Source organism: Hemitrygon akajei, chromosome 12, assembly GCF_048418815.1.
Source record: "Hemitrygon akajei chromosome 12, sHemAka1.3, whole genome shotgun sequence".
NCBI lineage: Eukaryota > Metazoa > Chordata > Chondrichthyes > Myliobatiformes > Dasyatidae > Hemitrygon > Hemitrygon akajei.
The window spans coordinates 109,088,240-109,152,792 of record NC_133135.1 but is presented as its reverse complement, the minus strand read 5'-3'; the positions used below and the strand labels follow the sequence as shown (position 1 = coordinate 109,152,792).

Below are 64,553 nucleotides of genomic sequence, written 5' to 3'. Positions count from 1 at the left end.
CACTTTCTCTCCATTCACCACAAAAAGCGAGATCTCCCAGTGACCCTATATTCTGTCTGGATAGCCTCCTACATGATAGCATGAACATCAATTTCTTGAACACCTAGTAATTGCCCCATTCCTATTTCCCTCTTTCACCTTATCCCCTTACCAGCCCATCACCTCCCTCTGGTGCTCTCCCCTTCCCTTTCTTACATGGTCTTCTGTCCTCTCCTCTCAGATTCCCCCTTCTCCAGTCCATTATCTTTTTTACCAATCAACTTCCCAGCTCTTTTCTTCACCCCTCCCCTCTCCCAGTTTCACCTATCGCCTACCACCTTGTACCTCTTCCTCCCTCCTTCCCCACCTTCTTGTTCTGACTTCTCATCCATTTTTCCGGTCTTGATGAAGAGTCTTGGCCTGAATGTCGACTCTTTATTCAGTTTCACAGATGCTGCCTGACTCTGTGTGTGTGTGTGTGTGGTGGTGTGGTGTTGGTTTGTGTTTGTGTTGTGTTGGTTTGTGTTTGTGTTGGTGTTGTGTTGCTCTGGATTTCCAGCATCTGCAGATTTTTTCACGTTTGTGAAGTCAGATACAACACTATGTAACAGTTTCACTTTACACATTACATTATAACCAATGATTCTGATTATAAAGTATATTAAAATGTTTCAGCTGGATTATTGCAGTTGCAACAACAGTGAGGTGGCTGGTGTTTGCTGTCATTACATGGTAAAAGTGATCGCAGACTTCTCTGACACAATCTTGGGAAAACCGTGAATCAAGAAAAATGATAGTATTTACAAATTAAACTAGTAACTCTAGTATGACAGACAGAATGGCTTTTGAGGCAAGATTGGGGAATGAATCAGATAAATATCTCAAAGTAAAACTCTGAGCTTCATCTCTTGTGTCCGGTGCTCCTGATGCAGCCTCCTCTACACTGGTGAGACCCATTATAAATTGTGGGACCGCTTCATTGAACACCTCCACACCATCCGACACAAGCAGGACTGCCCGATTGCCACAGTTTAATTCTGATTCCCATTCCCGTTCCAACATGTCGATCCATGGCCTCTTGTACTAGATGAGGCCACCATCGGAATGGAGGAGCAACACCAAAAATTCCTCCAACCAGATGGCATGAATATCAGCTTCTCCTTTTGGTAAACAAATTCCCCCCACCTTCCTCTATTCCCCACTCTGATCTTCTCACCTGCCTGTTTCCCCTGAGTCTCCTTCTCCTATGGTCCACTCTCCTCCTATCAGATTCCTTCCTCTCCAAACCTTGACCTTTCACACCCACCTGTCTTCACCTATCACCTTCCAGCTAGCCTCTTTCCCCTCCCTCTTTCTATTCTGGCATCTTCCCCCTTCTTTCTCAGTCCTGAAGAAGGGAATCGATCCAAAACGTATACGATTTATTAATTTCCATTGATGCTATCTAACCTGCTGAGTTCAATGAGCCTTTTAGATTTCCTGCATCTACAGAATTTCTCTTGTTTATTACTGAGGTCCCCTGGAGACATTGGAATGGTTGAAGAACTTCTGCACATCAGATAATAGAAAATGCACTCATCTGAAGCAAACACAAAAGTGTAAATAGGAACAAACACGAGGAAATCTGCAGATGCTGGAAATTCAAACAACACACTCAAAATGCTGGTGGAACACAGCAGGCCAGGCAGCATCTATAGGGAGAAGCGCTGTCGACGTTTTGGGCCGAGACCCTTTGTCAGGCCTGCTGTGTTCCACCAGCATTTTGTGTGTGTTGTAGTGTAAACAGGAAGACCAAGACGCTGCTGTTTTTGAAAAGCCTTTCATTTAATCTGTGTAACTTGGTACATGTAAAATTATATCCCAGATTTATACAAAATGAGGATTTATTTTACATTTTGTGGAACTTCAGTATTTGGATTAATGTACCTCCATTTAAAACATCAGGAGACTAATTGCAGCTCAGAGATTCCTGTTAAAAGTCTTCCTGAAAAATTGGGAATCCTTCCCTCTTCCGAAGGTGCTGGACTACAGCTCCTCAGGTCCTGGCTTAACTCACCCCGCCTGTGTAAGGCCAGTCAGCAGAGAGACATTGTGGGTAGTTCCCAGTCCAGCCACATCCTGGCTTCTCGTGCTCAGCGGGAAGTGAATAGCTAATAGTTAATGGGAAGCCTTCCTCAGCAACATTTATTTATATATTTATAGAGATACAGCCCAACGAGCTGCACTGCCCAGCAACCCACCTCTTAACACTAGCCAAATCATGGGCAGTTTACAATGGCCAATTAATCTATGTCTTTGGACTGTCGGGGAAACTGGAACACCCAGAGGAAACCCACGCAGTAACCAGGAGAACATACAAATGCCTTGCAGACAGCATTGGCATTGGACTCCAAGCTCTGGAGTATCTTGAGCTGTAATAGAGTTCCTCTTGCTGTGGTAGGAGTGATACCTCTCTCTCCTTTGCAAGTGAGAGAGAGACTGTGGCATGTCAAACTTTTGAGATGGACAGTAGTTTATGATGGACTCCAGATCATGGTCTCTGGGGGCTTTGCTATTGCTTGCACGGTGGCAGATGGGGGGGGGGGGCTCTGCTTTTTGCTGAGGCAGGTGGGGGAGAAGGTGATGCTTTGCTGTGGCTCATGTGTGGGAGGGGCCGTGGGGTTCTAATGTTCTTCCTGTCATTCTTTTTGTTTTGCGGATGTCTGAAGAGTAAGAATTTCAGGTTGTTTACTGGAAACATTCTCTGATATTAAATGGAACCATTGAACCATTAACTGCTACACTATCGCATCATCTAGTAGTAGAGGACAAAATTAGTTTTGATGTCGAGAATTATTTCATCCACTCTAATATTTTAAAAAAACAGCACAGTTCCCTCATTGTGACATTTATTTCTTTGATGCCAAGCACATCTCTGCATCAGCACTGGTGCACCACACTTTTTGCCTTGGCTCTTCAAAACCCTGTGCTATGAACGTTACAAAACTGGTCTTTCTTCATTGAACCCCACAACATTGATTTAATTTACTTACCTCTTTTGTACCATTCTTTAGCCAGTCTCCATGACTACAACACCCTCCTCCACTACCTTGCTTCATTTTAAGGGTGAAAGAAACAAATTTAACTTTAGAATTCCGATTAAATATATTCACTGTGCGAAATAGCAAAGGGTCGTGTGTCAGCATACATCCTGCACCAAAAATCCCTGAGGCAGAGAATTAAACCTGTCATTTTAAAGAACTGTTTAAAAAAAAACTAGTTTGGGACGTGGGCAAGATCATACAAAATGTAGTGAATATGGCCCAGGATATATTTGTGTGAATATGGCCCAGGATATATTTGTGTGAATATGGCCCAGGATATATTTACCTGTTATGGTCCATCACAGGTAAATCCCTCCAGCCACTGAGCATGTCGACACAGGGCGCTGATGCAGGAAAGCAGCCTCCATCATCAGGGACCCCCACTAGCCTGGCCACGATCTCTTCTCACTGCTGCCATCAGGTAGAAGGTACAAGAGCCCAGGACTCTCACCACCAGGTTCAGGAACAGTTATTACCCCTCAACCATCAGGCTCTTGAACAAAAAGGGATAACTTCACTTGCCCCATCACTGAAATGTTCCCTCAACCAATGGACTGACTTTCAGGACTCTTTATCTCATGTTCTCAATATTTATTGCTTATTTAATTATTATTTCTTCTTTTTCTATTTGCAACTTGTTATCTTCTGCACTCTGAGCAAGCGACCAAGTTGGACGGTCTTTCATTGATTCTGTTAGTTCTTATTCTGTAAGTTTATTGAGTTTGTCCACAGCAAAATGAATCTGAGAGTTGTATATAGTGATATATATGTACTTTGACAATAAATTTACTTTCAACTTTGAGGCTAGTTTCCTGTCCATCCCTGTGTGACTGAGAAGGTGGAAATTCAATACAACACAGGAGGGTTATAGGTAGCTTCAGGAGGGCAGATAAATGTCTGACATTTGGGTATGAGATTGAAGTCACATATAGAATTACATCAGGGTAGGATCATGTGTAGAACGAGGAGTTAAACCTTCCCTTAAGGATATTAGTGAATCAATTGGGTTTCTCCAACAGTATCACAGCAGTTTTTAAACTTATAAAAAAAATTCAAGATAACAAATTGTTGTGACAACTCTTTTCTGAATTACCAGTTGAGTAACCAATATCCACTACGCTAGGCCTGGATAGAGTGGGTGTGGGGGGGCACTTCCATTAGTGAAAAAGTCTCAGATCCCAGGGACAGCCTCAGAATAAGGCGATACCACTTTAAAACTGAAATAAGGAGGAATTTCTTGAGCCAGGTGGTGAATTTTAGACAGCAATTAATAGTTCTTGATTAGTATGGGGTTAACAGAAGGCAGGAGGATAGGGTTAAATATAACAATAATCTTCCAGAGGCAGTGAGCATCTGTCACCAAAGACCTTCTACTTGTTGCTACCATCAAAGAGAAAGTACAAGTCCCTGAAGACACACATTTAGAAACAGTTTCTTCTGCTCCGCCATCACATCTTGCCTCGTTATTCCTTTTTTCTCTACTCTATTTATTAATTGTATTATCTATAGTAAATGTTATGCGAAACAAATAAATTCATGTTAAATACAGTACATCAGTATAATAAATGTGATTCGGCTGGCCAAATTCTGCTCGTGTCTTTGTCTGGTGGGCTGGAGGTACGTCCCTACCAAAGGGGGTGTAAGGCACTCATTCCCTCCACTGGCCTGCAGGTCACCCTTGGGCGAGGTGAAGCACCTGCTTAGACCCTCCCCCCCCCCACCCCCCCAGGGATCAGGGACACGTGAAGCCATGGGAACAGGTTGTGGATGGTCGTACGGGCAGCTGGTAAATATCACAAGTCCTGGTTTTGTGACCACTGATGCCAGGCAGACAATCTCTGAAGAGTATCGATGATGGCTGGGGTCACCCATCTTGTAAAGCCCAGGAGGAGGAAATGGCAAACCACTCCTGTAGAAGACTTTGCTAAAAACAATCATATGACATAGTACATGATGATGTTTTATGGTCGTATTCATCAGCCAGGCCTGGATAACAAGAAACTCCCTAGTTACTAACTTGGATGACAAAAATAGTATTTGAGCATCCAACTCAGATCTTTCATCTCACTGACTGCTACATCTTCAGTGCATATAGGTGAAGGAAACATTCACGTTCTCTCCCCTCAATGTTGATGATAGACTGCTTGAAGATGAACACAAATATAATTTGACTATTTGTATCACATAGGAATTTGGAGAAACTAGAAAATAACTTTTATTGAATATAATCAGAAATGTTTTGTTGATGATTTTCATTTGTACTCAGTGTCTGAGGCTTCTCACTCAAGTGTCCAACAATAATCAGCTAGTATTGATGGATTCCAGTTGCCCTGATACCGTTTCTCCATGACCGCAATGTCCTGGTGAAACCTTTCACCGTGCTTGTCACTGACAGCACCAAGATTTGCAGGAAGTCTAAATGGGAATACAGAAAATGAATCTTTAGTGACATGTTGCACTTCATGGTTTTGTATGCTTGAAGCATGTTGTCAACCAGCTGCACGTAGTTTGATGCTCCGTAGTTGCCAAGAAAACTTTCAACAGCATCCTTGAATACCTTCCATGTGATTTTCTCCAGTCCCACTAGAAGCCTATCATTGATGACCTGTTTGATTTGTGGACTAATAAAAATGCATTTCTTAATCGTGGTATCAGTTATTCTGACTTGAATTATGAATTGAAATGACAAATATAGGTGATTTTTAAATAAAAATGTTGGATCGGGAAATTTCATGGTGTGTTTTTGTGATCAGCAGCGTAAACTCCATAGCTACATCCCGAAGTATTCAGGTTTAGTTGTTCAGAGAAATCGTTTAATAACACATCCAAAACCCTAAATGACTCTAAAATTATTTAATGTTAATTCCATTCAGCACATTGGAATGAAAAGCTAAATATACAGGAGCTGAAAATAAAATTAAACTCCTTTGATAAACCCAAAGTAATAAATGTGTGTTTTAAACTGTGCCAGTGACCAGTGTCTCAGTTTTGCTCCTGACAGAGGTTCCCAATTTGTGGTCCATGGACCCCTTGCTTAATGGCATGGTCCATGGCATAAGAAAGGTTGGAAACGCTCATTGTGCAGGATGAACCTGAACCCTGTACTTTGCAGTTATTTGCGAGCACCCAAGCTCCTCTTCATCAGGCTGGGAAACTCGTCGGCATCTTGCACCACCTGAGATCAGACCATGCCTACACAATTGCTTCACCTAAAGGTGGCAGTTTACAGTTCAATGCCTTGTCACACTTGTTTAAGCATTTCAGTTTCCTTTTTCAGGAGTACCCACAAGCTCTATTGTGTCGACTGAAGATTTCGGTGGGCTGGGGAATGTCTGGGCTATATACATGTATATTTGTGTGGTCATATTTTAAAATATATTCTATATGGGCCTATTGTCTTTCTGTGCGAGGGCTGGGCCTCAAGCCGGGTCCGCCTGAGTGTGGGGGGGGGGCGGGTCTGGTGCACTCCACTAGGGTCAGGTGTGGTGCTGACTCCCCCCACCCCGTGTTTGCTCTATTGCGCTCAACTGTGGATTGATGGCACAAGTTTTTGACTCTTTATTGCATGATTGTGAAACCATTTGTGCTTGCCATCTTGTGTGTGACCATTGGTACTGTGTTTTGCACCCTGACCCCAGAGTAATATTGTCTCATTTGGGTATTCATATATGGTTGAATGACAATTAAACTTGACTTGAACCTAAATGAACTGAAATTGAATTGAGTAACTGGTGCTCAGACCAAAAAAGTTGCCAGCTTTAGTCCGGGGCTGGTAAATTTAACCCAATTGCTGTAATGCTGTGTGTAGGCCTCCGTTAGTCTCGATAGACCATGAATTTGCACCTTGGAAAGTTTCCAGGGTGCAAGCCTGGGCAAGGTTTTTTTTTTATGGAAGACCAGCAGTTGCCCCTGCTGCAAGTCTCCACACCTCCAATGTTGTCCAAGGGAAGGGCATTAGGACCCATGCAGCTTGGCACTGGTGTTGTCGCAGAGCAATGTGTTGTTAAGTGCTTTGCTCAAGGACACACACGCAGCCTCAGTCAAGGCTCGAACTAGCGACCTTCAGATCACTAGACGAACGCCTTAACCACTTGGCCACGAGCAATGCTGTAATATTATGGAAACAAAACAAAAACAAGAATTTTAGGGCATAAATTTATGGTGGGGGGTGTCTGAAGGCAATCTGGTATACACTACCTGAGGGACTGGTGAAACCACTTATGTATTTTACACCACTCACCTATCTAGATAGTTCTTAAACCATCACAGAAGGATGAGAACCAAATGCACTTGGTCTGGATGGGATCCTAGCGGCCAGCATGGACACGGTGTTGTGAGGGGCCTGTATCTGTGCTGCATGACACTGAGCTAAAGAGTCACATAGCACAGAGATCCCCGGCTGGAAACCGCTGGTGTATGTTCAAGGTCAATGCCATCCCTAGTCAACAGCCTCATCATCAAAAATAAAAAGGCAAAAGAGTGCCTAAGAGAACCAACACTTTCAGGACATTATTCTCCCAATGTTATGCCTCTTGAACAGATACAAGATATTCAACTATGGAGATGCCATACCTAGCTTGACATATAAAAGAGGAATCGGTAAGTTGACCGGGAATCAGAAAAGCTCTTGATGCCCATGAGGTATTATGGGCTAGATTATTCCTGCAGCTAACTCCATGCAAATCACAAAAAGTGAGGATACAGGAGACATAATAGCCGGAGGGTTCCACTCCTGTTCAAATAATGGAAGCTGAGTCCAAAGCTCCAGCGTAATTGACCAATTAAATCAATTTTTTGAAGTGAAATGGAAGTGGTGAGACCTGTTTCATGGTTTGGGCATACTGTGTACACAAAACCACAATATCTTCTCTTAACAGTCCTCAACAAATGTGGAGGGAACTCAGACATAATGATAAATTTAAAACTTAGAAAAAGAGAGATTTAATAGAAATGCATTCAAATCCTGTCATTCCCTGTCCAACTCCGTTTCCATATCCTCAATTTCCACCGGCTCCTCATCATCGAAGTATCGCTCCTCTTCATCACGATTCACAATGTCAAGGTTGTCAAAATCTGGATTGTCGTCAACAGCACTGAAAGGGGAAGGGGATGGGTCTTAAAATAACAACTTCTATGGAGGTTTTCTAAACAGTATTTATTAAAATGAGTGTCATCTGCCTAGTGCTTTATTTATTTAATGCGATGCAGAGTGGAATAGGCCCTTTGAGCTGTGCTACTCAGCCACCCACCGATTTTAGCCCTAGCCTAATCAGGGGATACTTTGCAATGATCAATTAACCTACAAGCAGAGAATGTACAAACTCCTTTTAGACAGTGGAAGGAATTGAACACCAATCTTTTTATTTATTAAGGGAACAAGCCTTTCCAGTCCAACAAGCTGCACGGTCCAGCAACCCACCGATTTAATCCTAGCCTAATCACAGGACAATTTACAATGACTAATTAATCTACCAGCTGGTACATCTTTGGATTGTGAGAGGAAACCGGAGCACCTGGTGGAAACCCACACGCACACTGGGAGAACCTACAAACTCCTTATGCATAACATTGGGAATTGAATCCAGGCTGCTGGTACCGTAAAGCGTTGTGCTAATTTTATTCCTGTGTGAACCCAGATTACAAATGGGGGAATTAAAACACTTCCATTTATTCTGCAGCTCTCAGAGCTACAGGATTTTGTAAGGTGTTTTGCCACCACCGACGACTATCTGAAATGCAGTCAAGTTGTGGCACAAATTGGTGAAGACAGCAAGCTTCCAGAGCAATGTAATAAGCACTGGTTATTGGCCGAGAGGCTTTTTTTAAAATTTAGAGATACAGTGCAGGTCCTGCCAACCCAGCAAGCCTGTGGCACCCAAATACACCCACGTAACTGACTGACTTACTAGCCCATACATCTTTGGACTGTGGGAGGAAACCAGAGCACCTAGAGGATATCTACACAGTCACAGGGAGAAGGTACAAACTCCTTGTAGACAGTGCTGGGAACTGAACTCCAGTCTTTTTTATTTATTTAGAGATACAGTGTGGAACAGGCCCTCCGGTCCAATGAGCTGAATTGAACCCTGATCTTCCAGCTAACACAGTAACAGTGGGTATTATGCGAACCGCTTTACGAACGTGCTGCTCTACAATTTCCCCTGCTGCCAATTATCATGAAGCTGGAAGTTACATGAAACTTTACAACCTTTTTTTTAAAAATATAAATGTTATGGACCAATACCATTAAAGCAAAGGGTCTGTGGACCCCAGGTTTGTAACCCTGCTTCATAGTTTGCTTGACGTTGTTTTTTAACCTAGTCCCTACAGGTAACTTACTGACTGCATGAGCGTGGCATTGCACATGGCACGTTAAGGGTACTGGTGGCGGTGATCAGTAGGATGGCACTGAGGGACTCAAGGTTGAAGGAGGGTTTGTTGCAGCTCTGAAGCCGGGTCATGGTGCTGTAATAAAGTTACGCTACCGTGCTGCCTCTAATAACGCACTGCTGCTACACTAGGCTGTTCACGGATCCTCTTGGTTAACGGTCGGGGTCAATGGCATAGAAAAGGCTGGAAACCCTGGTTTATTGTTAATTTCTTTCCGGCTTAACAATTAATTACCTGCTTGTATTTTTTTTATAATTATAGGTTGATAGAGTCGTAAGGAAAGCTTTTGGCATGTTGGCTTCCATAATTCAAAGTACTGAGTACAGGGGATGAGATGTTATGTTCAAGTTGAACAACACATTGCTGAGGCCTAATTTTAAGTACCGTGTGCAGTTCTAGTCACAGGAAAGATGCAAATAGGGTTAAAAGATTACATAAAATATTTACCAGGATGTTGCCAGACTGAGGACCTGAGTCATAAGGAAAGATTGAATAGGTTAGGACTTTATTCCTTGGAAGGTAGAAGATTGAGAAGAGATTTGATACAAGTATAAAAATGTGAGGGAAGTATAAATAGGGTAAGTGCAAGCAGGCTTTCTCCACTGAGGTTGGGTGGAACTACAACCTCAGGTCATGTGTTAAGAGTGAAAAGTGAGAAGTTTAAGGGGAACACAAGGGGAAACTTTGTCACTCAGAGGGTGGTGAGTGTGTGGAACGAGCTGCCAGCCCAAGTGGTGCATGCTAGCTTGATTTCAATGTTCAAGGTTGGATAGGTACAAGGATGGTAGGGATATGGAGGGGGCTAAACTCACATGCAGGTCGATGGGAGTAGGCAGTTTATAATGCTAGGCATGGACTAGATGGGCCAAAGTGCCTGCTTCTGTAACTGTACTTTTCTATGACTCTACTTACATACACGTAACTGCTTAATATGTTTCCTAGTGGCCACAGTATGTATATGCAATTGTTCAGTGTGTCCCCTAGTGGTTACATTTTTAGGATTCTGGAAGTTTCTTGTGGTAATGCATTATATGAAAAGGGGCTATCTGATTGGTTAACCCTTATCCACAAATTTAAATGGAATGTTTCTCGTCTACATGCATGTTATATGAGACCTCCTTTGCTTCTCTCTCCCTTCACTTACTAGACTTCTATCACTGTCCGTTTTTCCCATTTCTTTGTTCTAACAGTGTTTAATAAAATCATTGTGAAGAAACAAGCTTGTGGCTCTTTCCTGACTTCTGAAAGAACCTTGGATTAAAAAAAACATCAGAATCCAATGACATGCTACAACTCTCAACAGTGATCATGGGAAAGACACAGCCATGATTTAACTTCTCATCTGATAGACGACATTTCTGAGAGAGCAGCATTGTACTGGGGTGTCAGCCTCAAGCTTCTGATTCAGAACCATTAATCTGCGACCAACTGAGCCACGGCTGAGAGAGTCTCACGTCTCCGAAACACCACAAGTTACAAATTTGCATTGGAAGCGAAACAATATGCTGTTTTTTTTTTCGGTTAATCTAATAGATTACTTTCAAGGATGTGAAAACTGGCAAGCATTTATTTTCACATGTATCAAAATGCACAGAGATAATGGACTACAGTGTTCTTTTTTTCCGTTTGAAATAAAAGTTAGGGGCAAACCTCCAAAGCAGGATATCATTTCGTAGGATAGCAGACAGAGTGAAGATGACAACGACTTTTCTTTAGGGACTTTTCCCAGGGGAAGCAACAAGATGCCACACAGCCAGTCGCTGGATTCCAATGTTTACAATCCAAGGTTCTTTTGGAAGTCAGGAAAGAAGCACAAAACTTGTTGCTTCCCTGTCATTTTATTAGGCGTTAATAGGACAAATAAAATTGAAAGATGGACAGTGATAGGGGTCTCACAATCATGAGGAAATCTGCAGATGCTAGAAATCCAAGCAACACACACAAAATGCTGGAGGAACTCCGCAGGCCAGGCAGCATCATGGAAAAGAGTAAACAGTTGACGTTTTGGGCCGAGACCCTTCATCAGGACTGATAGTGGTCTAGTAAGTGAAGGCAGACAGAAATAAAGAATGACAGAGCCTCGTAGTCAACCCTTCTCATGTGACATACACGTAGATTAAAAAAACATTCCATTTAAATTTGTAGATGAGAGTTAAACCAATCAATTAATTTCTTCCTGAAATGCATCCACTGTTGCAACTGAGGAAATAATGTGGCCAATTTATAAGCAGCAAGCTTGCAAAAACAGTGCAATAACAGCTGCAACATACTTTAGTTTAATAATCATCAAAACAATGAGATGGTAACTTTTAATCCAACTATTGCTATCACTATCTTATGCTTTTCTAACAAAGCAGCACTCGTTCATGGTACCATGACTGCCAGAGATATTGATGCATTTGCAAAGAGGGCACACCAGTGGCTGTATTTCCTTCAAGATACTAGAAGAACTCAGCAAGTCATTCAGTGTCTATGGAGAGGAATAAAGAGTTGAAGCTTTGGACTGAGACCCATCATCAGGTCCTGTGTGTATTGCTCTAGATTTCTAACATCTGCAGAATCTCTTGAGGCTATTATTTCATGAAGGGTTTGAGGAAATTTGCTATGGCACCAAAGACTCTAGCAAATTTCTACAGATGCACCGTGGAGAGCGTTCTCTCAGGCTGCATCACTGTCTGGTATGGAGGCTCCAATGCACAGGATTGGAAAAAGCTGCCGAGGGCTGTAACTCACCCAGCTCCACCATGGGCACCAGTCTCCCCACCACTGAGTACATCTTCAAAAGGTGATGCCTCAAAAAGGTAGCATCCATAATTATAGGCCCCCACTGCTCAGGACATGCCCTCTTCTTATTACCACCATCAAGAAGGAGGTACAGGAGCCTGAAGACATGCTGAATATTTAAGGAAAAGTTTATTCCTCACTGCCATCAGATTTCTGAACAGACAATAAACCACAAGCTTGACCTCACTATCTTTGCTCTTTTGCACTGCTTATTTATTGTTTATATACACTCTGTGGCCACTTTATTAGGTGCAGGAGTGGGGCCTGGTGTGGTCTTTTGCTGCTGTAGCCTACCCTCTTCAGGGTTCGACGTGTTGTATGTTCAGAGATGCTTTTCTGCACACCACTGTTATACACGCGTGGTTATTTGAGTTACTGTTGCCTTCCTGTCAGCTTGAACCAGTCTGACCTCTCTTAGTAACAGAACTGCCACTCACTAGATGCTTTTTGTTTCTTGCACCATTCTCTGTAAACTCTAGAGCTTGCTGTGTGTGGAAATCCCAGGACATCAGCAGTTTGAGATACTCAGACCACCCCATCTGGCACCAAAAATCATTCAATGGTCAAAGTCACTTAGATTCCATTTCTTCCCTATTCTGATGTTTGGTCTGAACAACAACTGAACCTCTTGGCCATGACTGCATGCTTTTATATATTGAGTTGCTGCCACATGATTGGCTGATAAATATTTGCAAATGTACCTAACAAAGTGGCCACTGAGTGTATGTACTGCACTTTTCTGCTGCTGCAAATCAACAAATTTCACGTGTAATTGATAATAAACCTGGTCCTGATGCCACAGATGAAAGAGACGGAAGCCCTTAGCTGAAAAGGTGTTCAAGATAATGATTTGAAATGCAGGGAAAGAACAGTGACACAAAGTGTTGCAGTGCCATGTTGCACAGGAAGCAACCTAACAGGTGATTCTTAGGACCCAGAGGGGGAATGATCAGAGAAGACTGATGTCAACAGAAAGTGGCCATAGATATAGGAGCAGAATTAGGCCATTTGGCCCATCAAATCTGCTCCGTGATTTCATCATGACTGATCCAATTTTCCTCTCAGCCCCAATCTCCTGCCTTCTCCCCGTATCCCTTTATGCCTTGGCCAATGAAGAATCTATCAACCCCTGCCTTAAATATACATAAAGACAGATTCCAGAGCTGTCTGTGGCAAAGAATTCCACATATTCACCACTCTCTGGCTAAAGCAATTCCTCCTCATCTCCATACCAAAAGGCTGCCCCTCTATTCTGAGGCTGCATCCTCTGGTCCTAGACTCTCCCACCAGAGGAAACATCCTCTCTATGCCCACTCTATCAAGACCTTTCACCATGTGAAATGTTTCAATTAGGCTCCCCCTCCACCCCCCTGCCATTCTTCTGAATTCTAGTGAATACAGGCCCAGAGCCATCAAATGCTCTTCATACGACAAGCCATTCAATCTTGGAATCATTTTTGTAAACCTCCTTTGAACTCTCAAAGTTCTTTGAAAGCACAACCTTTCTAAGGAGCCCAGAACCGCTCTGTGAGGCCTCAACAGTGCTTTAAAAAGTCTCAACATTATATCCTTGTTTTATATTTGAGTGCTCTTGAAATGAATGCTAACATCACATTTGCCTTCCTCACCACAGACTCAACCTGCAAATTAACCTTTTGGGAATCCTGTATGAGGACTCCCATGTGCCTTTGCAACTCAGATTTTTGAACCTTTTCTTCATTTAGAAGATAGTCTACGCTTTTATTTCTTTTACCAAAGCGACAAGAAGTATTATGCAAGATCTAAACTGGAGAGCTTGACAGAAAACTCTCTGGATGGAGAATAGGCACTTAGATTAACAACAGGGAAGTTACACTAACTAGTTCAGATTTCCCAATAGCAGAGATAGTCATAATGGGCCAAACAGCCTCCCTCTGTGCTGAATGCATGAAGGTAAATGAAAATTACCTGTAATCAAAGTCTCCATCTTCTCCGTCGAGGAAGCGCTGATGCATACGGCTCACGAATTCTTCCCTCAGCATGATCTTCTCGTCGTCACTGGGCACCCACTCCGCAGCTTTGGACATGGGTCCGTCCTCTGTATAGAGAGGGGAGTGTTGGCGCAAGATAGACAACATAAAAATCAGCCTGAAGAAATTCAACATGACATCGAGAAACTGGGACGACATTGCACCGAGTAGATACACCTGGAGGAAATCTGTTCAAGGGGGAGCTGTGCCGCATGAGAATGACTTTGGCTCTGCCACAGAGAGTAAGCAACAGCTGTGAAAGGAGAGGCTGAGTAACCAAAGGACCCAACCACTAACCACAGCCGCCCACACTGCACTACAATATGTGATTCAAGGTTCAACATTGCTTAATATCACTTGCAGTACGTAAGTGTAAAGGAGAGCAAAATAGTCGTTGCTCCAGGACCGATACAGCACTAAAAACACCCAATAAGATAAAAAACACAGTAATAAAATAATGCTATAAATACACAAGATAGCTTATATACATGGATTGTTCATTCAGTATATGCTGTGTTGTATGACGTGGGTGATCATGGTCTTTCAAAGACCATGATTGTTCTTGGCAAATTTTTCTACAGAAGTGATTTTGCAATCGCCTACTTCTGGGCAGTGTCTTTACACTGGACAATAAAGATTATGCTTCCTGAAAACTTTTGGGTGTATCTTATGAATTTAGGGTGACCCCAGGCATTATCAATACTCTTCAGAGATTGTCAGTGGTCACATAACCACGACATGTGATACGCATCATCCACCACCTGCTCCCATGGTTTCACATGACCCTGATCTGTGTGTGGGGGGGGGGGGGGGCACTAAGCAGGTGTTACACCTTGCCCAAGGGTGACCTGCAGGCTAGCGGAGGAAGGAGCATCTTACACTTCCTTGGGCAGAGACATATCTCCAACCCATCACCCAACATCCACCAGGACCAGGAAGCCAAATGGTCATTGGGCCCATATATGGTACTGTAAGTGGAGAGAAAATTCAAAAATCTGATGTGCAAAAAATCCTCGTGCAAGATTCCCTAAAGGTTAATTTGCAGGTTGAGTCTGTGGTGAGGAAGGCAAATGAAGTGTTAGCATTCATTCTGAGAGGACTAGAGTATAAAAGCAAGGATGTAGTGTTGAGGCTTTATAAGGTGCTGGTGAGGCCTCACTTGGAGTATTGAGAGCATCTTGGACCCTTATCTAAGAAAGATATGTTGACAGTGGAGAGAGTTTTCAAAGGAGGAAAACAATTCCAAGATTGAAAGGCTTATCATATGAGGAGCATTTGATGGCTCTGGGACTACACTCACTGGAATTCAGAAGAATTAAGGGGGAATCTCTTTGAACCCTATCGAATGTTGAAAGGCCTCAAGTGAATGTGGAGGGGACAGTTCCTATGGTGGGGGAGTCTAAGATTAGAGTACACAGCCTCAGAATAGAGATTTGGAACAGAGATGAGGAATTTCTTTATCTAGAGAGTGGTGAGTCTGTGGAATTGGTTGCCATAGGCAGCTGTGGAGGCCAGGTTATCGAGTATATTTTCAGGCAGAGGTTGATAGATTCTTGATTGGTCTGGGCATGAAGGGCTACCAGGAGAAGGAAGGAAATTGGGGCTGAGAGGGAAAATGGATCAGCCATGATGAAATAGCAGAGCAGACTTGATGGACAAAATGGCCTAATTCTGTTGCTAGCAATACATACAAAATGCTGGAGGAACTCACCAGGCCAAGCAGCGTCTACAGAAAAAAAGTACAGTTAACGTTTTGGGCTGAGACCCTTCAGCAGGGCTGGAGTAAAAAAGATGAGTAGATTTTAGTGGGGGAAGGGGAGAGAGAAATGCAAGGTGACAGGTGAAACTGGGAGGGGGAGGGATGAAGTAAGTAAGTAGCTGGGAAGTTGATTGGTGAAAGAGATACAGGGCTGGAGCAGGGGGAGTCTGATAGGTGAGGATAGAAGGCCTTGGAAGATAGAAAGGGAGGGGGCGGAGCACCAGAGGGATGCAAAGGGCAGGCAAGGAAATAAGGTGAGAGAGGGAAAAGGGGATGGGGACTGGTGAAGGAGAGGACAGGTCCCCCCCTTCAGTCCCTCGCGGGGAGAGTGGTGGGGTAGAGGTAGACGCATGAATGTCATTTAAAATCATTAGATAGGAGTATAATTAGGCCACTTGGCCCATCGAGTCTGTTATCAGAATCAGGTTTAATATCACCAGCACATCATGAAATTCATTGACTTTGCAGCAGCAGTATGATGCAATGCATAATAATAGAAGAAACTGAATTAAAGTATATACGTATTAAATAGTTAAATAAGTGCAAAAAATATAAATAAAAAAGTAGTGAGGCAATGTTTATGGGTTCGATGTCCAATCAGAAATCTGATGGCAGAGGGGAAGAAGCTGTTCCTGAATCATTGAGTGTGTGTCTTCAGGCTCCTGTATGGTAGCAATGAGAAGATGGCATGACCTGGATGATGGGGCTCCCTAATGATGGATGCCCCCATTTTGAAGCATCGCTCCTTGAAGATGTCCTGGCAACCATGGAGGCTAGTACCCATGATGAAGCTGACCAAGGCCATTTGGCCCATCAAGTCTTATGTAGGCCCAAAGATTTAAAAAAAGGAGGGCCATGTAGGAGGGAAGGATTAGAGGTGGGAATGGGTGGACAAACTCCCACTACCTATTAAATGCTCCCAATGGCATGCATCTCAAATAGCCCCTGACAACCAAGTCCAGCTCCTGGCCTCCATCTGTGGCTTAGCCACTAAGCCTGACGGAACCATTTCTACTGACAGGAGAAGGGGCAAAAGCTGTTCACTGACACCTTAAAACCAGTCACCAGGTAGATGGGGCTGAAAAGCTGTGGTTGGCAGCTCACCCAGAGAAGGGAAACTCATATTTCACACCTCCGCTGCCTTGTAGCTCTACCACTCATGAGGAAGGCTTCAGGAGTAAACCCAGAGGGAAAAATCTGGAGCTGGATTCCCTAAGTGAGTCTTACGTTGAGCTCAATTGTTGACTGGCAACTCCCGTGACACTGCTGATGCCAAACTCTGTCGGTTTCATCAGCTGCGTGGAGAGGGGCAGCTTGCTACGTGGGCAACAGTTTGCTCTCCATATCGTACTGCCCTGGCTTGTGGATCACGTAGACAGCAAGGATGTAATTGACTTTAAACTTTGAAATAGTGATACTAGGAAAACATAATCCAAGCTACGTCTTCAATAAGAAAGGTTTAGAGTAATACCAACATTACAACTATTTGAGGCACCACAGTGGCAGAGTAGTTAGCACAACCCTATTACAAATCAGGGAGATTTACAGTTCCGAGATCAATGTGGGTTTCCTCTGAGTTCTCCGGTTTCCTCCCACATTCCAAAGACTTATATTAATTGGCTACATGGGTGTAATTGGGCACTGCGGGCTCATTGGCTTGGAATGGCCTGTATCATACTGAAACACTAAAGATTATTATCAAAGTATGTACACAGTGTACAACTGAGATTCATTTTCTCCAGATATCCATGAAACCAGGAAAACCACGGAGTTACAGGCCCTTCGGCCCACAATCTTGTGCCAACCCTCAAACGTTGCCTCCCATATAATCCCCCACCTTAAATTCCTCCATATACCTGTCTAGTAGTCTCTTAAACTTCACTAGTGTATCTGCTTCCACCACTGACTCAGGCAGTGCATTCCACGCACCAACCGCTCTCTGAGTGAAAAATCTTCCTCTAATATCCCCCTTGAACTTCCCTCCCCTTAACTTAAAGCCATGTCCTCTTCTACTGAGCAGTGGTGCCCTGGGGAAGAGGCGCTGGCTGTCCACTGTCTATTCCTCTTAATATCTTGTACACCTCTATCATGTCTCCTCTCATCCTCCTTCTCTTCAAAGAGTAAAGCCATAGCTCCCTTAATCTCTGATCATAATGCATTCTCTCTAAACCAGGCAGCATCCTGGTAAATCTCCTCTGTAGCCTTTCCAATGCTTCCACAACGTTCAAAGAAAAACATTAACCCCAACCACACATTAAAAACAAACTTGCAAATGGCAATATAATTATCAAAACCCCCATGTGAAAAAAATCAAGCAAATGGAAACAAGAACATCAAACCCCAAACCCTTCCCCCACATAAAAAATACTAATAAATCATGCCAAATGGCAACAAGAATGGGCAAAAACACAGAATATATAAGCAGAGAACTCAAATATAAAAGATGTCCACTGTTCTTTCATTTCAGCTTTCAGCTTCTGAGGTGTTCTGTATCCCACCATCCCATCACTACTATTCCCTCCCCATCCTCACACATCCCCCTTGTGTTTAAATCTCCTACAGATAGTGTGGGGTAATGTAGCAGTAAGCCGTTGCTATTGCAGCTCGGAGCATTGGATTTCCGAGTTCAATTCCAGAGCCCTCTGTAAGCAAGTTTTCCGTGTGCACGTGGGTTTCCTCCGGATGCTCGGGTTTCCTTCCACAGTCCAGTGATGTACCGGTTAGTAGGTTAATTGGCCATTGTGAATTAGGCTGGGGTTGAATAGGTGGGTGGCTGTGCCATGTGCTTATTGGGCCGGAAGGGCCTGTTCCATGCCATATCTGAAAGAGTCATTGTCATAGAAAAGTACAGCACAGAAACAGGCCTTTTGGCCCATCTAGTCCATACCAAACAATTTAAACTGTCTACTCCCATTGACCTGCACCAGGACCATAACCTCCATATCCCCACTATCCATGTACCTATCCAAACTTCTCTTAAACATTGAAATCGAGCTCACATGCACCACTTGTGCTGGCAGCTCGTTCCACACTCTCACCACCCTCTGAGTGAAGACATTTCCCTTAAACTTTTCACCTTTCACCCTTAACCCATGACCTCTGGTTGCAGACCCACCCAAACTCAGTGGAAAAAGCCTGCTTGCATTTACCCTATCTATACCCCTCAGTTGTGTATACTTCTATCAAATTTCCTCTCAATCTTCTAGGTTCCAAAGAATAAAGTTAGGACTTTAGGACCTATTTAATCTTCCCTTATAACTCTGGTCCTTCAGTCTGGCAACATTCTTGTCTATTTTCTCTGTAATCTTTCAACCTTATTTACTCATTTCCTGCAGGTAGGTGACCAAAACTGCAAATTTCGTATCTCTGAATAAATAAATAGGAGGTAACATTTAGGGTTTATTGAATCATTTCCCTCAAAGAAAATTTAAGCTCCGAAAATTTTAAAAAGGCACCTTCCTCCTCGTCTTCCTCTTCCTCCTCCTCCTCCTCCTCCTCACAGGCATCCTCCCTTTCCTGCTGCCACTGTAACCGCTCCTGCACGATCTTTTCCTGATAAGTGTTCATCAGCAGGTCTGACAGGCTCATCGAACCGCTCAGGTTCCTGCTGTTCTGTGCCAGCAGTTCTTCATCTGTCATGTACTGCCTGATGTACTGTTCGTACAGCAGGGGGTCTCGCGTTCGCATCTGCTCGTCGCTGAAGTACTCCCCATCTGTAGGGTAAAGACAGACGAATGTTATTACAGCAACCTCAGAAAAGTCCCAGCCGACACTTCTAATGCACTGCAGAGCAAGATTCCTTTCCTTGTGCAAAGAACCTCTTCTGTATCTGCAGAAAATGGTATTTCCCAGAGGCCAAACATTTTAATATCCATCCCCATCCCCATTTTGAAATGTCAGTCCACAGCCTCCTCTTCTGCCACGATGAGGCCAACCTCAGGGTGGAGGAGCAACTCCTCATATTCTGTCTGGGTAGCCTCCAACCTGCAGGCCTGAATATCGATTTCTCCTTCCGATACTTCTATTCCTCACTCTGGCCTCTTAGCTCTTCTCCTCACCTGCCTATCATCTCTCTCTGGTTCAACTCCTCATATCCTTTCTTCCATGGTCCACTGTCTTCTCTTATCAGATTCCTTCAAATCCACCCATCACCTCCCGGCTTCTTACTTCATTCCTTCTCCCCCATCCAGCTGACTTCACCCATCAGCTTCTAGCTTGTCCTCCTCCTCTCACCCACCTTTTTATTCTGGCATTTCCCCCCTTTCCTTTCCAGTCCTAAAGAAAGCTCTCAGCCCAAAGTATCAACTATTGATTCATTTCCATAGACACTGTCCGACCTGCTGAGTTCCTCCAGCATTTTGTGTGTGTTACTCTGACCATAGACACTGTCTGACCTGCTGAGTTCCTCCAGCATTTTGTGTGTGTTACTCTGCCCATAGACACTGTCCGACCTGCTGAGTTCCTCCAGCATTTTGTGTGTGTTACTCTGACCATAGACACTGTCTGACCTGCTGAGTTCCTCCAGCATTTTGTGTGTGTTACTCTGTCCTTAGACACTGTCTGACCTGCTGAGTATCTCCAGCATTGTGTGTGTGTTACTCTGTCCATAGACACTGTCTGACCTGCTGAGTTCCTCCAGCATTTTGTGTGTGTTACTCTGTCCACAGACACTGTCTGACCTGCTGTGTTCCCCCGGCAATTTGTGTGTGTTACTCTGTCCATAGACACTGTCTGACCTGCTGAGTTCCTCCAGCATTTTGTGTGTGTTACTCTGCCCATAGACACTGTCTGACCTGCTGAGTTCCTCCAGCATTTTGTGTGTGTTACTCTGACCATAGACACTGTCTGACCTGCTGAGTTCCTCCAGCATTTTGTGTGTGTTACTCTGTCCATAGACACTGTCTGACCTGCTGAGTTCCTCCAGCATTTTGTGTGTGTTACTCTGTCCATAGACACTGTCTGACCTGCTGAGTTCCTCCAGCATTTTGTGTGTTGTTCTGGATTTCCAGCATCTGCAGCATCCATAAGACCATAAGATAAAAGAGCCGAATTAGGACATTTGGGCGATCGAGTCTTCTCCACCATTTCATCATTTTCCCCCTCAGCCCCGAACTCCTGCTTTCTTACCGTATCCCTTTCTGCCCTGACCAATCAAGAATCTATCAACCTCTGCCTTACGTATACCAATGATCTGGCCTCTACAGTTGCCTGTGGCAACGAGTTCCCCAGATTCACCACTCTCTGGCTGAAGAAATTCCTCACCTCCGTTCTAAATGGACATCCCTCAATTCTGAGGCTGTGTCCCCTGGTCTTAGAACCCCACCCCCCCCACCATTGGAAAGATCCTCTCCACATCCACTCTATTTCGGCCTAGCAACATTCGATAAATCTCAATGAGGTCACCCCTATTCTTCTGAAGTCCCTTGTGAAGAACTTTGTAGAAAGATTAGGGAAATAATCTTTATCCTGATTGGTGGGATATAAGGGCAAGATTCTACAAGTCATAATAGTGGGAGAGGGAATCTGTGCAGAACACTGAGGAGCTTTGCAGTAAAGGTTAATTGAGAGCTAGTTTTAATACACAAATAAAGGGTTAAAAGGGAGAAAAAACGTGGCTCTAGAGCAGAGGATTCACATTTTTTATGCCATGTACCAATACCATTAAGCAAGGGGTCCGTGGACCCCAGGCTGGGAATCCCTGCTCAAGACAGAAAGCAGGATGGGTATTCAGATTTATTTTGCAGGTGTGGTCTGACTCGTGGAGTTCTGCAGCGATCTATGCTGGGATCGCTACTGTTTGCGATGTATATAACTGACCTGGATGAGAATGTGGATGGGTGGGCTAGTAAGTTTGCAGATTGGCGGTGTTGTGGATAGCATAGAAGACAAGCAGAATATAGATCAGCTGCAGATACGGGCGGAGAAATGGCAGATTGAGTTTAACCCGAACAAATGTGAAGTGTTGCTTCTTGGTAGGTCAAATGTGAAGAGACAGTACACCGTCAAGTCAAAAACTTAACAGTGTTGGTGAACAGACTCGTAGCTCCCTGTAAGCAGCTACATGGTGCTTAAGGCGGCATTTGGCAAGCCTGCCTTTATTGCATTTTAAGAGTCAGGAAGTTATGTTGCAGTTTTATAAAAACCAATTAGGCCACATCTGGAGTATTGAACACAATTCTGGTCACCCCACTGTAGAAAGGATAGCGAGGGCTTGGAGAGGGTACAGAAGAGGTTTACCAGGACGCTGCCTGGTTCAGAGGGCATGTGCTGTAATGAGAGGCTGGACAAACTTGGGTTGTTTTCTCTGGAGTGGCAGAGGCTGAGGGGAGATCTGATAGAGGCATATGAGATTATGAAAGGCATAGATAGAGTAGACGGGGAGTATTGTTTCCCAGGGTTGTAATACCTAATTCCAGAGGGCATGCTTTGAAGGTGAGGAAGGGCAGTTTCAAACGACATGAGAGGGACAAGTTGTTGTGTTTTTTTTACAAACACAGCGTGGCTGGAATGCACTAAGGTGGTGATAGAGGCAGATACATTAAAGACTTTCACGAGATGTTCAGATAGGCACATGAACGTGAGGGAAACGGAAGGATATGGACATTGTGTAGGCAGAAGGGATCAGTTGGCCATTTGATTATTTATTTAATTGCTTCGGCACAACATTGTGGGCCAAAGGGGCAGTTCCTGTGCTAGACTGATGCACGTTTAATGAACATCGAAACATGCAACAAAATGCACTGTTTAAGATAACAACCAACACACCCAAAGATGTAATGGAGGCAACCCCCAAGTATCACCACATATTCCAGTTCCAACATAACATACACGGCAGAACAACACAGAAACAGAGATGCAACACAAAATGGGCTGGATACTGTAATTCATTAATATTCGGGCATATAATGTGTTCATCACTGGGAAGGTCAACGTTTACAGCCCATTCCCATTCACCAATGAGATGCTGGTAGCAGAGCTTTGTAAAGCACTGCAAATTTTCTGATGAAAGACACCTACAATATATTAGGATGGGAATTTTTGGATTCAGACTTGGCAAGATGAAGGAACACTGAGATTAAGGAGATTAAAGATCAAGCTTGGTCACATGGACATTGAAACATAGTGAAATGTGTTGTTTGTGTCAATGACCAACACAGTCTGAGGAAGTGCTGGGCCATCTTTGCTTCCAATGCCAATATAGCATACCCACAACATACTAACCTAATATGTACGCCTTCCCCCCCCCCCCCCCATCCCCTGAATATTGAAGGAAAATGTGGTCAATTTCTAGATCCTGAGGGTCAATAAATCTGAGGATCTGTCCTGGACCCAGCATATCAATGCAGCTACAGAAAAGGCACGACAACAGATACATTTCATTAGGAGTTTGAGGAGATTTGGTATGTCACCAAAGACACTTGCAAACTTCCTCAGAGGTACTGTGGAGACAGTACCTCTCAACATCACCGCCTGGTACAGGTGGGGGTTGGGCTACTGCTCAGGATCGAAGTCAGCCGCAGGGAGTTGTAAACTTCGTCAGCTCCATCACGGAACTAACCCCCGTGGTACCCAGAACATCTTCAAGGAGCGATGCCTCAAAAAGGTGGCATCCGTCATTAAAGACCCCCATCACCCAGGTCGTGCTTTGTTATCAGGAACGAGGTACAGGAGCCTGAAACACTCACTCAACGATCCAGGAACAGCTTCTTCCTCTCTGCCATCAAATTCCTGAATGGACATTGAACCCATGAATGCTATCTCACTACTTTCTTTTTTAAAACATATACGTATAAAACAGTTTTTTAATGTATATGATACACCACAAAGCAAGTTGGCGGTCTCAAAACTTAATACCATATACTACCCTGAGATATATTTCCTTACAGGCATTCACAGAAGAAAGCACGGCAACGCCTCTACTTAGGAGTTTGCAACGATTGAGCATGACATCTAAAAGTTTGACAAACTTCTACAGATAAGTGGTGAAGAGTATATAGACTGGCTACATCATAGACTAACTGGAAACACCAATGCTCGTGAACAGAGAATCCTACAAAAAAAAAATAGCAGATATGGCCCAGTACAATACAGGTAAAGCCCTCCCAACCATTGAACGTATCTACATGAAACACTGTCGCTTGAAAGCAGCATCATGAGAGACTCCCCATCACCCAGGACATGCTCTTTTCTCACTGCTGCCAGGAAGGTGTTACAGGAGCTTCAGGATTCACACCATCAGGATCAGGAACAGTTATTACCCTCCAGCCATTAGGCTCCCGAACCAAAGGGGATAACTTCACTTGCCCCATCTCTGAATTGTTCCCACAACCAATGGACTCATTTTCAAGGACTCTTCATCTCATGTTCTCAATATTTATTCCTTATTTATTATTATTATTACATTGTTTTTGTATTTGCACAGTTTGTTGTCTTCTGCACTCTGGTTCAAGGTCCTAGTTGGCTCTTTCATTGATTCTGTTATAGTTACTATTCTATAAATTTACTGTGTACGCCCATAAGAAAATGAAGCACAGAGTTGTATATGGTTATCCACACCGGTTCAGGAGCTTGATGGTTGTGGGGTAATAACTGTTCCCGAACCTGGTGGTGTGGGACCTGAGGCTCATTGTGGTGAGTGAAGTTATCCACACTGGTTCCGGAGCCTGATGGTTGTGGGGTAATAACTGTTCCTGAACCTGGTGGTGTGGGACCTGAGGCTCATTGTGGTAAGTAAAGTTATCCACACTGGTTCAGGAGCCTGATGGTTGTGGGGTAATAACTGTTCCTGAACCTGGTGGTGTGGGACCTGAGGCTCATTGTGGTGAGTGAAGTTATCCACACTGGTTCAGGAGCCTGATGGTTGTGGGGTAATAACTGTTCCTGAACCTGGTGGTGTGGGACCTGAGGCTTCCTGTACCTCTTGCCTGATGGCAGCAAGAAGAGAGCATGGCCTAGTGATCACCAAAATCATCCTAGATTACTTGACATCCTTACATTGTAGCTCTGAGTGCTGGACCTCATATTTCATGGTGGGATGATGTCATCATCATCGTCATATACCCTGTTGTAGGACATGGGTTTTCCATCTGTCTTTTCATCTTTTCTCAATTCATGACAGTAACTGTTCCTGGCAAATTTTTCTGCAGAAGTGGTTTGCCACTGCCTTCTGAGCAGTGTGTGACTCAAGCCATTACCAAAACTCTTCAATGATTGTCTGCCTGGTGTCAGTGGTCACATAACCAGGACTTGTGATACACACCAGCTGCTCACATGGTTTCACCTGACCCTGGGGGGGGGGGGAGCCTAATCAGGTGCTTCGCTTGCCCAAGAGTGACCTGCAGGCTAGCGGAGGGAAGGAGCGCCTTACACCTCATTTGGAAGGGACGCCTCCTTCCCTCACCCATTGCTATCATGTAGCAGAATGTAAAGAACAGAGAAGATAGAACATAGGCCCTTCAGCCCATAATGTATGTACTGAACAGAATGCTGAATTATCTTCTGCCTGCATACTATCCATCTCCATTTGTGTGTCTTTCTAAAAGCCTCTTAAACACCACTTTCGTATCTGCTCACCGCACCACCCCGGCACCTGTTCCAGGGATCTAACATGCTCTAGGTAAAATGAACACTGAGGGTCATAGGGAAGTACAGCACAGAAACAGGCCCTTCGGTCCATCTAGTCTGCGCTGAAGCATTTAAATGCCCTACTCCCAGCAACCTCCACCCGGACCACAATAAACCTACCATCCATGTAAAAGTAACTACACTTACCTGCTCTATCATTAAAATGTTCCTACAACAAATGACTCTTTATCTCATTATCTCATGTTCTTGCTATTTATTTATAATTGTATTTGCAGAGTTTGGTAGATCATCCATTGATCCTGTTACAGTTAGTAATCTATTGATTTGCTGATTAAGGAAATGAATCTCAGGGTGTACGTGGTGACAAACATGTGCTCTGATAATAAAATTTACTTTCAACTTTGTCTCGAGTCTCAAGTGTAAAAGTTTTTATTAGATTGCTTTTATTAAGTAGACTTTTTCCATTTTAGTTTGAACTTGAATTCGTGTCCACCACCTGCACTGGCAGCTCGTTCCACACTCTCAGCCTCCTCTGAGTGAAGAAGTTTCCCCTCACATTCCCCTTAAACTTTTCACCTTTAACCCATGACCTCTAGTTGTATTCTCACCCAAACTCAGTGGAAAAAGCTTGTTTGCATTTACCCTCCCTATACCACTCATAATTTTGTATGCCTCCATCAAATCTCCCCTCAATCTTTGACAAAGTCCTAATCTATTCAACCTTTCCTTATATCTCTGACCCTCCAGACCCAGCAACAGCCTTGTAGATTTTCTCTGTACTCTTTCAACCTTATTTACGTCTTTCCAGTGTGTAGGTGACCAAACTACACATAATACTCCAAATTAGGCCTCACCAACTTCTTACAGAACTTCAATATTACATCACAAACTTGCCCCTCACATCTTCTTTAAACTTTCTCCATCTCATCTTAAATGGGTGTCCAACTTCCCTTTAGATCTGGAGGCAACTCGATGTGACAGAACTGAGGCAAGGCAGCGGGCTCATCGCAGACAGCGAGGAAGACGCGAGGTTCAATCAATCCAAGCGCCTAATCTCAGAAAGGGTGGATCAAGGCACGAGCTCCAGCTCCGAGCACATCGAAGCAACTGAACCTGATGCTTGGATGACTATTTAAGCACTGGGCTGAACCGGAGAAGTCAAATTCAGGCTCCAGTGCATATCGGAGCATCTGAATCCAATGTTCGGACGATGTTTTAGTCGCCAGGCCAGATTGAAAAGGTCAGGGTGTTGGGGCCCGACTGGCTCAGCATGTTGCTCTGCACTGCACCCTGCAAGGACTCTCTTTGTGAACTTTAGAATGCTATTTGCTTGTTTATTGTTCGCATGATTTGTTTTTCTTTTCCTTTGCACATTGGGCGTTCGGCAGTCTTTTTTTTCCTTCAGTGGGTTTGTTTCATGGCTGCCTTTCAGGAGACAAATCTCAAGGTTGCGTAATATACAATACACATACTTTGATAATAAATGTCCTTTGTACTGTCTAATAATTTACGTCATAAACAGATCTGCAGATGCTGGAAATCCGAGCAACACATACAGAATGCTGAAGGAACTCTGCAGGTCAGACAGTGTCTATGGTCAGAGTAACACACACAAAATGCTGGAGGAACTCAGCAGGTCAGGCAGTGTCTATGGACAGAGTAACACACACAAAATGCTGGAGGAACTCAGCAGGTCAGACAGTGTCTATGGACAGAGTGACACACACAAAATGCCGGAGGAACTCAGCAGGTCAGGCAGTGTCTATGGTCAGAGTAACACACACAAAATGCTGGAGGAACTCAACAGGTCAGACAGTGTCTATGGTCAGAGTAACACACACAAAATGCTGGAGGAACTCAGCAGGTCAGACAGTGTCTATGGACAGAGTGACACACACAAAATGCCGGAGGAACTCAGCAGGTCAGGCAGTGTCTATGGACAGAGTGACACACACAAAATGCCGGAGGAACTCAGCAGGTCAGACAGTGTCTATGGACAGAGTGACACACACAAAATGCCGGAGGAACTCAGCAGGTCAGGCAGTGTCTATGGTCAGAGTAACACACACAAAATGCTGGAGGAACTCAGCAGGTCAGACAGTGTCTATGGACAGAGTGACACACACAAAATGCCGGAGGAACTCAGCAGGTCAGGCAGTGTCTATGGACAGAGTGACACACACAAAATGCCGGAGGAACTCAGCAGGTCAGACAGTGTCTATGGACAGAGTGACACACACAAAATGCCGGAGGAACTCAGCAGGTCAGGCAGTGTCTATGGTCAGAGTAACACACACAAAATGCTGGAGGAACTCAACAGGTCAGACAGTGTCTATGGTCAGAGTAACACACACAAAATGCTGGAGGAACTCAGCAGGTCAGACAGTGTCTATGGTTAGAGTAACACACACAAAAAAAAGCTGGAGGAACTCAGCAGGCCAGACAGTGTCTATGGAAAAGAGCACAGTCTTCGTTTCAGCCCGAAACGTTATCTGTACTTTTTTCCATAGATGCTGCCTGGCCTGTTGAGTTCCTCCTGCATTTTGTGTGTTAATAATTTATATTTCTGCTCTGAGGGAAAAAAAGAATCTGACTGTCTGGGTGAGCAAATAAACAAATCTGATGCAGAGACAAAAGCAAAACACTGCAGCTGCTGGAAATCAGCAATTGAATAAAAACAAAGTTGCTGGAATTAGCAGGTCAGGCAGAAAGAGGAATAAAGAGTTAACATTTCAAATCGCTGACTTTTACACCAGAACTGGATAAAATTGGTGATAGAATAAATGTTAAATTACAAAGGAAAGGAGGGGAAGGGGCAAAGAGATCAGTTAGAAGGCAAAAGGTGATTAAATCACAGCCAACAATAAACCAGTGCAGTAACTCAGTGGACGAGCAGTATCTGTGAAGGCAAAGAGATGGTCGATGATTCAGAACAAGACCTTGGTTCAGTTTGTGTGATGCGTACTACAGCCAAATCATTCTCCGAATCTCGTCACCCACAATTAATATACAAAATTTCATGGCTTCAATGTTTCTATCGCTAATTCTATGGAGATTCTTGTTTTACGGATGTCCATGAAGAGTACGAATTTCAGGTTGTGTACATTCTCTGATATTAACATGAAACTTTGAATGATGAGGGGTAGACAGGGTAAATGCAAGTAGGCTTTACTCACGGTGGGTAGGTGAGACTAAAGGTCAAGGGTGAAAGGGGAACCTGAGGGGAGGCTTCTTCACTCAGAGGGTGGTGCGAGTGTGGAAGGAGATGCCAGAGGAAGTGGAGAATGCAGATTCGATTTCAACATTTAAGATAATTTTAGATAAGAAACACAGACGCAAGGGCCAAAGGGCCTGTGGCACTCCGGCTGTCAGTCCACAAGGGAAAACCATATCAAAATGAAGAATAACATATTACAGAGAAATATACAAAATGATGAGGTGTATAGACAGGGTAAATGCAAGCAGGCTTTTTCCACTGAGTTTGGGTGGGACTACAACTAGAGGTCATGGGTTAAAGGTGAAAGGTGAAAAGTTTAAAGGGAACGTAAAGGGAAACTTCTTCACTCACAGGGTGGTATGAGTGTGGAACGAGCTGCCATTGGAAGTGGTGGATGCGATTTGGATTGGTATGTGGATGGGAGGGGTACGGAGGTCTATGGTCAATGAGACCATATAGAACAACGGTTTGGCATGGACTAGATGGGCTGAAGGGCCTGTCGCTGTGCTGTAATGCTCCATGACTCATGCTGGGGAAGACACTGAAGAGGTTGTCAACAGCAGTCTGAAACACAGACAGAGAAACAATTCTGTATTCTGCGCATTACCTTTGATCAGCTGCTGCAGGGCCGCATATCTCTTGTTGCGGACGTTTGTTCGAGCACTTTTCTTCTTTGATGACTTCCGCACCTCGTTGCAGTAGAAAGCTACTTCATAGTTATCGGACAAGTGACCGAAGCAGACGAGGTGCTCCTCCCTGATGATCTTGTGGAACCGTTCGAGGAAGACCACAGGCTTGCAGTAGAAAAGTTCCTTGACGATGGACAGCTTCTGGTCATAGCGCAGGTCAGGCTCGTCCTTCTGCTGACTTTTGATCACAGCCTTGCTGCTAGAGATCGCGTGGAACATACTGTTCAGTGAAGCGTCCATGGCAGCTTCCTCCTGAAGATCGGTCTGCTCCTTGATTGCTGCTGCAGAGGCAGGGGCAGGGGCAGCAGGCTGATTCTGTGCTCCTACATCCTTCGGGGTGTCTCGACCCTCACTGGGAATTACCAGCATCTCTTCAACCCCAGCATTTTCTTCCTGAGTGACAGCATCTGGTGAAGAATCATCTTGCATTTGAGGACCTGTGGGTAATTTAAATTTCCTATCCATTAACCAGCTTATAAACATTTAGTTTTTAAGAAAGCAAAGTCCAAAAGAGGTAGAAAGAGTTCTGTCAGTACTGGAAATGCACTGAAAGCCAGTCACCATTTTGTGGAGGAAAGGCATTCGAAAGACTGGAATGGCCAAAACTAATCTCACTTTGGAACAGAATTCTCTGGAAATTTAGTATTTGTTTTAATTTCCCTGCTAATTTTAATCTGCCTTTCTGTACTAATTTTCTAAATCTAGCATTTCCGATATAGATGGCTGGTTTGTTACTGCCTGTTAGGGCAGCAACGAAGGTCCTCCGTCTCTGTCCTTGGCCATCTTCTCTATTGTGCCCCAGGTGTGGTTCAGGGTCCTCATTTTTGCCCCTACGGTATGGCACCAAGGTGGCATTGTTCTCCCACATTTCCTCCACCCTTCAGGGGCCCAATGAAATGCTGTTTCGATGATGGAGTTGCCATTTCCAATATAGATACGGCATAGGAGCAGTATTGGGCCACACGACCCATCTAGTCTGCTCCGCCATTCCATCATGGCTAATTTGTTATCCCTCTCAAACCCATTCTCCTGCCTTCTCCATGTAACATACATACCAAGAATCTATCCACCTCTCTTCTAAATATACCCAATGGCTCGGCCTTCACAACCATCTGTGGCAATGAGTTCCGAAGATTCACCTCTGGCTAAAGAAATTTCTCCTCATCTCAGTTCTAAAAAGATGTCCTTGTATCCAAGGGGTCCCAAGCTGGGGCTCATGGTGCCCTTTGGTCCACTGCATAAAAAAGGTTGGGAACCCCCGTCCTATTCTGAGGCTGCACTCTCTGGTCCTAGACTCCCCCCCCCCGCCCCCATTATGAGAAACATCTCATCCATATCCACTTATGCCTTTAATATTCAGCAGGTTTCAATTCAACCCCCCTCATCCTTATAAACTCTAGTGAGTGCAGGTCCAGAGCTGTCAAACCTTTCTCACACAATAACCTTTTCAACCCAAAGTCATTTTCTTGAAATTCTTCTGAAACCTCTGCAAAGTCAACATATCCTTTCTTAGATAAAGGTCAAAAATGCAAACTGACCAATGGCTGATAAACCTCAGCATTACATCTTTGCTTTCCCTCTTGAAATAAAAAAACTAACGCACGACCATAAGACACAGGAGCAGAATTAGGCCATTCAGCCCATTGTGTATGGGTTCCCATTTTATCGTGGCCGATCCCTTTTCATTCTCAACCCCATTCTGCTTTCTCCCCGTAATCTATCAGTCCCTGACTAATCAACATATCAACCTTCACCCTAAATATACTCAATGGCTTGTCCTCCACATCTGCCAGTGGCAATAAATACCACAGATTCCCCACTTTCTGGCTAAAGGAATTCCTCCTCATCTCCATCCTAAAAAGACACCCCTCTATGCTGAGGCTCTGTCCTCTGGTCTTAGACTGCTCCACCATCGGAAACATCCTCTCCACATCCACTCTATCTGTGTCCTCTGGTCCTAGACTCCCCCACTATAGGAAACATCCTCTCCACATCCACTCTATCTGTGTCCTCTGGTCCTAGACTCCCCCCACTATAGGAAACATCCTCTCCACATCCACTCTATCTGTGCCCTCCGGTCCTAGACTCCCCCACTATAGGAAACATCCTCTCCACATCCACTCTATCTGTGTCCTCTGGTCCCAGACTCCCCCACTATAGGAAACATCCTCTCCACATCCACTCTATCTGTGTCCTCTGGTCCCAGACTCCCTCACTATAGGAAACACCCTCTCCACATCCACTCTATCTGTGCCCTCTGGTCCTAGACTCCCTCACTATAGGAAACATCCTCTCCACATCCACTCTATCTGTGCCCTCTGGTCCTAGACTCCCCCCACTATAGGAAACACCCTCCCCACATCCACTCTATCTGTGTCCTCTGGTCCTAGACTCCCCCACTACAGGAAACATCCTCCCCACATCCACTCTATCTGTGTCCTCTGGTCCTAGACTCCCCCACTATAGGAAACATCCTCTCCACATCCACTCTATCAAGACCTTTCAGCATTCGGTTGGTTTCAGTGAACTCCCCCTCATTCTTCTAAATCCCAGTGAGTAGAGACGTATGATTACGCTTTCATTCCGGCATCATTTTTGTGACCCTTTGAACCCTTTCAAATATCAGCACATTCTTTCATAGATAAGGGGCCCAAAACTGCCCTCATTACTTACTGCAAGTGAGACCTCACCAAGCCTCAACATTACATCCTCGCTTTTATATTCTAGTCCTCTTGAAATGAATGCTAACATTGCATTTGACTTCCTCAACCTGCAAGTTAACCTTTAGGGATTTCTGCACAAGGACTCCCAAGTCACTTTGCACCTCAGTATTTTTGAGTTTTCTCTGTTTAGAAAACAGACTTTGCTTTTATTCCTTCTGCCAAAGTGCATGACCAGACACTTCCCTATATTGGATTCCATCTGCCATTTCTTTGCCCATCCTCCTAATCTGTCCAAGTCCTTCTGTAGCCTCTCTGCTTCCTCAACACTATCTGCCCCTCCACCTATCTTCATATCATCTGCAAACTTGTCCACAAAGCCATCAATTTCATCATCCAAATCATTGACATATAACATAAAAAGCAGTTCCATCACAGACCCCTGCGGAACACCACTAGTCATCAGCAGCCAACCAAAAAAAAGCTCCCTTTATTCCCACTCTTTGCCTCCTGCCAATCATTCAATCGTCTATCCATGTTATTATACTTCCTGTAATACAATGGCATTACAGCCTCACAAGTAGCACCTTGTCAAAGGCCTTCTGAAAATCGAACTACACAACATCCACCAATTCTCCTGTCGAGCCTACTTGTTCTTTCCTCAAAGAATTCCAACAGTTTTGTCAGGCAAGCTTTTCCTTGAAGGAGACCATGCTGACTTTGGCTATTTTTAACATGTGCCTCCAAGCCTCTGAAACCTCAACCTTAATAATGACTCTAACATCTTCCCAATCACTGAGGTCAGGCTAAATGGCCTATAATGTCCTTTCTTCTGCTTCTCCCTTCTTGAAGAGTGGTGCAATTTTCCAGTCCTCTGGGACCATGCCAGAACCTCGAGATTCTTGAAAGATCATTACTAATTCCTTCAGAATCTTTCAGCTACCTCTTTTAGAACCCTGGTCCAGGAGACTTATCTACCTTCAGACCTTCCAGCTTCCCAAGCACCTTCTCCCTTTTAATAGTAACTACATTCACTTGTGCCCCTGACCCTCTCAAACTTTCAGCATACTGCTCGTCTTCCACAGTAAAGACTGAAGCAAAATACTTAAGTTCATCCATAATTTCCTTATCTCCTATTACAATCTCCCCAGCATCATTTTCCAGCAGGTCCAATATCTACTCTCGCCTATTTTACTCTTTATCCTGTATATCTGAAAAAAAACTTTTGGTATCCTCTTTGATGTTATTGGTTGGCTTACCTTCATATTTCATCTTTTCCCTCCCTTATAGCTTCTAGTTCCCTTCTGCTGGTTTTCAAAAGCTTTCCAATCCTTTAACATCCCGCTAATTTTTGCACTATTACAAAATATGTCCTCTCTTTTGCTTCTATGGTGTATTTGACTCTCCTTGTCAGCCATGGTTGCATCATCCTGCCATTAAATGTATCTATCCTGCACTTTCCGAATTGTCCCCAGAAACTCCAGCCATAGCTGTTCTGCCATCATCCTTACTAGTATCCCCCTTCCTATCAGCTTTGGCCAGCTCCTCTCTCATGCCTCCGTAATTCTCATGTCTCCACTGTAATACCTACTGATAGATATAATTTCAGCTTCTCCTTCTCAAACTGCAAGGTGAATGTTTTCATATTATGAATACTTGTCTCTTATGGGTTCCTTTACCTTAAACGCCATAATCAAATCCAGTGCATTAACACACAATCTAGAACAGCCTTTCCCCTACCTAGCTCAACCACAAGCTGCTCTAAAAGGCCATCTCATTGGCATTCTACAAATTCTCTCTCTTGGGATTCAGCACTAACCTGATTTTCCCAAACTACTTGCATAGTAGTGAAATCCCCCATGATTACCACAACATTACCCTTTTGACGTGCACTTCTATCTCCCGTTGCAGTTTGTAGCCCACATCCTGGCTACTGTTCAGAGGCCTATATATGACTCCCATCAGGGTCCTTTTACTCTTGCAGTTTCTGAACTCTACCCACAAAGATTCTACATCTTCTGATGCCATGGCGCCTCTCTAAGTATTTGATTCCCTTTTTAACCAACAAAGCCACCCACCACCTCTGCTCACCTGCCTGTCCTTTCAGCACCATGCCTATCATTGGATGTTAAGCTCCCAACTGTGATCTTCTTTCAGCCACGACTCAGGGATGCCCACAACGGATAATAAACGTTGTATTTGGCAGTAAGTCCAGATTCCATCAAACTGTTTTATTCGGGTTAGAGGAATTAACTAAACTTCAGGGAAAACAGTACAAGATATCTCGTAGTAATTTAACCTCGGGAATGTGGAATAGTTACAGAAAGCGCAGCGGAGCTTAGCGATTCGGCCGTGAGCCGAGGCCTCGACGATGTTTCTAGGCCGCGCCCCTCATCCCCGCCGAACATTACCCAGGACTTTACCTTCCGCAAGGTTCACACAATCTTTCCCGTCCATCGCCTCATATCTTATACACCGCTGGTTTCCATTTTGCTCCAAATAATAATTCAAGCAAAAGCGTTTTAATCCAAAAGTTCATAATCCGGGATCTGAAGCTCTACGGACAATTTCCGATCATCAAAGATTCCTCCCGCGGGAGGGCAAATGGCCGCTGTTAAGTTCCGACCTCCAAGCAGATCCTTCTAAAATAAATCTCAATTAAGAAATTAAAAACAAATCCTTAACCGGGATTTATGTTTAAAGGATTGTAACATCTGTTGTTTGACAACCTGTACAATTTCGCAATTGGCACATTTTCTGTCTTAAAGAAAACGATCCTGTTCTTTTTGTTGAAAGATATTAGAGGCTGTGCACGGAAGGAAGCCATTTGCTCGTGTTATATCCATAACGACGAAAAAAAGCTTCGTGACTGCCCCTCTTTCCCCAGCGCTAGTTTGTGCTCCATGCTCAAGATTTGACTGTCTATCCATCTCTGTACCCCGAGTGCATAGTATGAATAGATAGTCAGAATATTTTCTACAGAATGGTGGTGTCCAGAGCTAGAGGACACAGTTTTAAGGTGGGAGCAGAGATAAAAATGCCGCCCCCTTTTCCCCCTTATCCCATCTTTGTTGCCACAGTAATTAAATAGACTTTTAAATTATTGTTTTCACCTCCCTCTTATCCAAAGGCACCACTATATGTACATGCTTGATTTTAAGTGATTGCTTGGTTAGAATGTCTGCCACCTCATTTCCTTTAACCCCAACGTGGGTAGGAATGTATACACACGCCTGCACCCTGCAGCCTTAACAGACATTGTCCAATCTCAAGAAGAATGTCTGGCCTACAATTTGAAATACCTGTGTTAATAGGTGTCAAACCCGAGAATGACTCAGAGACGTACTTCTTTGATCCATTCCAATGCTGAAATAATAGCAACCATCTCAGACGTGAATACTAACACTTAGATAATCTTTTCTCAATAATCACCTGAAACTTTGGAACATAAACAGGAACACCTGAATGGTCTGTCATTGGATCTTTTGAGACAGCTGTATAGTTATGCAAGAATCCAAAACATCTGCTTTGCATATATTGCTGAACAGGGGGAGGGGTGCGTGTGTGTAAGTAAAACCCCTTCTACCTATCATGTCTCAGCTTCTCACTTCATCCCCACCCCACTCACCCATCCACCTTCCCCTCATCTAATTTCACCTATCATTTGTAGTCTCTTTCCCCCCCCCCACCTTATTTTGGCTCCATCTCCCCTTCCTTTCAGTCCTGATGAAGATTCAGAGCCCCCAACGTTGACTGTTTATTTCTCTCCATAGGAGCTGCCTGACCTAAGCTCCTCCAGCATTTTGTATGTAGTTTTGAATTTCCAACACCTGCTCTTGTGTTATCGTATTATTTCTGTTGTCGGTGCTGCTTGCGGTATTCCGCTGAACACTGTTGGCGCAGGAATGTGTGGCGATGCTCACAGGCTGCCTCCAGGTTGTGTTGGCTGTTCGTATTCACAATCCCCTGACCTCGCTCTTCCCTCATCCTTTTACACTCACGTGTTTTCATTCTCTCCATCTCTCTCTCTCCTTTCTCTTTCAGAAAGCATTCTCTGAAGATACCAAATCACTACCCTTTATATAATATCTCTCCACCTCCCACTTCAAGAGAAACAACAATATAAGCAACGCACACAGCAGGCCAGGCAGCATCTAGGAAAAGAGTCCTGTCGGGGTTTCGGGCCGGACTGAGAGAGGTCCAGTAAGTGAAGGGACAGAGATGCAAAGAGTGCCGGAGCTTCGTAGTCAACCCTTCTCGTGTGACTTAGGACTTGCCGAAGGGTTTCAGCCCGAAACGTCAACTGTTCACTCTTTTCCATAGATGCTGCCCGGACTGCAGGAGCAGGGAGGTTCTACTGCAGTTGTACAAGGCCTTGGTGAGACCGCACCCAGAATATTGTGCGCAGTTTTGGTCCCCTAATCTGAGGAAAGACATTCTTGCCATAGAGGGAGTACAGAGAAGGTTCACCAGATTGATTCCTGGGATGGCAGGACTTTCATATGAAGAAAGACTGGATCGACTAGGCTTATACTCACTGGAATTTAGAAGACTGAGGGGGGATCTTATTGAAATGTATAAAATTCTAAAGGGATTGGACAGGCTAGATGCAGGAAGATTGTTTCCGATGTTGGGGAAGTCCAGAACGAGGGGTCACGGTTTAAGGATAAAGGGGAAGCCTTTTAGGACCGAGATGAGGAAAAACTTCTTCACACAGAGAGTGGTGAATCTGTGGAATTCTCTGCCACAGGAAACAGTTGAGGCTGGTTCATTGGCTATATTTAAGAGGAAGTTAGATATGGCCCTTGTGGCTAAGGGGATCAGGGGGTATGGAGAGAAAGCAGGTACAGGGTTCTGAGTTGGATGATCAGCCATGATCATACTGAATGGCGGTGCAGGCTCGAAGGGCTGAATGGCCTACTCCTGCACCTATTTTCAATGTTTCTATGACTACTGAGTTCCTCCAGCATTGTGTGTGTGTTGCTCGGTTATCCAGCATCTGCAGATTTTCTCTTATTTGGGAAACAATATAAGGACCCAGTATGATTGACAGAGGGTGGTCAATGATTGACGGACGGGGGCGGGTTCTAGACCCAGTATGATTGACAGTGGGTGGGCGATGATTGGCGGACGGGGGCGGGTCTTAGACCCAGTGTGATTGACACAGTGTATGGCCATTGATTGATGTATGTGGGCGGGGCCTAGAACAGGTGTGATTGAGACAGCGTATGGGCGATGACTAACGGACGGGGCGAATCCCAGACCCTGATGTGATGGAGAACGGGGTGGGCGATGATTGACAGGCGAAGGGAGGGGAAGGCGGAGAGGATCCGCGTATCGGAAAAGCGGCTGGTGTTTGCGTCACAGGGGCAGTCCGTGCAGCGCGGAGTCGGCGGCCCCGTTTCACTGCAGCGCGCCGCTGGTGTCGAAGTGACCGAGGAAGGAAGGAGAAGCGGGAGCGAAGCGAAGCGAACCGGAGTGAAGGCACCGAGTGGACGGGGAAAGCTCACCGGAGAGGCCGTACGAGGCGCCTGAGGTGCGGGAGGGAGCGGGCCGGCTGGGAGGAGGATGGAGGGAGAGACGTCTGCAGGCTGTGGCGGGCGGCTGAGGCCCGGCCTGGCTGCGTGGGGGGAGGGGAGAAGGAGGGCGCTGCCGCCTCGTCGCTTAAAACTGTTTGTTGTTTTTTTTTCTAGAACCTTCTCGGCGTCGCTCGAACGGCTTTTGTACTTTTCGTTTAAAAAAAAACCCTCGCCTTCCCTTTCCTCGGTCACCTCCCCCAAAATACTAACCTCTCCGCTGGCGTTTGGTCCTGTTTCTCATCGACATTTTTAAAAAATATAAATTTCGTATGTCTTTCCGGAGAGGAAATCGGTGGTTTTGTGCTGTTTGTTTATTTGTCTCTAAAACGTTGATGGTGTGTCTGAAATAATGTCTAAATAAAGGTTATTTTTAAAGGAGGGCGAATTAAATTCTATATTCCTCCCTCGTTTAAGATAATCGATTGGAATTGGTGAATTCTTTATTTTTTTCCATCGGGTTATTTTCTTTTAGAAAAAGAGCGTGGTTTACCCTTTAAGGTTTTACATTAGAATTTTGAGATAACTACTATAACTTAGGTGTTTGGTGTTAATGTTTTCTAAAAGGGAAGTCTTCTTGTAATTAGATTTTTTATATTTAGCCCGTTTTTTTGTATTTTTAATCAGTTCATGGCTACTAAAACTTTTAAATAAGTGGGGAAAAAACACGGTTATTAAAACTTAATCCAGTTAAATTTGAAATTGAGAAGGCACTTTTTTTTAAAAAAAAAGGTTGTTTGATTTGAAAGCTTCGCCTTTCTTTCGGGTTTAATGCTAATAATAACTGTTCAATCTCCAGATGTACAATGGGGGAAATTTCGCCAAAGATTTAGTTTCCTGGCTGATAAATCCAGAAGTAGCTTTCATCATTGCGCTGCATTTAATGACTGCTTGGATGTGTTTGTTGGTATAATGTCACCTGTCTTTGTTGTTTTTAATGTCATCTTAAGGTTTTGTAAATTGGGGTTGAGAGGGAAACTAGATCAGCTATGATGGACCAGACTAGATGGGCCAAATAGCCAGATTCTGGTCCATGTATCGCTACTGCTGATCTGTTCCTTGACAAGGTGGCTGTTTGCCTCAATGTTAGGGTCACTTCCACTTTGACTCTGCCTATTTCCCAGAGCTATCTGAAGTGTGGACCAAGCTGCCAGCACAAGTGGTGCATGTGAGCTGGATTTCAACTTGTAAGAGAAGTTTGCATAGGTGCAGGGGTATGGGGTGCAGATCGATGGGAGTGGGCAGTTTAAATCATTTCCCATGGGCTGAAGGGCCTGATTCTGTGCTGTAATTTGTGGACCAGCGTTGTCAGCGAAAGCTAGTCGTATACCATTCAGCTTTGTTAATTTTTAGCAATCACCGAAGTGGCGTCTGTCCTTTAGTTATTGTTAAAATGTAATAAGGCAGTTTATCAATCTGACCGTCGTAAGTAACAATTTTAAAAAGCAAGTGCGTGTAACCAATGGGGTCATTTTGTATGACTTGTATGATTTATAATGGGTAGCACGGAATGCTGGAGGAAAGTCAGGCATCATCTATAGAGGGGAATAAACAGTTGACGTTATAGGCAGAGAACCTTCTTCAGGATCCATTGGTGCTTGTGGACCGTTGTTGGTCTGTGTACATGGCTTCAATTTGAAAATTCTGGGTCTTAATACTGGTTTCTGTTGCAATATTTTTCAGAGCAGATAAAATTTCAAAATGAATGGTTGCCGTGTGTTCATTGGTCGCCTGAGCCCTCAGGTGAGGGAGCGTGATGTGGAAAAGTTCTTCAAAGGTTATGGACGTATCCGTGAAATCGACCTGAAGAGAGGGTTTGGATTTGTGGTAAGTATTTTGCCTTTGATATTTAAACTCAGTGTGGCTTGTTTGTTTCCTTCCTCTCTGCTCATGTGTAGCTAGGGTGGCATTGTGGAGATTCGTCCCTACCAAAGGAGGTGTGAGGTGCTCCTTCCTTCCGCTAGCCTGCAAGTTGCCTTTGGGCAATGTGTAGCACCATCCCCCACCCCCGGCTTGGGGTCATGTGAAGCCATGGGAGCAGGTGGTGCATATTGCACATCCTGGTTATGTGACCACTGACACCAGGCAGACCATCTCTGAAGAGTATCGATAATGACAGCGGTAAGACACTGCCCAGAAGGCGGCAAAGGCAAACCTCTTCTGTGGGGAAGTTTACCAAGAACAGTTATGGTCGTGAAAAAAACCATGATTGTCTGTGTGATACGACAGCGGTGTATGAATGTTGGTGCTGTGTTTTGAACATTGTCCCCAGAGGAACTGTTTGGTTCTATTCATGTATGGTTGAATGACAATTAAACTTGAACTGCTGATTACCTTATTGCAGCTGAAGAGTGTGTGTCAGTTGACTTAAGTCTTTGGCTTTTCAAAGCATGTTTGGGTAATGCTTAGAGGGAGCCAGCAATTTCCCAGTAATTGTACTGTAATAAACTTTGACTTGCTCAAGTTTGAAAATGTAAATTTTCAAATACTCTGGGGAATGCAGATTTGAGACCAGTAGCAGAATATATTTAGTGGGAATAAAGGATCGTTTCTGTAAAAGCCAGTATGTAGTGGTTTTCTGCAAGGGACTGTGTCAGGACCAATGTTCACAATAATAATTTGGACATCTCATTTCTTAATCTGCAGATGTGATGTATTTTAAGACGGTAAGATTTAGGAGCAGAATTAGACCATTTGGCCCATTGTGGTTATTCTGCCATTTCATCATGGTTGACCATTTTACCTCACAGCTCCAATTTTCAGCCTGAACTATGCCCAATGGCTTGGCCTCCCAGCTGCCTGTACCAACAAATTCCAAAGATTCACTACTCTTTTGCAAAAAAAAATCCTCCTCATCTCCATTATAAGTGGACGTCCCTGTATTCTGAGGCTGTATTTTCAGAGGAAGTGGGCGAAGTACTGAGGAGCGATAAATATGCAAATAGCAACTTCACTATTCAACACAAATAGGCTGTAGCTTTTGAGGAAGAATGAGGTTGTGATATTTATACCTAATGAGGGCCTTGTGCAAGAAAATTAATAAAATCTCTAAAATATGGGTTAGAGTGGTCATTTTACAAATACACATTTTGATATTGAAAACAAAAGCTATGCTATAGCTGTATTGAACCTTGGTTAGGCAGTACTAATTGTTCAAAAGCCGTCCTCGTACAAGAGTAAAGTGTATTCTGGGGCATTGTAAGGCAGATTAGAGACTACTGGTCTCAAATCTGCATTTCCCCACTGTTTGAACATCTAGGTAACGTTACATTTACTGCAATGTCAGTTCATAACAGGAAATTTTAAAAAAGACATTGCTGTTGGGATTTTGTAAATATGGTGCCCAATACCAAAGGCAGAGATTGTGATGATTGCCGGTAGATTTAAAGGCTACCCACTCACAAAGAAGGGAATAGTTAACTTGATAGCAGTGTCAAATGATTGAAGGGATGTTATGTAAAGCAAACTGGAGCGGACCAGTTGGGCTGGAAGGGTTGGTTTCTATCATTATAGGTTAGTATTTTATTTCCCCTTCTCCCACCACCAATCTCACAGTAATCTGTTTACTTGTGCTTTGACATTTTTAATTGGCTGGTACTGTTTTAACAGAAGCATTAATTGCAGTAGGGGTTGTCTTGTAGATTTTTGATTTAATGGTGATTCTCTTAACATGGTTTGGAAAAATCAATATTATGAAATGCTAGCCAAGGACGTTACAAGTGGCAAGTACAGGTCCAAATCTGAAATGAGCCTGATTCTACATAGTGATTTTCACAACGAACAATTAATTGCAAGTAAATGCTAAAGCAATGGTATTTCACAGGCCTCCTGTCCCATGATCCTTTCCCTTCTCCAGCTCTGTATCACTTTCGCCAATCATCTTTCCAGCTCTTAGCTTAATCCCACCCCCTCCGGTTTTCTATCATTTCGCATTTCCCCCTCCCCCCACTACTTTCAAATCTCTTACTATCGTTCTTTTCGGTTAGTCCTGACGAGGGGTCTCGGCCCGAAACGTTGACAGCGCTTCTCCCTATAGATGCTGCCTGGCCTGCTGCGTTCCACCAGCATTTGGTGTGTGTTGTATTTCACATGTGTTGATTCCCATTCTGGAATTTCCGAGATTTTTGTCAGTAGCCTTTCAGTTCTATTAAAACTGTATCCAGTGAATTGTAACAAATGTGAGCTTCTAATAGAATAAATTATATTGTTTTACAACTAGGTTGTTCTTGTTGACTTTTGTCCAAGTCAGATACAAAGTAATCCATTGGAACAGGAATACTATGTGAAGTACATTTGAGTTTGTTTCAATCAACGGTTGCTCTGGTTAAACAGGCTCATGATGGCTGCTTTTTTAACAGAGATGCAGGCTATTGGACTAAAGAACAGTTTCACTGCAATAAAACAGCGTATCATCTTTCAAGGATGTCTCAATTACCTCAGCAATTGCTTGCTTTTGCACAGTAACTGTTTAAGTCCCATATTTAACTGACTTATTTCAAGTTGAGCACAAGCCTGGGATATATTTGTGTCAATCTGGTTGGTAAATGCTAATCAGGTCTAAGTTTCACTTTTTGGGTTGGAAACAAGTTAATTTTCCAGAAGTACAAAATAAAGGAACATTGAATGTGCCATCACTTAATGGTATCAGTATTGCCAGAACCCTTAATGCCCTGGAGATCATTTGTTAGTGGAACTCCTCTGGGCCATCCATGTAATAGAATGGCAGGAGCACGTTAGAGACGATATCTGGCATTAAGTAACTTTTGCCTCCTGACATCCCACAGCTTTACCACCATCAAAGTCACCATTTAGAGGTGTGATTGGATACTTCCCACTTATCTATAAGTACAGAATTCTTATAATGGAGTATTTTTTCCTGATACTGCCACTCTAGATTTTTTTTTGTCTGAAGTACTCAATTAGGGCACGGTTAGAAATGACTCTATTCCTGTTTTATTTCCCGAGTGGGTCAGTCATTTTACTGCATTATTTCACCTGATTTTTGATGTAGTACAGCAACCATAGCAATTAAACTTCAAAGTTCTTAGTTTACTGTAAGCTATCATCATTGTTTCTCTTGATTTTTACTGACCCTGAATTCTATTAGTTTGTTGAATCAGTTTGTGAGATCCATTTCAGGCATTAAGTGTCGTTTGGAGGTAATTTTGAATTGGCAGCCATCTGCAGGTTGCTTAACTTGATGGTTTCATTTACTGCCTTAGTCGAATTTGAATTCTCAGTTGTTAACATCAAAGTCTGTTTTTATAAGCATTAACAAATGAAATCCTGTTGTCCTTATTTCAGGAATTTGATGATGCTAGGGATGCTGATGATGCAGTTTATGAACTGAATGGGAAGGAACTGTTCCGGGAGCGGTAAGTGTCTTAACTACTGCGGAAATCACAAGCTGCTTGTACTTCCTTCCCAAACCACTATCTTATTCTGGCTTCTCAACCCCTTCTTTCTGGCCCTAAAGAGAAGCAGCTCCAAATATTGACTAATTATTACCCTCGGATGCTGCCTGACCTGCTGAGTTCCTTGACGTGTGTATCGTATACAATTAATTTCATCAGACTAGAAAAATCCTGAAAGTGACAGATTTTAAACTGGTAGAATTTGGGCATTTGCCGCTTTGCATGTATTTTGTGGGACCACACCCCCTCCCAGTTTAGCATTTGAGCACTTCAGAATGATTGGAGGAATGTCTGTTGCATTTGATTGTAAGTTTGGTTATCATTTGCATCCTGTATGTGTGCTGTTGATAGAATGCTATTTGGCATTGAAGATTTGTGCCTGGGAAAATTTAATTAAACATTTCAAGGTTAAGTTGCAACTGGTTTCTACGTAGCATTTCTCATTTGGTGTGTTTTTTTTTTAACAAAACTCATATCTAGAATCACTGTGGAACTTGCAAAGGCACCACCCCGGAGAGGAGGGGGCAGATTTGGTGGAAGGTTTAATTACTATCGCCCCAGAAGTGAACGAAGCAGTGGACTAAGGTAGAGAACTGATAATGTGGAAGTGAACAGGAATAAGTAAGACTAGTGTTATTTTTAAAAGATATTAACAACAAAGCATCAGATTATCCGTTCTTTCACTTGGAATTCTGTGATAAAGTGAAATGACATCAGTTTGGCCCAGTCCCCTGGGCTTTGGCTTCCTTTTTTCCTAAGCCCTGATTACATCTGTAGTCACTTCTGCTTTCTGTGCCCATGTTTTAATTTTGATGACCTTTTGGCCCAGTATTATTTTTGTCATGCGTAAATTTTGCTTTTATTGACTTGAACATTGCTTATATTTTAGCTTTCGACTTTCTTCTGGGTTTTTATTTCCACCCTCTCCAAGAAAATGGGACTTTGGAAGCATGACTATCCTTTCACACTTGTAGGTTCAGACTGGAACTCTTTGACATTATTGTACTGTAGTGTCTTCAAAATAAAAAGTAATCAAGGATCTTGGCTTGTACTCAACTGAGATTCTTCAGCTAGATGCTGCTATATGGGTGCATATTGCTCCAGCTTCCTTTGTCCTTTTCAAGTGATGCTTTCGCTGATTTCAGATATGGACCTCCAGTTCGCACGGACTACCGCCTGATTGTGAAGAATCTCTCCTCCCGTGTTAGTTGGCAGGTGGGTGAACAAAGTTAAATAAAACTTCAAGGATTTAACAGACTACAATTGTTAAAATTCAGTTTTTCATGGATGCCTGTGCTTAAAACACATGGGTCATAACTTCATAAATATAACCCATAGCTTCCTTTACCATTGGACCTGAGGAAACTGCGTTCATTATATGAATAATTTGTAGGAATGAGGTTCATTGAGTTAATGGCCGCGCTAATTATTAACCTATTTACTGTATCTTGTTTCCTCAGCAAATATGGTACCATGTATTTGTGGCTTCTAGGTTATTTGTTTTTTGTTCTCTCAGCTCATTGCATGGATAATTTTCCTGGATCTTAGGCAGGTATTTGTGTGTCGTTTATCAACGGAGAGTGAGCAGTTTGCTCCGAGGTGTTATTGCCATTGCCATCATCATCAAATTAAGTGGCTTACGATGAATGTCAAAGTGTTGCTTTCTGGAAATGGTGCAGAATGAGCATCAATCCACCTCGCTACAACGGGTTAGTCTAAATTGACCTTGAAGGTTCATGACCAAATGCACTTGTCAATAAAGCTTTTGGTCCATTGCGCAACCATTGTACACACATTCATCCATTCTTCCAAACAGTTACTCACACACAACTTTAATATTATATCTCCCATTAGTTATCTGTCATCTTTATACAGTTGGGAGGGGGGAGCCTAACGGGTGAGATTTTATTAGAGAGGTTTCTAGGGAGGGAATAATAGGTTGAGAATGTGATTTATAGGGAGATTGGCTTTACAATCCCCCATTTGTTTTTTGACCTAGGCCATCATTGTTCCAAACTACTTGAATTGCATGTTAATGCTTCTGTACATTGGCCAGGAGGTCTTGTTCGACATTAATTACTACAGAAGTAAATGCTTCCTTGCATTATTTTGTGCTGGTGCTTTGTCACCTTGCCTGTCCTTCCCTCTTCCTGTTGTGTATGTTGAATGTTACCAGGTGGACAACCCCTTTTTGTAATATTAACCCACAGACATTCACAAGTAATACTGCATGATATATATTGGGTTATTTTTGTGAAAATATGATCTAGGGAGGCTCAGTTTTTATGAAATCTAATGGTATTCTGCTCAAACTTTTTAAAATGACTGCCCATTAAATTTCTGATTTTTTTTTTAATTTTAACTTCTCCAGTTTTACACCTATTTAACTGTGATAATTGTACACTGTATAAATCTGATGGCTTAATATTGTTGGCAATTAATGACCACTTGACTAAATTTGAAAACCTTTGTTTAGCAGCTTGTCGTGAGGTCATTGGCATTTTGACCAGGAGTTCCCTTTACTCGTGTTGTCGCGTCCTGTATCTGGAAAAGTCCCGTGTTGACTAATTTGCCAGTCGGCTCCCACGATTATTCAGGCAGCTGGACGCGGGTTCTGGGTTGTACTGATCCTAGGGTCACCGATGGCGTCGACACCTGTCGCATTCCCAGTCCTGGTGTAAGGAAAATAACACGTGTCGATCTCGCTCGGAGGCTTGTCAGGAGATTGACTTAAGGTGGCCGAGCCTTCACCCAACCCATGATTCTTGGTGGCACTTACCCAGGGTGGCAGGCACATTCGGTGCCACTGAGGGAGGGCCATGCCCCAAGAAGCTGTGTCGAGAGGGTATTGTATTGAGTGGGTGCACCCTTTGCTTAGATACTTCGTGTAGGTCTTGGATGGTTGCCTAAAATTGTAAATGTCTGGGTAACCTAGGGCTAATTTAATATTTTTATTAATGTGTGGAATGGGGATGTCATGATATCGAACACAAGATTTCTTTCGCCTTCAGTGATCTATACATTCCATAGGTCTCACTAGGATCATATCGTGCATTATTGATTCAGTGACTTTGTGAATGGCTACAGGTGGCAGTAGAACAAACAAAGTGCCTAGTGTGGGGTGGAAGCAAGAATAAAGTAGAAGTTAACATTGTTACATTCTCCCTATCCTTGACCAAAATCAGCATTTAAAGCAGAGGGAAACAGCTGGGTTTTTTATGGTCTCTAAATTGAAGGAATGATTCTTGAACCCAACCCTTCGTCAGCATAACTGATAAATTCTCATAATCGATTTGAGCTGTTACCAACCAAATTGTTCCCCTCACATGGTTGAGCACCATTTGACGGAAGCCTGATTACTGGGGCATCTCGTACTGAAGATAGTAGTTTGAATATTGATCAGGAGCTTTGAAGCACCAATTCTTAAATCTAGAAATGCATATGCATTTGTTCCATAGCATGTTAATTGTTTTTAGCATTCCTTACTTTGTGCTGTGGAGGAGGGAGGTTTTGGCCAGTAAAGTGTAGACATTCAGCTATACCATAAGCAATCCACATCTGCAGAGGCTCATAGCATGACATCCCAATTCTGAGGCAATTAACTGGTGGTTATTTGTGTTGTGTGTTTGTTCCTGTGTGAATTCCATTAAGGGTTTTTCCTGTTTGTAGGATCTCAAGGACATCATGCGACAGGCAGGTGAAGTGACCTTCACTGATGCTCATAGGGTCCACAATAATGAAGGGTAAGAGAATGCAATCTTCCCATTTAGTTATTAACATGAAATCCAGGCTAGCTGGTGCATTGCATATTTAACAGATTAATTGTACACCAGAGGTGCTAGCCCTCCCTGGGCACCTCATACATCCTAGGACAGGCATGTTCCTATCTCAGCGGTATGCAGCTGCTATCTCGTGTAGGGCTTGGCGCATCCATTCCAGGGCAGCTCATCTTGGAGTGGCCATGCCCCAGAGCACCACTTCAACAGGCGCACTAAACCAGGTGAGGGTAGCCGGTGGGCCTCATAACTGGTCTGCTCTAGCATACAAAATCAGCTCTGGGGGACTGGCCAGATAAGATGTACAGTGAGATCCAGCGGCCACAGAAGGTATTGAGTTGTTTCATTGAGAGTCATGATGTCATGGCCATCCAGTACAACTAAGGAAGACCTCAGATTGTGAGGATTGTATATGCCACTGGTGTTGGACTTCTGAGGTCGAGAGCGGAATTGCCCTAGGGTGATGGCTTTTGCACTTTAAAAACTCAGGATTCCTGTCATCATTAAACATGGTGGGCAACCAGCAATTATACACCATTTCTAGCATACCTAACAGAAGTGGTTTTAATTTCCCTTGAAATGCTGTTACTCTTAGGCTACATCCACACTAGACCGGATAATTTTGAAAACACCGGTTTCGCGTAAAAACAATAGGCGTCCACACTGCGTTTTTGAAAATATTTCTATCCATATTGAAATGGAGATTTTGGCGAATCTCCTCCTCCTGGGCATGCGCAGGACACATCTACCGAAAACAAGCGACATGTTTGGTGTTGAATCTCGCTGTAAAAGTGTGCGTTTGTGTAGTTACAGACTAGAAAAACTTAAAACGACAGACAGCTGTTGGCTCTCGCGCAGGAGAACTTAAAAGTAAAAAAAAGACATACTGGAGCGTACAGAGGCTGACGACGAACATTGGAAAAACTGACTAACTCTATTGCGTTAATAAAGCACCTTGTTAAATGTATAAAACATGTCTGCATCAGTGTTATCTTGTATTTCCATACAACGTTATATTAGGCTGTTACACATCTATTGTCAGAGAAGTACTTACATAAACAGGTAAACCACCTTCATACGAGCAAGGACAGAAAATAGGGCAAAGTGAGTGTACTTATTTATTCAGTAAGTTATGGGTTAAAGTAATTGGTGAGTACATTTCTAACTTCTGGCTTCAGTCTCGTTGCCATCTGTTCTGAAATTATTAGGTTGTGTTCAAGAAAACAATGAAATAGCGCGCTGCTGTCTGATAGCGTTTTCAGATTTCTCTGGTTACCCCGTCCACACTGATCTGCCTGAGCAGCGTTTTCAAAAGTACCCACCCTGGAAAACGTTTCTGAAAAGCTCTGGTTTTCGGGGACGAAAACGCTGTTTTAGTGTGGGCGGAGGGTAAAAATGAAGAGAAAAAGCTTTGGTTACGGATTTATCCGGTGTAGTGTGGACATAGCCTTAAGCAGAAGAGATGAAACAGCTGGAATCTGCTGCTGAGGGAGTCCAGTGTTGGTTGTAGTTTCTCATTGGACTAAAGTTGTGAGTTGAAATGTAGGTGATGCTTCAGCGTGATATTAGGAAAAGCATAAAATTTGCCATCAGGTCTCAGAAGATCTGGCTCAACTTCATTTATATGTAGGATCTTGGAATCATGGTTGCGAGTGCAATTTGAACACCAAGACGAAACCTGGAATTAATTTAATTCCTCGACACCTGGCAGCTTGCATGCCTGAATGACTAAAGGAAGCTGTGGACTGCATTGAAGACCTAGAGCAGGAAATTAATCCTATTCTTTGACCAAACTCTGCTGGTTTTTGGAAGAGTGGAGAGATATCAGCATGTACTTCAGGAAAGGATGGGCACACACTTGGAGAGTGGGGTGTATAGATTTACTGTTTAATGTGGTATATTCTTCAGCTATGTTGCCAGTGCACTGTCAGCTCCACCTCAGATCAGATCTGGAAGTAGCTAGCTATGCAGACACTTTTTTCATAGCCATTTCAAAATTAAATTCTGCTCAATTGTGATTTGCATGCTAGCTTGAATTGTTCATAAGTGACCTTGGAAATCGTTCTTGTACATGTTTTGCTCTTGTAGAATCATTCTGTTCCTGACTCCTGATTTTTTTTTTCTTTGCTGTAGCATTGTGGAGTTCGCTTCTTACAGTGATTTGAAAAATGCGATTGATAAACTGGATGGAAAAGAGATCAGTGGGCGAAGGGTCCAATTAATTGAAGAGCCACGGCGTCACAGGTAATTAGCACAGATTGTGGACTTGAATTCTTAATTGAGAGACCTGGAGGATGAGGTGAAGGAAATTTATGGGTTTGAAATCTTTCATTTGCTGTGTAATTCTAAAATGCAAGCTTGAGAATATAATGGGTTGTTATTTACATACAACTCAAAAGTGCATAGAACTGTAGCTTGTTGCTGCTGGAATCAATCTGAAACAAGTGGAGAGACCCAAAAAGGATTAAGTGTTGTCAATGCTGGCACAGCCTCTAATCCAACCTGGGGTCCATGAACCCATTGCTTAATGGTACTGGTCCATGACATCGAAAAGGTTGGGAACCTCTGTTCTAATCTAGCAAAGTTCCGTGTTTTAATTTATTCTCCACCAGTTTAGATTTTGGGCTTTTTCAAAATGTAGCCCATTCCTGTACTAGCTTTGATCAATGCAAATTGAGTCCAGCATGCATCTAACACCAAGACTGGAAAAAGTGATGTGGTAATCAAAGTTACACTCCTGCACTTTGTCCAAACTGCTATTCATGCCTCATACTTGCATGTATACCACCTCATACTTGAAGTAGTATGACTTAGTTGAGGGTGAGCTAGTAACCACTGCATGGAAGAAAACTCTAGAATGATTGAATGACATACAAAATGCTGGAGGAACTGAGCAGGCCAGGTAGCATCTAGGAAATGAGCACAGTTGACATTTTGGCCCAAAACCCTTCTGCAAAATGATTAAATCTTGGCTTTGTCTTTCCAGATCTTGGACGAGATCTCGTTCCAGAAGCTCTTCAAGATCCCGTAGCTACAAGGGTTCCAGAAGCGCTTCCAGATCTGCAAGCCGTTCGCCAAGCCGTAGCAGATCTCGCTCTCGTAGCAGGTCAGCTACTCGTGATTCCAAGCGGCAGAGAAATGAATCTCGCTCCCCAAGCCGCTCGCCAGATGTTAAGCGCCGCAGGAAGCCAAGCCAGTCAAGATCACGGTCAAATTCTCCCGGTAAATCAGCCCGTTCCTGGTCTGGTTCTCGGGAGCAATCTCCTGTTAACAGTGCAGAATAAACTGTGTTGTGGAATTGTTTTTATAATTTGCTAAAAGATTTTCTATGAAATGTTAGCCTCGTCGTTTTTTTTCTGTCTGTTGCTGGGTTTGGGGTTTAAGTACTTCAATTTTATTTCATGCAAACGCTTTGAACCTTATAATCCCATTCAGTATAAATTTCTGGTTTCAAGTCATATGTTAGAATAATTTAAGAGTTGATCCATCATTTGTTTAGTATTGTTAAACATTGCTGTACTGGTGGGCCCATTTAGACTAGTCTGAGGGCTTCAGTCAGTCCACATTCTGATACTGAGAGTTGAGCAGCTTAAAAATCAGTGTCTGGACAGATTGTTCTTTCTTAGCACTTGCATGAACACAGTTTTGAATTTAAAAATAGAGAATGTGACAGATTTGAATTTGGTTGACTTGCCCCCTGTTGTAGAACATAAAATAGAGGTTTGTAGTTTGGTGCCCAACTAATTGGCTGGTCTGAAAGGTTTAATTCAAAGGAAATAGGTTGATATATTTTTAAGTGTGCTTCCTATCATTGTGTCAACTGCTCAAGACCAAAAGTATTTTAACTCCCATTGTGCATCTTAAACCAGATCAAGATGCTGTTTTACATGTCAAGACTTTGTAGAAAATGGCTGAAGCTTGGCCTTCAAGTGGAAGATAAGATAGTCAGTGCTTATTAGAAACCTTTGAAGTTGGGTCATTTCCTCTTATTTTGAATTGCTACTGGTCCCAAGACAGACTTTTCTTCTTAAACCTTGATTTATTTTTCCCCTCTCCACTAATGGTTTAGTGCTGTTGGATTCAGTAGCACACTTACATCCAGCCTTTAGGGAACTCTGCCCTGCTTGCACTTGTGATTTGCATTTAATTTGAAGCCTTGGTTTATGGATGCAGAGTAGGTTAGGTTTTCTTACCTGCTAAGTTAAAGCAGCCTGAAGAGTGTCTGTCCTGATCTTGTGGGGGGATGGCAGATGCCGGAGAAAAGCAGGGAAAATGTATATATAGCTTTGGTTCGCATGTTAATAGTTCATGCTTTATTTGGTTCTTTTCTCATTGTTTTAAAGTATATATAAAGTTATATTTAACTTGACCCATCCTCTAACTATTTGTTAGAGAACCAACTTGGAATGTTGCTCTATATTGGAACTGAACTTGAAGGAGCAATGTACACCAATTTAAATGTTTGTACTCAACAATTTTATACAAAAACTATAAATCTCAATGTTCCATGTAACCTTACTGTAATCTGCTAGTTTATAGTCGATTGTGTACCACATACAGGCTGTGTATTGCTATCATTCCTTGCAGCAAGAAATGGTACTGCATTAAAAACATAGTTACCAGTGACCTTTTCAGCTTGTTTGTTTATAGAGCTGTTTTTCCCACTGGAGTGAAGTTTCAGTTGAAAATTTCCAAAATTGCTTCTTGCTTGAAGATTACATCAGCCTCGGGCTATAGCACTAAAACTGTATGCTGCCAGTGTCGTGATCCCAGGCAGCTAGTGATAGGGGCATTACTGAATGAGATGTTTCTCCTGAGGTTGAGTTCTAAATATATTAAAAAATTGTTTTACTCCACTGTAGTTGACTTGGCACTAACCTCTGCTTTGAGCTGTCCGTTTGTTCAAAAGACAGTGCAGAATAATAAATTAAGTGAATCCCATTAAAACAGATCGATTTGTGCTTCATGTCTGTCAGTGTTCACTCAGATGAATAAATTTCCCAGCCATTTTAATGGAGACTGCATTGCAGTCGGGTAATTTGTCACAAGTATGTTAATACATCAACAACAGGCACAGTCAAAGGAAGTGTCTCCATGCTTCTGGTGCACAACTTCCTAACCTCAACCCCTACATCTTGCAGCTCCTGGAAAAGCCCACACGGTCAAGGGGAGAATAAACAAGCCCCTCAAAGACAACCGTGGGAATTGAACCCAATCTTTCCAATTGCTGGCACTCTTTCAAGTGTAATGTTAACTCTTTTGTTACCCTTCCACCACATTTGTCACCAACAAGCTGTTTAGACTCTCACTCACACATTCTGCTGAGTTCATCTGGGTTATGTTTTCCTCGGGCTCATCCAGTCCTTGTCTATTCAGTCCTGATTGATGCTGTTTTCTCATTCCAAAGAACCAGACTTCAGCAGAGGCCTTGGCTTCATCTGCCCCAAGTTCCCTGCATAATGAATCCTCAGCCCAACACATCAAGTTCTTTGCAACACAAAATGCTGGAGGAACTCAATAGGCCAGGCAGCTCCTATGGAAAGGAGTAAATAGTTGATGTTTCAGGCCAAGACCCTTCATCAGGCTCTGAATTCTAGCATTTGCAGAACTTTTCGTGATTGACATTAAATTTTATACTGCCACTACCACCTTATTTATCTGTCTCCAGAATGATCCAACTGGTTTCCTTTATCTATTAATCACTAGCTACTGACGAACTGTTGCCCTTCTCTAATTCCATTTTACCACACGGACACAGCCAGCCTTGCCAAGTAAAGCAGTGAAGGTGGTGTGCTGTGGCCTTCCCTACACCGAAGAACGAACTGAAATTGGATGATCATGTCATGGAATATTTCCATTACTCTGCAAGAACGGGCACCTGTTGTGTTAAATCTCCATCCAACTCTGACCTCCATCTTCCTGTGGTACCGTAGTGATTAGCATGACGCTATTACATCTTGGAGTGCAGGGTTCAGAGTTTGATTCCAGTGCCCTCGAAGGATTTTGACCATTCTCTGTGTGGGTTTCCTCCCACAGTTCAAAGATAAACCAGTTAATAGCTAAGTGTAAACTGTCTTGGGATTAGGCTAGGGTTAAAATGTGGTACTGTATCACCTCATGCAATTGAATTTTTAGGCTGTGGTGTACAATCTTAACAATTTTGGATATCTGCCTTTCTCCATTTGGATGTAGCTTTTACATTTTTTTCCACATTCTATCTACTGCTTGTCTTTAATGTACTTCATAATTTCAATCTGTCCTTACTTGCATCCCCTCTATTTTATGCAACCTGAAACATGCTTGTATTCTTTTCCAGTTGTATTGATCTGAAACAGTGACCTTGCCCTTGGCCTCCCAGCCCCCACCCACCTGGCTTCACCCATCATTTAGCTGCTTCCCTGCACACCTTATTCTGGCATCTTCTCTCTCTTCCCCCCCCCCCCCTGTCGTGATAGGATCTTGGCCCTAAGCATTGACAGTTTACTCATTTCCATAGATACTGGCTGACCTACTGAGGTACTCAAGCATTTTGTGTGTTGCATTAGATGGGCTAGATTTGTAATCAGTAGAGAGGATGTGATTAAAACATAGATCTTTTGGTCTTCAACTGGGCCCACAATGCCAAACCTAAAAAAAAATCAAAAACACTAATCCTTCCTACTTACACAATATCCATATCCCTCCATCTTCCTTACATCAATGTTAAAAGTCTCTAACGTATTTGCCTCTACCACCACACCAGATGGCACATTCCAGGCATCAATGAGTCTGAGTAAAAAAACTTAACCCCACATTCCCTCTTGAACCTATCCCTCTCACCTTCAATGCATGGCCTCTGGTATTAGACACTTCTCTGGGGGAGAAAGATACTCCATGCCTGTCATAATCTTATAAACCACTTATCAGATCTCCCCTCAGCCTCCAATGCTTCAGAGAAAATTGAATCAAAGTTTATCCAGCCTTTCATGATAATCAGATATTATCCTGGTAAAACACTTCTGCACCTTCTCCAAAACCTGAGGTAACCAGAACTCTTATCCTGAGAGCCTTTCGAGTATTTTAGTAACAGATGTAAATGTGTGCTTGTTAAGTGGTAAGTAATTCAATCACTTGTTCTCTTAAAGCAAGCTGTTCCAGCCTTTTTATGCCATAGACCAACACCCATCAAGCAGGGGGTCTCTGGACTCCAGGTTGGGAACATTTGCCTTGGGTCCTCAGTTGGCTGTAGAGGCTAATCTGGGATCCACATTCTGGTGCAGTGTGGGAAAGAGTAAGTCAAGAGATGGTAGTTTTTCCCATATACACTTGCATAGAAATGCAGGACTGAGGTCGCAATCAGATCAGCTGTGATCTTATTAAATGGCTTGAGTGACCTACTCTTGCTCCAAGTCAGGAATCAGACAGCTGGAAATTTACATGTAGTGAAATAAAGATGTGGAACAGGCCATTCTGCACACAATGTTGTGCTGAACCAGCTAAAAAGCAAATCAAAACCATCCAAACCCTAATCCCTCCTACCTTCATCATGTCCGTATCCCTCCCATCTTCCATGCATCCATATGACCAAGCATCTTTTAAACCCAGTGCATTCCAGGCAACCACCATTCTCTAAGTAAAATACTTACCCCTCAAATCCCCCTTGAACTTAACACCCCTCTCACCTTCTGGTATTAGACATTCCTACTCTGGGAAACAGATACTCTGACACTTGTAAACCTCATATCAGTTCTCCTTTCAGCCTCCAGTCTCCAGAGGAAACAACCCATGGTTGTCCAGCCTCTCATGATAGTATATGCCCTTGAAACCAGGCAGCATCCTGGTAAACCTCTTCTGCACCCTCTCCAAAGCCTCAGTATCCTTCCTATAGTGGCTGATCAGTACTCTCATCCTGAGAGATTTTGAGTATTTTAATAACAGAAGTAAATGTGAGCTTTATAATTGTGGTAGTGGTGCAATTAGTCAAGTGGAGTAAATTGTTCTCCTAGAGCAAGGGTTCCCAACCTTTTTATGTCATGGACCAACGCTAACACTATTAAGCAAGGGGTCTCTGGCCCCCAGGTTGGGAAGCCCTGTCACGATTGGTGGGCCCTCAGGTGGCTGTGGAGTCCAATCTAGAATAGACATTCTGGTGCAGTGGGCAAGAGTACGAGAGGAGATGGCAGCTTTTCTATATGCACATAAAGAAAATTGCCCAGCAGATTATCAGCACCCAATTGCCCACCATTGAGAACATCTACCATAAACGCTGCCTGGGGAGGGTGACAAGCATTATCAAGGATGCATCTCACCTTAACCTTGGACTTTTTACTCTCCTCTCATCCAGTAGGCCCTACAGGAGCCTCCGCCCCCATACTAGCAGGCTCAGGAAGAGCTTCTTCCCTGAGGCTGTGACCCTGCAGAAACACACATCACAGCGCTAAACAGTATTGCAACTATATTGTACTGTGTTCGTACTTTTATATTTGCATGCTGGAGCACTCTTTATTTGCAGTTATTTTGTAAATAACACTATTCTTTTGCACTTATAGACAATAGGTGCAGAAGTAGACCATTCGGCCCTTCGAGCCTGCACCGCCATTTTGAGATCATGGCTGATCATCTACTATCAATACCCGGTTCCTGCCTTGTCCCCATATCCCTTGATTCCCCTATCCATAAGATACCTATCTAGCTCCTTCTTGAAAGCATCCAGAGAATTGGCCTCCACTACCTTCCGAGGCAGTGCATTCCAGACCCCCACAACTCTCTGGGAGAAGAAGTTTTTCCTTAACTCTGTCCTAAATGACCTACCCCTTATTCTCAAACCATGCCCTCTGGTACTGGACTCTCCCAGCATCTGGAACATATTTCCTGCCTCTATCTTGTCCAATCCCTTAATAATCTTACATGTTTCAATCAGATCCCCTCTCAATCTCCTTAATTCCAGCGTGTACAAGCCCAGTCTCTCTAAACTCTCTGCGTAAGACAATCCAGACATCCCAGGAATTAACCTTGTGAATCTACGCTGCACTTCCTCTACAGCCAGGATGTCCTTCCTTAACCCAGGAGACCAAAACTGTGCACAATACTCCAGATGTGGTCTCACCAGGGCTCTGTCCAAATGCAAGAGGATTTCCTTGCTCTTGTACTCAATTCCCTCTGTAATAAAGGCCAACATTCCATTAGCCTTCTTCACTGCCTGCTGCACTTGCTCATTCACCTTCAGTGACTGTTGAACAAGGACTCCTAGATCTCTTTGTATTTCTCCCTTACCTAACTCTACACCATTCAGATAATAATCTGCCTTCCTGTTCTTACTCCCAAAGTGGATAACCTCACACTTATTCACATTAAACGCCATCTGCCCACTCACCCAGCCTATCCAAGTCACCCTGAATTCTCCTAACATCCTCATCACATGTCACACTGCCACCCAGCTTAGTATCATCAGCAAATTTGCTGATGTTATTCTCAATGCCTTCATCTAAATTGTTGACGTAAATTGTAAACAGCTGTGGTCCCAATACCGAGCCCTGTGGCACCCCACTAGTCACCATCTGCCATTCCGAGAAACACCCATTCACCGCTACCCTTTGCTTTCTATCTGCCAACCAGTTTTCTATCCATGTCAATGTCTTCCCCCCCCCCAATGCCATGAGCTTTAATTTTACCCACCAATCTCCTATGTGGGACCTTATCAGATGCCTTCTGAAAATTGAGGTACACTACATCCACTGGATCTCCCTTGTCTAACTTCCTGGTTACATCCTCGAAAAACTCCAACAGATTAGTCAAGCATGATTTACCCTTGGTAAATCCATGCTGGCTCGGCCCAATCCTATCACTGCTACCTAGATATGCCACTATTTCATCCTTAATAATGGACTCTAGCATCTTTCCCACCACCGATGTCAGGCTGACAGGTCGATAGTTCTCTGTTTTCTCCCTCCCTCCTTTCTTAAAAAGTGGGATAACATTAGCCATTCTCCAATCCTCAGGGACTGATCCTGAATCTAAGGAACATTGGAAAATGATTACCAATGCATCCGCAATTTCCAGGGCCACCTCCTTTAGTACCCTAGGATGCAGACCATCTGGACCTGGGGATTTGTCAGCCTTCAATCCCATCAGTTTACTCATCACCGTTTCCTTCCAAATGTCGATCTGTTTCATTTCCTCTGTTACCCTATGTCCTTGGCCCATCCATACATCTGGGAAATTGCTTGTGTCTTCCTTAGTGAAGACAGATCTAAAGTACTTATTAAATTCTTCTGCCATTTCTCTGTTTCCCATAACAATTTCACCCAATTCATTCTTCAAGGGCCCAACATTGTTCTTAACTATCTTCTTTCTCTTCACATACCTAAAAAAGCTTTTGCTATCCTCCTTTATATTCCTGGCTAGCTTGCGTTCATACCTCATTTTTTCTCCCGGTATTGCCTTTTTAGTTAAGTTCTGTTGTTCCTTAAAACTTCCCAATCATCTGTCCTCCCACTCAGCTTAGCTCTGCCATACTTCCTTTTTTTTAATGCTATGCAATCTCTGACTTCCTTTGTCAACCACTGTGGCCCCTTTCCCCCCTTTGAATCCTTCCTTCTCTGGGGAATGAACTGATTTTGCACCTTGTGCATTATTCCCAAGAATACCTGCCATTGCTGTTCCACTGTCTTTTCTGCTAGGATATCCGTCCAGTCAACTTTGGCCAACTCCTCCCTCATGGCTCCATAGTTTCCCCTGTTCAACTGCAACACTGACACCTCCGAGCTGCCCTTATCCTTCTCAAATTGCAGATAAAATCATATTATGATCACTACCTCCTAATGGCTCCTTTACTTCAAGATCGCTTATCAAATCCTGTTCATTACATAACACTAAATCCAGAATAGCTTTGTCCCTGGTCGGCTCTCGTACAAGCTGTTCCAAGAATGCATCCCGTAAGCACTCTACAAACTCCCTATCCTGGGGTCCAGCACCAACCTGATTCTCCCAGTTCACCTGCATGTTGAAATCCCCCATAACTACTGCGACATTACCTTTGCCACATGCCAATGTTAACTCCCTATTCAACTTGCACCCAATATCCATGCTACTGTTTGGTGGCCTGTAGACAACACCCATTAGGGTCCTTTTGCCCTTACTGTTCCTCAGTTCTATCCACACAGATCTACTTCTGATCCTATGTCCCCCCTTGCAAAGGACTGAATCTCATTCCTCACCAACAGGGCCACCCCACCCTCTCTGCCCACATTTCTGTCCCTACGATAGCACGTATACTCTTGTACATTCATTTCCCAGGTCTGATCTCCCTTCAGCCATGTCTCCGTTATCCCAACAACATCATAGTTACCCATTCGCACCTGAGCTTCAAGCTCATCTGCCTTATTTCTGACACTTCGTGCATTCAGATATAGAATTTTTAGCCCATTTCTCCTCTCTCCGTTTGAATCGCTGCCTATTGTGCTTAACCCAGCTCCCCGAACTCCCATCGGGCTATACGCCCCTAGAATTTTGTTGTCCTTCCTAAATTTATCTATTCTTTCTGCACATTTAACTCTATGTTCCGTCAGACCATCCCTCTGTACATGTGTCCTCCTTATCACTTGTTCCACCTCACCTTTCTCTACTACACACTTAATATTCTGGAACCGTGTAGTCCCCACCTGTCCTTTATTCTTCCTCTCGCTATCCTCTCTCACATTCTGGATCCCCGCCCCCTGCAAATTTAGTTTAAACCCCCCCCAAGAAGCACTAGCACTTCTGGTTAGATGCTAACTGCATTTCATTGGCTTTGTATCTGTTCTTGGCACAATGGCAATAAAGTTTAATCTAATAATCTAATAAATGCAGAGCTGAGGTCACAATCAGATCGGTTGGGATTTTTTGAATGGCTGAGCAGGCTTGAGTGTGTACACTGCTCTTTCAAATTTCTACAGATGTACCATTGAAAGCATTTTAACTGGCTGCATCACTGGTCTGGTATGGGGTGGGGGTGGGGCGCTATTGAACAGGATTGAAATAAACTACAGAGAGTTGTACACTTAGTCAGCTCTATCATGGGCACCAGCCTCCATAGTATCCAAGACATCTTCAAGGAATCCATCATTAACAGCCCTCCCATCACCCAGGACATGCTCTCTTCTCATTGTCTTCTCATCAGGGAAGAGATACAGGAGCCTTGAAGACATACACTCAGCAATTCAGGAACAGCTTCTTCCCCTCTGCTATCAGATTTCTGAATGGACTTTGAACCCATAAACACTGCCTCACTACTGTTTTTGCACAGCTTATTTAACTTTTTAATATACATGTATTTAGTGTAATCAGATCCCCAACGATGGGTAAATAGCCCTATGTCTTGTGGACAGCCTCGGGTGAGCCAAAAGCTACTCGAGTAAACCCAGTCAGAAAGTCTGGAGTGGAGCTCCTCCAAACAAGCTGATGTCAAACATATTGCTTTGCTTTCCTTTGGACTACACCAGTGAGGCCAAGAGGGTTCTTGACGACTGGGCGTTCCAGGATCTCCATACCTTCCAGCCAGGCTTGTGCTCTGAAGAGGTCACTCCAGTACTGCCGTTCACAGCAGAAGAACCGACAAGGGAGGCAGCAGGTACGAGCAATACGCCAGTTGGTGAGGGCTTAGAAAATGGGCACAATGAACCGTTTTTGACTGTGCTGACCCGCCAGTCTGCCTGCCCACTGTCCTTTGAGACAGACAGGTGTCATCATTTACTGTAATTCAAAGACTGATTATTATGTATTGCAATGTACTGCTGGTAAATTTGAATCTGATTCTGAACTATCCAGAGCTGGAGAGCCCCGACACAAACAGGAAACGCTGGTTGTCCAGCCGTAACACTAGGTAAATAGTACCTTTGTACACATGATAATTATAAGCATGTGACATCCTTGTCTTGTGTACTCTTCATATTGATCAAATCATTACACAGTGCATTGAGGTCGTACAGGGAAAGCAATACCTGCTCATGGACTGTTCGTCCTACTCCCATCAGGGAAGATGCAACGCAGCATCCATACCAGGACCATCAGACTCAAAAGCAGCTACTAACGCCAAGCGCTCAAACTGATCAACACCTCCACCCATTAACACACGCAACCTCTACTACATGCACATTACCTCGTGTCACTTTATGTACGTACAATTATTCTATGTGTTTAACGTTACTGGTACATTGTGTGTTATAGGGTTGCTTTTATTTATTAAGAGTCAGCAATGTACAGTACAGAAACTGGCCTTTCGGCCCATCTAGCCTATGCCAAACTATTTAAACTGATTTGCACCAGGACCAGAGCCATCCATGTACCTATCCAAACGTCTCTTAAACTTTGAAATTGAGCTTGCATGCACCACTCATGCTGCCAGCTTGTTCCACATTCTCATGACCCTCATGTTCCCCTTAAACTTTTCACCTTTCACCCTTAACCCATGACATCTAGTTGTAGTCCCACTCAACCTCGGTGGGAAAAGCATGCTTGCATTTACTCTCACTACGCCTCTCATAATTTTATATGCCCCTATCAAATCCCCCCTCATCTTCTACGTTCCAAGTAGTAAAGTCCTAACCTATTCAATCTTTCTTTATTATCTGGTCCTGGCAACATCCTTGTAAATTTTCTCTGGACCTTACATCCTTTCTTTAGGTCGGTGTCATAACTGCATACAGTACTTCAAATTATACAACTTCACCAAATCATCACTGGGACAGCCAATTAGTTTTAAAAGTCACACAATTAGTTAATTTGAGATCCGTTTTGGAAACCTGTGTGAATTTAAGGTGTTTCGATTGATTATAGTAAAAATACACATGAATCAGGAAAGACCAACTGCTGGTGGGTCAGTATCCTGGCAAAAAAAACTCCACCATGAAGACAAAAGGGCACTCCAAGCATCTCTGTGAAAAGGTAACTGAAAAACATAATTCAGGAGATGGATACAAAAAAATTTCCAAATCACTGACTGTCCCTTGGAGTACAGTTAAGTCAATCATCAAGAAATGGAAAGGATCCAACATGGCTGTAAATCTGCCTAGAGCAGGCCATCCTCAAAAACCGAGTGACCGTGCAAGAAGGGGACTGGTGAGGGAGGCCACCAAGAGACCTATGACAACTCTGGAGGAGTTACAAGCTTCAGTGGCTGAGATGGGAGAGACTGCACACACAACAACTGTTGCCCGGGTGCTTCACCAGCCACAGCTTTATGGGAGAGTGGCAAAGAGAAAGCCACTGTTGAAAAAAAAATTCACATGAAATCTCAGCTAGAGTTTGCCAGAGGCATGTGAGAGACTGAAGTCAGCTGGAAAAAGGTTTTATGGACTGATGAAACCAAAATTTGAGCTTTTTGGCCATCAGACTAATTGCTATGTTTGGTGTCAGATACCGCACATCATTGCTACCGTGAAGCATGGTGGTGGCTGCATCATGCTGTGGGGATGCTTCACTGCAGCAGGCCCTGGAAGGCTTGTGAAGGTAGAGGGTAAAATGAATGCAGCAAAATACAGGGAGATCCTGGGGGAAAACCTGATAGTCTGCAAGAGAACTACAACTTGAGAGAAGATTTGTTTCCCAGCAAGACAACAACCCCAAGCATAAAGCCAAAACTGCACAGTAATAGCTTTAAAACAGCAAAGTTAATGTCCTGGAGTGGCCAAGTCAGAGTCCAGACCTCAATCAAATTGAGAATTTGTGGCTGGACTTGAAAAGGGCTCATGATCCCCATGCAATCTGACAGAGCTTGGGCAGTCTTGTAAAGAAGAATGGGGAAAAATTGCAGTGTCCATATGCGCAAAGCTGATAGAGGTCTATCCACACAGACTCAAGGCTGCAATTGCAAAGGCTGTTCATCTATTAAATACTGACTTTTTGTAATTAATTTAGATCACTTTTTTTTAGGTCTGTCTTCACTTTGTCACAAACAGCCTTTTTCTGTTGATCAGTGTCAAAAACAGCCAAATTAAATCCACTGGGATTCAATGTTGTAAAAGTATAAACCTGAGAATTTCCATAGGGGAGGGGAGGGTGAATACCTTTTATAGGCACTGTGTGTCCTTGCTGGTGGGTAGGCTGGTGCTGGTGATGTACTGTATTGGACTACCTATCATACAACTTTCCTGTCTGCTGCATGGCAGTTTCCATATCATACAGTGTTGCAGCACGTTCGGGTGCTCCCCACTGCCCATCTGTAGAATGACGTGAGCATCGACGTGCAGAGTCCAGCTCTCTTGGGCCGCCTCAGAAAGCAGAGGCATTGGTGACCTTTCCTGATTGTGGAGGATTTGTTCTGGGGCCAGGAGAGGTTGTGCGAGTTGAGCACTCCCAGGAATTAGACACTGCCTGTTGTACAGCTGGCATTTACGGCAGCAATGAAGGTCCCCCCATCTCTGTCTGTCCTCGGCCATCTTCTCTATTGTGTCCCAGGTGTGGTTTAGGGTCCTCATTTCTGCCTCTACAGCTAGCTTGCCAGTGTTGTACAAGATTCGTACATACCAAAAATCTTATTTCTGGGGGTGTTCAGGGCTTCCTTCAACGTGCCGGTAGATTGCTCTCAGTTTTCACTGCTGTCGGTCACACAAATCCCGGGTGGAGACTCAGGAATACCGTCACACTCAGATGTAGAAGGATTTTTTATTGCTGTTTCCGTAATAATTTGTTTGACCAGTCAGGGTTGTTGGCCCTGAGCTGAACCCCCCGAACCTGGAGGACCAGTGGATCACTCTGAGTCTGGCCTCTACCCTTTGACCTGTTTGGCATGGATGACCCAACCAAGAGCCAAAGCACAGGCCCTAACTCCATTCACCATAGCTCTCCGGGTCATTGAGGCGTGCAAGACTCCAAACCCTACAACAAGGTTGTGGTCCTCTCTGAGGTGTTGACATTAAAGAGGAGGTCATTTACCTGGCACCTGGCCTCCAATTCTTCCACCTCATCTCTGTAGGCCGTCTCACTGTTGTGTGATTGGCAAACCTGACGATGTGATTGCTCGGGAGTTTTCACAGTGCAGCACTTGTAAGGATATTAAACTAAAACATCTCAGTAACTCTCCACAGCTGCTGCCTGACCTGCTGAGTATTTTGCACCTTTTTTACTTAACTAGCTCTTGCCCCAGTTTTTGAATCTTCTCCCCATTTCTGCATCAGGCAGCCTCTCAGCCACCACTGATTTCCTCTCACCTTCAACTTCTGAACTTCCCTTCCAGTTTTTCCCATTGCACTGCCTTCATTGGAACTTTCAAAACTTACTGCTTTGGCAAGGTCACCAATCAACTGTCCCAATTTTCATTCGGGTATGTCACCGAAGACACTCACAAGCTTCCATCGTGGAGAGAGTTCCAACTGGCCACATCACTGTCCGGTTTGGGGTGAGGCACTGGACAGGCTCAAAAGAAACTACAAAGAGTGGTAAAATTAGTCAGCTCCATCATGGGCACTGATCTCCCCAGCATCCAGAACATCAAGGAGCGATGACTCAAAAAGTCAGTGTCCGTCATAGGGGACTCACATCATCCAGGACAAGCCCTCTTCTCATTGCTACCATCAGGGAGGAGGTACAGGAGCCCGATGACACACTCTCAACAATTCATGAGCAGCTTCTTCCCCTCCGCCATCTGATTTCTAAATGGACATTGAACCCACGGACACTACATTGGAAACCTATTTTTTAAAATAATACTTTTTATAAGATTTGTAACGAGAGCTGTATAACTCATCTCCCTCTACCTTAGGCCATAAACTTATTTGCTGTGGACACTCACTGGAAGTCCAAGATCCGTATGCTCCACGACTGCTTGACTAAGTGTGTAAATGTAGGAGGGGAGGGTGAAAAATAAATGTGCTAGGTTTTCTAAAATTGACTCCTTCTACCTTAGGCCACGAACTTATCAATCACCCCTCATACACCTCTTGGCATCGTTTCTCAGCGTTCATCGTTTATCTAGTTTGCAGACTTGTATGTTTGCACTCTAAAATAAACTGAAATCTTGGAATTAAGAGTGCTCACCGTTCCTGACTCCCAGATCAGAAAATAAATAGAGATCCAAAAACAACTTATTTACTCTACTTACTTACTTTAGCTACTATACAGATGCACACTTACAGTTTATATTATGTACAGGTGGCACAGTTTGCACACCCAGTTCATTTCATGCTGCTGCCTGTAAGGAGTTTGAATGTTCTCACCATGACCATTTGGGATTCAGTACTCCGGTTTCCTCCCACAGTCCAAAGACTACCAGTTGGTCGATTAACTGGTCATTGAAAATTGTCCTGTGATTAGGCTAGGGTTAAAACGGGGGCTTGCTGGATGGCTTGGCTTGAAGGACCTGTTCCACGCTGTATCTTAACAAATTAATTAATTAACTTTGCTCCATTTGATTATTTGTTTCCTTTTAATACCACACCCTATTTAACCCTACATACTTTTGTATCTGTACTAAACGGTCTACTGTTCAAGTGTTCAGTGGTCAAGGTTAACCATGGACGTTGTGTCCTAGCTGTCTAGATACACAACCCTGGGCAGTACAACATGGAGAGCAAGCTGCCCATGTAGCAAGCTCCCCATCTCCACGCATCTAATGAACCCAAAGGACCGGGAGAGAAGTCGCCGAGGCTGCCAGTCAGTTCCGGATTTTTCCCCCGGGGTT

At 43.6% G+C, this 64,553-nt stretch overlaps 2 protein-coding genes across 9 annotated transcripts; one reads left to right on the top strand and one right to left on the bottom strand.

The window, feature by feature from the left end:
* Positions 1 to 5,253: 5,253 nt before the first annotated feature.
* Positions 5,254 to 35,480, bottom strand: ccdc97 (coiled-coil domain containing 97). 5 transcript variants are annotated; one of them, XM_073063842.1, is made up of 5 exons: positions 35,458 to 35,480; positions 29,414 to 29,932; positions 19,460 to 19,717; positions 14,184 to 14,313; positions 5,254 to 5,477 (listed from the first exon to the last, which is right to left on the bottom strand). In XM_073063842.1, exons 2-5 carry the CDS (start codon positions 29,922 to 29,924, stop codon positions 5,342 to 5,344), a joined length of 1,035 nt encoding a protein of 344 aa, XP_072919943.1. In that variant the 5' UTR covers positions 29,925 to 29,932; positions 35,458 to 35,480; the 3' UTR covers positions 5,254 to 5,341. The 5 variants fall into 5 exon arrangements, with proteins under 5 accessions (XP_072919943.1, XP_072919939.1, XP_072919942.1 ...); XM_073063838.1 differs by lacking the exon at positions 35,458 to 35,480 and adding an exon at positions 34,579 to 34,989; XM_073063841.1 differs by lacking the exon at positions 35,458 to 35,480 and adding an exon at positions 34,579 to 34,989 and having other exon boundaries at positions 29,414 to 29,902.
* A 2,046-nt stretch (positions 35,481 to 37,526) lies between these two features.
* On the top strand, positions 37,527 to 51,547 carry LOC140737373 (serine/arginine-rich splicing factor 5-like). Of its 4 annotated transcripts, none has more exons than XM_073063834.1 (8): positions 37,530 to 37,691; positions 39,420 to 39,558; positions 43,036 to 43,106; positions 43,626 to 43,730; positions 44,291 to 44,360; positions 46,815 to 46,888; positions 49,055 to 49,165; positions 49,908 to 51,547. In XM_073063834.1, the coding sequence occupies exons 2-8, from the start codon at positions 39,433 to 39,435 to the stop codon at positions 50,203 to 50,205; spliced, it is 855 nt and encodes a 284-aa protein (XP_072919935.1). In that variant the 5' UTR covers positions 37,530 to 37,691; positions 39,420 to 39,432; the 3' UTR covers positions 50,206 to 51,547. The 4 variants fall into 4 exon arrangements, with proteins under 4 accessions (XP_072919938.1, XP_072919937.1, XP_072919935.1 ...); XM_073063833.1 differs by having other exon boundaries at positions 39,415 to 39,558; XM_073063837.1 differs by lacking the exons at positions 49,055 to 49,165; positions 49,908 to 51,547 and having other exon boundaries at positions 37,527 to 37,691; positions 39,415 to 39,558; positions 45,625 to 46,828.
* The last annotated feature ends 13,006 nt before the right edge of the window (positions 51,548 to 64,553 follow it).

Coding starts and splice junctions, on each gene's coding strand:
- ccdc97 (XM_073063838.1), bottom strand. CDS start 34,612: ATGGACGGGAAAGATTGTGTGAACCTTGCGGAAG. Junction 29,933..34,578: donor TTGTGTGAACCTTGCGGAAG/GTAAAGTCCTGG, acceptor AATTACCCACAG/GTCCTCAAATGCAAGATGAT. Junction 19,718..29,413: donor CCTGCAGCAGCTGATCAAAG/GTAATGCGCAGA, acceptor TTTACCCTACAG/ATGGGGAGTACTTCAGCGAC.
- LOC140737373 (XM_073063834.1), top strand. CDS start 39,433: ATGAATGGTTGCCGTGTGTTCATTGGTCGCCTGAGCCCTCAGGTGAGG. Junction 39,559..43,035: donor AGAGAGGGTTTGGATTTGTG/GTAAGTATTTTG, acceptor TCCTTATTTCAG/GAATTTGATGATGCTAGGGA. Junction 43,107..43,625: donor AAGGAACTGTTCCGGGAGCG/GTAAGTGTCTTA, acceptor ACTCATATCTAG/AATCACTGTGGAACTTGCAA.